This window comes from Amphibalanus amphitrite, unplaced genomic scaffold (assembly GCF_019059575.1).
Source record: "Amphibalanus amphitrite isolate SeventyFive unplaced genomic scaffold, NRLGWU_Aamphi_draft 000111F_arrow, whole genome shotgun sequence".
NCBI lineage: Eukaryota > Metazoa > Arthropoda > Thecostraca > Balanomorpha > Balanidae > Amphibalanus > Amphibalanus amphitrite.
In genome coordinates, this window is record NW_024881606.1 from 263,030 (window position 1) to 333,343 (window position 70,314).

At 46.9% G+C, this 70,314-nt stretch overlaps 1 protein-coding gene across 1 annotated transcript; it reads right to left on the reverse strand.

Annotated features, from left to right (window-relative positions):
* Positions 1 to 471: 471 nt before the first annotated feature.
* Positions 472 to 46,267, reverse strand: LOC122381012 (muscle, skeletal receptor tyrosine-protein kinase-like). Its single transcript, XM_043364687.1, has 13 exons — positions 46,089 to 46,267; positions 31,540 to 31,673; positions 18,378 to 18,638; positions 15,322 to 15,492; positions 14,985 to 15,049; positions 12,196 to 12,357; positions 11,428 to 11,611; positions 9,053 to 9,214; positions 7,492 to 7,607; positions 5,572 to 5,745; positions 5,130 to 5,291; positions 4,760 to 4,929; positions 472 to 4,369 (listed from the first exon to the last, which is right to left on the reverse strand). The coding sequence occupies exons 2-13, from the start codon at positions 31,583 to 31,585 to the stop codon at positions 4,189 to 4,191; spliced, it is 1,854 nt and encodes a 617-aa protein (XP_043220622.1). The 5' UTR covers positions 31,586 to 31,673; positions 46,089 to 46,267; the 3' UTR covers positions 472 to 4,188.
* Positions 46,268 to 70,314: the final 24,047 nt, after the last annotated feature.

The window sequence follows — 70,314 nt, forward strand, 5'->3', positions numbered from 1 at the left end:
CGCCCTTACACCAGCTGACCTCCCGCCCTTACACCAGCTGACCTCCCGTCCTACACCAGCTGACCTCGCGCGCTTACACCAGCTGACCTCCCGTCCTACACCAGCTGACCTCCCGCCCTTATACCAGCTAACCTCCCGTCCCTACACCAGCTGACCTCCCGCCCCTTCACCAGCTGACCTCTCGTCCTTACACCAGCTGACCTCCCGTCCTACACCAGCTGACCTCCCGTCCCTACACCAGCTGACCTCCCGTTCTACACCAGCTGACCTCTCCTTACACCACCTGACCCCCCGTCCCTACACCACCTGACCTCCCGTCCCTACACCAGCTGACCTTCCGCCCCTACACCAGCTTTACGACGAAATATGACGAAAATGAACGGATGAAATAGACTAATATGTTGCTAAAGCGTTCCGATTCGTGGGCATTGTTCTGTGCTCTTTATCCAAAAAGTCAGTGTCAAACAACCATTAAAATTTCAACATGATGTAATGTTCTTGCGAAACCTTACATACCACACGCTTACATACATGTTTGTGCCGGACAGTCAGTTATCATCTGTTAAACATCAGCATGCAAGTACGTAGACACACTCAATGGTAGTCGGTCCTCGGCAACTCATGCCTTAGATACAATCAGCATACCATATCAGCACCACGCCATCTCGCTAATGATATTAGTAGCACCTTTAAATCTTCTCTTTTCTCGCTTGGCACGACTGACTAGTGACTACTATATCATAACAGAGCATTCAAATTTCACATGTCGACAATGCACGCATGTTAGTGCGAGTTAATGATGGTCATGTTCTCTCTCAGACATGACACTATTAGAACAATTAGCACATCATCAATGCCCATTTAGCTGTACAGTTTCAATAAAAACTTTCATAACTATCCAATATTCATATTTCAAACACGACTTCTCTCTACGCATATCGTACAAACCACTTTACACCTATGCCAAAATAGCGCCACGTCGCACATTTGTGATAGTAGCTCAACAACATATCTACACATCATGCGCAATCCACTCCACTTCTCAGGAAATCTCTTATGCTTAAGTACACATTAACAGGGAATGTGGATTCAAGTCCTGCCTCCAGATAGCATCGTTTATCGTTCAGAGTAATCAGAGTGTCGTGGCCGTCGTGAACGGACGTCCGAGAGCATGTATTACCGACCCCAGAGTCGTAGCGAAACGATGGTTGTCGGAGACACAGCCCAAGAGAATATACCCATGCACAGCCGCGTGGCTCCATATCAAACAACTCCAAGCAGCACTGCTTCAATTGTTTTAACCCTATTCCTGGCGGGGGGGGGGGGGGCCTCAGGAGCCCCCCTGAGGTTTTTTGGTTATTTCTCCCAAACGCGTTGAGCTAGGAAGCTCAAATTTTCTGACTTTTCCTAAAAGGCTTCTACGCAACATGTCTGAAAATTTTGAGTTGATCTGACCTCAGGTCAGGTCACCAGAGGCGGTTTGGTGACCCTACCTCAGAAAAGTTTGCAATCACGCCAGAGCTAGAGTTTTTGACCGATCAATTTCTTCTCTTCAGGGTTTAGTTAGAGTACCAGTATGTGCAATTTGTATATCTCGGAATTTTGATATCGGTGACCTAAGGTCAGGTCAATTTCGCGACCTCCCCATTATAAGTCAATGGGGGAAAAATCAACTCCCTGTTTTTACCACTAAAACGGGTCGGAATGGCCCCATATACCATACATGACTTCATATACGATCAACCTTCACTACCTTGAGGTCTGTTTTGCTGTTGGGCAGCTGTGAGGTCATGTGACGTCATCAAAGGTCACCAAAGGTTTTTGGCCAATAACTCCGTACAGGAACAAGATACAGACGCGTGGATGGTCTCATTGTGTTCAGCTCGTGAAGACGCATCGAATGATATACATGATGACCTCGAGGTCACGTGACCTGAGGTCAACCTTTGACCTTGACCTTTCGAGGTCAACATATATATCATTCGATGCGGATTGACGAGAGGATCACGATGATGCCCTTAGTTTGTTCCTATCTTGACTAATTCGAAAGTTATTCGAGAAAAACTCTCTCCATATCTAGTGCCGCCATTTTGACTTTTTCGACCCCTGTGACGTAATCTTTGACCTGACCTGAAAATGACCTTAGTAAAAATTGTAGATCTTGGCCGTGCGTATCCGATGCCGTTTACCGCTTGTCGCTATCTTGCTTCGTTCTCGAGATCTCAGGGGGGGGGGCCGAATCGGCCCCCCCCCGCCAGTTTCTTGTCCCGGCGGAGCCCGCCAGGAATAGGGTTAAGTACCTGAGTGAGACGATTTAGGGACAGCCAAATAGGCTGTAGCTCCTTTTTCAGACAATGGACAACAGACAATGGAAGTTAGTCATGTTGCGACTAAATCAACATTAAGAGTTTCTCAGTCTGCTGAAGCAAGGTACTTATAATCATCTGAATATGCAGATATTTACAAAAAGCTAATTATTGAGAGCGGCGGACAGAGTAGGGAAAATATTGGAAATTCGACTGGCACAGAGTAAACCTGATCTAATGACATAACCAGGCATTTCAGCTCAAAGTCTTCCTGATAATCTTACAATGTTCGCGAAGAGAGGTTTTGAAGTGGTCGGTGTCGCTTCGAAAACAGATTAAAGGAGAACCATTTACTGATGTAAATACCATTTATTGTTGTAAATGGTACGGCGGAGCTGAAGGGAATGGTAACAAAAACTTACTGCGCATAGCTTTCTTCGTCGTTTCTTCATTAGCTTTGTTGAAACGAAATAGTTGGTGCGATTTCAAAAGAACGTTGAACAGAGGGCAATCAAAGCTGTCGCAAACTTTGAGCTCAGTGAGGCATTCATTGTCCTTTCATCACATACAGCTGGTCATTGGACGGCAATAGAGTTAGTCGTCAGAAGATTAGATGTTTGAAATGTAATATATGAAGAAACTTGATTGATAACGCTAGATCAAAAGACTGACTGGACGACTTATATCTCAATGTACAGTGCTTACCGCCAAGTCCTAAGTTTTGTAACGGAAAGGAATGTTTTCATAAAAATCCTATACGTGATAGTCCATTTGCTGCAGACACAATATGACATCAGAACGACATCCCACCACTAAACATTGTAACAGGTTTAGGTACATCAACAACAGCTTAGCATTCATACGCGGCGTAGTTTTCCCCATATACTGAAAACTCCTTCGACATTTCTGAGATATCGAACATCTTTTGAGATTTGACTTCATGGCAGGAACAGGGCACCCATTCAACTATGTACAATTAATCGCAAACACGTACATCTTATCACTGTGATCGACACAAACACGTCAGTTGGAGTCCACTAAAACAAATGGCAAGAAGCTGGAACTTTGAAACCAGTTGCGAGGCTGGCTCACATCTCAGGTTGTTCTCGCGCGTATACAAACTGTATATACAAGGGCAAGCGCGGCTGCCCCAAGGGATCATCAGTATTTCGTTCTACCAGTTCACTTGGAAACTGCACACGGACGCACGTTGTGCAGAAGCAAAATGCGTCGCCATCCCTCTCGCAACTCGAACGCTTCTGACGCACTTTGACGTCACCAGGGCGTCAGCTAGTTCTCCATGACGTCATGAAGACGGTCCGTCGGAAAGTCAACCACCATCGACACCGTCGCAGTTCATTCCGCACACCCAGCTCTGTTGAGGTAGCGCCGCTCATCGCCGAACAAAGGGACGTGTTACAATCATGTGACCGACGTGACACCAGGAGCGGGGCGAAAATAGCACACCCAGCCGCGGATCACAATCGATTGCAATCACGCGGCACGGTTCACGCGTGGCTTCTTCTTTCTCGCCCGCTGCGACGAGAAAAGGCTCCGACGCGGCAAGGAAATTGGCCCGCCGTGCTGTGGGGTTGGCCAGCCGTGAGATGTAGGTTCGTTCCCGCGGTGCCACGACGCGTCCACAGCGAACTGTGCTCGACATTTCCGGACGGAGAGGGACTACGTCACTGACCAGTGACGTCACCAAGTCACGGAACTTCCATAACGAGCCGCCATTCGGGTGTGTTCCATGAGACAGCGCACATTGAAAACCTCTCATGCAGAGTTCGCTGCGGCCGTGCTGCGCGAGACCTGGCTCGGAGAAGCCATAGAGATGATGGAGTGTCCAGTTAGCGGCCGTCGGCGGCGGCGGCGGCGCTCCTCACGGAATGGGCTGGATGTAGTCGTGGCCGGTGGTGGCCGCGTTGGGTCGCAGGTACATGTCCTCGTCAAGTGGGGCTGCAACGTCCCCCAGGCCGAGAGCCACCAGGTCGGCCTCGATTTTGGCCAGCTCCGGGTCGAGCTGAACTTCGGTGTAGGGTACTGCCTCCATGTTTGCGTACCTGCAAAACGTCATACGAAAATAAATCAGTGCTATTCGCCCATTGAATGAGAGATTTTTGATGCTGCTGACCAACTGAGTGATCTAATAATTATAAGGCAGAATTTGTTTAGGTGATTGTTTGTCAATCATCACCCTTAGTTCGCCTTGGTTTCGCGATGAAAATTTCGATTGAACATTCATACAGCAGAATCTGAGGGGTTGGCGAATACACAGGGCAGCATATAGCTGTATCAATCTCAATCACATCACCCCTTACACCGCTTCTTTCATGGCGACACGCATGACCTCTGCCCTCCCCTGCTCAGGTGACATCTGTTCTTCCCTGCCGAGTTGAACTCTGCCCTTCCCTGCCGAGTTGACATCTTCCCTCCCCACCGAGATCACTGACCTGTGACCCTTCATAGTGTCGCGCATGCGCGCCAGTTTCTGGACGATCTCGGAGAAGTTGGTCCGGTCGCGCGGCTCAGAGCGCCAGCATGAGTCCATTACGTCACACACAGCCATTGGACAGCTCTCCGGGGGCACCAGCAGGATATGATGCAGAATCATGCTCACCACCTGTGGTCAGGAAAAACGACACTTTAGTAAGACGAACACAAATGGGTGTCAGGTGAGCACACAATGAAATCTTTTTTTTTACGTTGATTTGAGAGGGACGCTCCAATAAGACATGTTGAAATAGTTTATAGAATATTTAACCCTCGCCCTGGCAAGGGGGGGGGGGTCCAAACCCTAAGGTTTTATGCTAAGTGACTCGCCTCTTTGTTGGTGTGACCGTAGTAGGGCTGCTTGCCGTAGGCGTAGATTTCCCACAGAACCACTCCGTAGCTCCAGATGTCCGACTCCAGTGTGAACTTGCCGTAACTGATGCTTTCCGGTGCCATCCAGCGCACGGGCAGCATGCGAGAGCCTCCAGCCACCTGTCCAAGAACGTGAACTCAAAGTACCGCGCTTTTTGACGTTCATTTTTCATATAGGTGTCATAAATTATGCAAGAGAAGAACTAGACTGCCTACAGTCCATTTGTTCAACATAATTATTTCTATTTAAACTCCGTTTCTTTCATCTTTTTTGATTGTAGATGTTCACAGAATTTGGTACACATGGGTACTCAAACGCTTACGCGTTCGAAATCCATAACAGTTCTAAACGTATCAGATAAATTCATCATCTCATATGTCGCTTTCACACAAGTCTCACCTTGTAGTAGTCGCACGTGTAAATGTCGCGGCTCATGCCAAAGTCGGAGATTTTCACTATCATGTGCTCTCCGACGAGAATGTTGCGGCAGGCGAGGTCGCGGTGCACAAAGTGCTGCGAGGCCAGGTACTCCATTCCTGAGGCCACTTGTTCAGCAAATCCGTGGAGTGTGCTCTGCCGGACACAAGGAGAGAGGTGCAGTTACAGCTCTGCCACAGCATGGCATCTCAACTGCACGGGCGACACGGCATACAGCGCGCATCGGTGATCGGGACTACCGAGTTTGTTTATTCAGTATATTGCCAACGGGATACGGCCTCCCACTAATAGGCAAAGTCATCCGTTTAAAACAACAGTTATCCGTAAAAAAAAAACAGTGACGTTTGCTGAGTCTAACACAGCAAAAATTATGTGCCGATGCGACGCAGGGAAACCAAGAAACTAGTAGGATTTTCTTGAAATGGTTTCTGATAGAGTTTTGATTTAGCTCTGATATTGTTTCGTTGCTCACAGATCAAAGTAACGTTTGCATCAAAGTGAGGTATGACAAAATTGTGTTTTGCGACTTTCTCTTAAACTTAATTAAATCGGTACGAGAAAACCGGTGTAATTCCAAGAGTTTGCTTTCAGGAGCAGGTCTACCTGTTCGATTGTATTCATGAAACTCATCAGTCTGATGTCGGTCGAGCCGCCCCAAATAGCTTAGGTCGGAGCGTCTGATCGCTAATCGCCGTTTTCACGACGGCCATCTGGTACACATCTGGTGCACATTTGGTGCAGATTAGGTGCAGATTTGGTCAAATCAGGTTCCGTGTGTCTCTTACTAGCTATCAGATAGGGTTGCACTAACTGCTTATATGCCTGCTTTGTCATATTATCAGAGAGTATCATCGATGAAAACACTGAAATAAATTCATAAAATGCATATATTTGCTGTAAAAGAGATTAGGTGCAGATTTGGTCAAATTAGGTACACTCGCCGGATAGCCCGTCGTGAAAACGGCGAATATCACCCGGTGACGACGCTGGCCCGGCTCGAGCTGCATGGCTGCTCGCCAGTCGCTGTTTGTTCTTGACTCGATGGACTGTTTCATCGGTATAACGGGGGCCAATTGTTACAGTTCATACGATATTGCTGAATGGGGATAATATGTGACTTGTGATTTGAGCTTCCCGGCCTTAAGTGGCAAATGTCTGCATGAACGACAGAACACAAAAGAATTACCTGTTCATCGTAACGCAGCTACAGAAGACGCTTTTGAAGGTGAGCTCCCATCAATGCTGGACGTCATACTGTGTTTCGATGATAATACGCTTTGACGTGGCTCTGGTCGATCAATAAGCGAACAGATCCTACTGAACACTTTAAGTTCTTGAAGTCACAGCTTTGCCTCGACAAATGTCCCCAGATGAGGCAACTGAAAACAGTGGTGTCTGTTTGATCACCAGTAGCCTGTCGTCCGTGCTTCTCCACTGATGTTCAGTGAAGAGGACAAATTGTGCGGTACACAAATCATACGCTTGTCGTATTTTCGTGCCTCATTGGGCGCTGAAGGTCAAGGCAATCAATCGTTCTTTTTACGGCTCATCCACTCACTGCCCTCAGGCCTGCCAGTCTAATTGTTTTTCGTCTCACGCTCAGGGAGTTGTGATCAGGAAATTATTTCTTTTTGAATGTTACGGCGAGAAGAAACCGAATTAATTGTCTGTTTATTATCCCTGTACCGGTAATGTTTGGATGTGTCAGTTAAATCAGTTCACCATTGGGCTACTCTGTGAACTGTCCTGTGACTGTCGACTTACCACGTCGAGCGCACTGCCCTGAGGACTGCCCTGGACATTTAGGGCGATACTCGCCTAGACACTGTCGAGTGTCAAGTTGCCATGTCGAGCTCTTTGCCCTGAGGAATGTCGACTTACCATGTCCAGCGCGCTGCCCTGAGGACTGCCCCACTTGGGCGCGTTCTTTCTGAGCAGCTCAGCCAGATCTCCGTAAGCCATGTACTCAAACACCATCCAAGGCGTGACGCCCGTTTCTGAAACCGGAAACGGAATCAGGATGACAGATATAACATTGTAAGTGTTCCTTGTTCAATACGTTGATCTCAGGGTAGCTAAATTAGTTTCGGGAGAGTCCCACGACTACATTGCAATTGTTCTCATCACAAGGTGTAAATTCATCAGTTAAGGGGTAATTTCCGCCGAGTGATATCGGCCTCTCGAAGGAGCCATTCAGCGGCTGGAATTGCAGGAGTAACAAGAAACATTATCCTGAATCTAAGCCAGAGGAAGTCATTATGATCAGCAAAACAATATGCTTATCTAATCTAAACTATGCATGACGTTTCGAGAAATTACGATCTAATATTTCATTGCTAAGGGCTGGGGAATGAAAGCCTTCAGAGATTACCAACGTGAAATATAGTCAGCCTTTAGAGAATACACAACACATAGAAGGCATGACCTCCCACAGGATTTTGAAATTTGTCCAGAACTTCACAAACAAGATTTGTTTACTGAATTATGATGTACTGTTCTTATACATAGGTACTCGTAGTTGGGGGGGGGGGGGTAAATGGCGTCTACTTGAAAAGATACAATTAACATTTTACACAATACAACTATCACGGGATCAAACAGAAAAAAGAACATCTATATTAACTGCAAAAATGCGTGTACTTGCCCGAGCACTGAACATTGGTCAATGCACTAGCAGCCTAAGTCCATGACTAAATGCGCATCAATGCGAACGCTTATTTAAAGAGGCCATTTATATCAACCGCTTATTTGATTTATGAACAATCAAGGTCGACTCCGAAGTCCAACGTCAACATTAGAGAAAGCCCCTGAGGTGGTTCTTAGGATCTCAAATCCAATTTATGGCACCCTTTGTTTGCGTGTGGCATAAATATTCCTCACCCACTGTATGGTCGACAGCTGATCGACACAAGATCTATGTTTTGAATTATCATGCTGCTTTTGACGCCTATCTGTCTTTTTTCCAGCTCGCACACTCAGTTACCCCTACATTACTTTAATGTATAAAGCTTTTACGTAAGATGAGAGACGAATAGGGAAGGAGATAAAGTGGCAAGAGAGAGAGAGAGAGAGAGAGAGAGAGAGAGAGAGAGAGAGAGAGAGAGAGAGAGAGAGAGAGAGAGAGAGAGAGAGAGAGAGAGAGAGAGAGAGAGAGAGAGAGAGAGAGAGAGAGAGAGAGAGAGAGAGAGAGAGAGAGAGAGAGTGAAAGAAAGAAAGAGAGAAAGAGAGAGTGAAAGAAAGAGAGAAAGAAAGAGAGAAAGAGAGAGAGTGAAAGAAAGAAAGAAAGAAAAAGGAAAGAAGGAAAGGGAGAGAGAGAGAGAGAGAGAGAGAGAGAGAGAGAGAGAGAGAGAAGCGCAAGCAGGCGCCGTTGCATGGCTATCGGTTGCAAGACTGCCCACTGCCCAGTGCCCGTGTTCCTTTGCGCCTCTGCCCCCGTTCTCACCTTGCACCAGCACGCCCAACAGGCTGACGATGTTGCCGTGCTGACAGCTGGCCATGATTTCGACCTCCCTGATGAAGTCCTCCTGCAGCTCGACGTTGGCCGTCTCCTTTAGCAACTTCACCGCCACGTTCACCGGCTCGCCGTCCGCGGGACGGTACACGCCTGGCCAGAGGCCGAACGGAGGGTCAGAACAGGGGACGCTGCACGGACGGAAAACTAGACGGGGCCGAAATCAGTTGGGAGTGACCCTTTATTATGGCAGAAACATCGGCGGGTTCTAGTGTCGGTAAACAATTCTTTTGGAAAACTATGACGCTACAAGAGCAACACTTAACAACATGAAGTTATGGAACAAGGTTTTCTTTTCTAAACGAATGAATATTGCGATATTTGATGAATATTGTAATGTTTCATAGTTATAAAGTATGTATATTATTGCACAATTTCTGTTTCGTCAAAGCAACAGCAGATACCAATTCGGCCTGTCAGGTACGCAAATGATCAAATTCATACGAGGAAAGTCTTTCAGTATCTGACTTGACACCATAATATGTGAAAACCCTCGCCTGGCATTCAAATTATGCGTAATGAATTTACTTAAATTATGCATTCAAAGTTCGAAAATATCTTTGTTCATCAAGCGACTCTCTCAACGTTTCTGTTTAATGCCTGGTTATTCTGTGGACATCGGCGTGGAACTGATGAAATCCTGATTCCATGGAACAAATGACCATTGATAATTCACCACTGTGTCGCCCTGTGCGCTCGTCGGGCTGCGACAGCAGAATTAGGGCCTCGGAAAGTTACGGGGAAATATGTCGGGCGCTGTTCGACATTGGCAGCAGCCGTGCGAACCTCGCCACGAATAGTTTGAATGAGTGTTATTGGAGCCGAACGTGCTTCGTATCGCAAGACGACGGATGACTGAATTTCCAGACCGAGTTAGTGATTTTAAAACGAGGATCTCTTCGTTTTATCTTTTATGAACACAATCAAGTTGTGAGCCCCCTAGAAACAAGAGACGAAACAAGAGACCAAACCTGTTCAGCTGACACAATGATAGCAGAAATCACGACCGAACACGATACACAGCGGACCGATATGGATTTTTGCAGGCATGCCGTCCAGCAAAACTAACTACGGATTTTATACAACTGTGAGATTTAGATCATCCAAATGAAACACTGAAATAATAGATCGTACTGAAATAACCGAGGGGATGTATTCAATAGCTTACAACACTATTCATTAGAATTGAACCTTTTCTATTGAAACACAAACTTAACTTCTTAAACATTGTAGCAAAAGCTGCCTGGGATCTATAAGTGATTCAATAAGGCAACGTGTGTAAAGTGTGGATATCTGTGGACGGCAGAAGTCAGGCCAGAGGCCAGTTTTACCAACAGAAAAATGGGCGCATGCCGGATTTTTTTTGCCTAAAGACCGCTTCACATACGGAGCATAAACGGTAAAGCCCTATCCGCTTACGTACCCATCGCGTTTACCGCACACGGTAAAGCGGTCTTAAGGGGAAAAAAATCCGGAAGGCGGCTATTTTTCTGTTGGTAAAACTGGCCTCAGTTCAAGAGATGCGCCGCCGCGGCGTGTCGGCCGTTGGTATGGTGTCCCGCAGTGCTCCGGTGTGTTGCGGAACAGCCTACCACGCCAGGTAACCGAAACCGCAGCCGTCTTGGGCGAGTCAGGTAACCGCCCTGGCCGAGCGTGAGTGAGTGAGTGAGTGAGTGAGTGAGTGAGTGAGTGGGTGGGTGGGTGGGTGGGTAGCTGAGTGAGTGAGTGAGGAGTTCTGAATCCGCGGGAATGCTTGATCGTGTTGTTTGTGTTGCATAGTTTGAACAGTGTGGTTGAATTGAAGCATCAATCGCTGATTTGCTCCTACTGCTTTTTGCTGATTGGCCCCGTCAATGCTTCCCAATGCGGTACATTTACCATATGCCAATCGAATAGCAAATCAGAGAAAATCACATGCCACATACAAATAAACTAATATTTTCGCCGTCAGCCTCCCTCTTTAGCATAACTGCAATGACAAAGCATACCCAACTGAACAAGAAATAAAAGTAATATAACCAGAATTAAGTTTTCTGGGGCACTCTCGAAAAGCGGAAGTCCTCATCAACCTCAGACTGTCCCAAGAGAGTGTTTCACGGATTTCGGTAATTCGGCGAGCGTCGTGTCGCGTTGTGGAGCAGAGCCCCTCGACTCTCAACGCAATGTCCTGGCGAGACTCTCAATTCTGGAATTAGCATGGACACTTGTGGCGAAACCAATTCCAGCCACCGGAGCACACTCATACGTTCAACCCACATTTAAATATTCCAACTAACTAGTACCCGACCGCCACCACTTGTACCCACCTTTGTAGACCTTTCCGAACTGTCCCTGGCCGATCTCCGACATGTTGGCGATCTGCTCTTTGAGGATGTGCGCGACCTTCATGGTGGCCAGAGGCGAGGTGGAAGGCGACTCGTGGTAGTAATTGGGGTTCGAGTGCACCCGGTCGTCCAGATCGATGTTTTCGGTGATGGTGATCGGCATGGTCTGCGGAAAACACACGGCGTCAGCTTATTGCAATAGGAGTTGGTCGTGAGCGTGCAGAGGCACTCGTTACCTAAGCATTGACAATATTATTACAGGACGTCGGAGTTCAATAATGACGGTAACTGTGTCTACACCACACCAAACTGGGAGTGGCTGGTACGGTAGAGCCAACATTCAAAATATCTCAAGTTAAGGTTCGTAGGTTACGTGGGTCCGATTAAGCGCGCATTAGGGAAATCGTCTGATCAAGCTAAACAAAAAATATAACAAGATAAATCAAATCAAATCAATAAAATGAATAGATCATTGAAGATTTATCTGCAAGTTACAGTACTGCGTAAAACGATGGACAAAATGATTTATTTTTATCAGGCTTGCAACATCGAGACTAATGATTTAGTTGTCAGGATTGCACCATCGAGACTAATCATTATATAATTGACGTCTTACTCTTCAAAATTCCTTTCAAACACCCCATACGGCGCCATTGTAATTCCCAAGCAAGAAAAAGAAGACATAAGGAAATGCTACAAATATTAACGGATTTAATGTTTGAGCCAACCGTCCGCCGTAGCAGCACTCACCAGTTTGGTTTCGTCGAGTTTGCGTTTGGCCGCTCTGGAGCCGGCCTTTTTGACACACCGGCGTCTCCAGCAGACGGCTATGATGAGCAGAACCAGCAAGGCGCTGACGATGCTCGGAACCAGCACCAGCACCCACGGCGGCGTGCCGGCGGTCGACAGCGCCTGCAGGCGGGTCACGGGAGGTCAGAGGACGAGTTACAGACCGGGCCACAGGAGGTCAGGGGGTTACAGAAAGGGTCAGAAGGCGGGTCACAGGACGGATTACAGACGGGTCACAGGAGGTCAGGGGGGTTACAGAAAGGGTTACAGGACGGGTCACAAGAGGTCAGGGCAGGGTGGGACGGGTCAGTTGGCGGTACAGGACATTAATCCGGAATTCAGGACAGCCGTTACCTCGGGGATTAGCTTCAAAAGATCATGTGATTGACTGTTTGCCTCATATTAGTTCGTTGTATTTTTTCGTATTCACTAGTAGGAGCCAAAAATAGATGATTATCTGCAATAGATATCTAGTCACAGAACTTGAAAACTTGCAGTAAACTATTTATGTTCGTGTTTGTACAATTGTTCGCATTACACATGCTGACATAAAATATTTATCACAACGTTTATCCCATACCACAACAAAATGTTTCTAAGCACAACTATCCAAACATTTTGCAGTCAATTTCACACGACCAAAGTCAATGAGCAGGAGTACGTGTACATTTAACCGCGAAAAGATCACAAAAAAACTACGTTAACTTATTCTATTCCCTTCCAAAAACACAGAAAATGTTGGGTTCAGATTAAGAGCGAATGCAGTAAGAAAATACACTAGAAACGATATTTCAACATTGAATGCCATAGACGTCGTGAAACTTGCATGCTTTCATTACAAAACAAATTGCGTTGTGGAGATATCATCTTGTTGACATATATTTTTAACAAAATGCCACTGTAGAGCGCTAACCGACTATCAAGCCTATGAAGCATGTCGTCAAAAAAGCTTGACTAGCTGAACTGGATGCAAAATACTCTCTCAGACTCCTGAAACGCGGCTCAGATCCAGTTCAAATCCAGCTCAGTGAAAATGTCTCAATAGACGTGCTTAAATGGATATTTGCAAGAGGCCCAGATAATCGGTAAGGTATATGGGCCACTGACAGCCACTGACAGGACGAAGTTCTGAGAAAACTGAAAAGTCGCCACTCAATATCTGCTGTATACTCGCAGCTGTAGTTGAGCGCTTTATCGCAGCGAGCCGATTCGATTCCCGAACTCCTCATTTGGATGCAGTATAAATTCCATTCCGACTGAGCATGCTGCAGAGGTGTAATCCACTCTCACTTCATCGGCAGCGGCCGGTTGCGGCTATCGTCTACGCATACTCCATTGTTACTATGAACTCGTATCTGCCTAAAAAATACCCACCGAGGACAAACCGTTTCTTCGGCGATTTATGATCTGAGAAAGCTCATTGTCTCATTGTAGTTGGGGAAGGCCACTACGATGACGCGCGCGTCACCGGCACCGACATGGATAATATTCTAACCGTCGGGAATCGTCTCTCCCTCACACACAGTCTGTACATCCTGCAGTACCGTGAGGGCAGTGCCACGAAGCGGGACAGAGGAGGTGACGCGTACAGCCGCTCCGGGCCGGGGCTTGCCGCTGGCGCCCGGGTGCAGTCGGCACTGCGTCGTCTCGGCGCCACGGATCCAGTGGGTGCAGTCCTGTCACCGGAGACTGAGAGCGGCACACCAGAGCAGGCTCGGTGATGAAGTCTCCACGAGCGATGGTGGTGGTAACACGCCGATTGGACTCCAGCCGGTACACCTTGGGCGACGACTGAGCGCCCAAAAAGGGCACCACGCACACACCGGTCGGCAGCATTTTTAACCGATTTTCTTCTTCTATAGTCAGCTCCACACACTGAATATGCAGATCAAGAGAGCTCGGACTTCAACTATGCACGAGATCTCACATTCGGCGTCCACTTTCAGTAGTGTCGAAAGCCGACTACACTGGAGACCCAGCGACGCAGCCAAATATAGGGACGCAGCAACGATTCACTGTTCCCTCTAACCCGTTCAATGATTGAACAAAGTTGGAGGCATTCAAGACAGATACAAAGGAGCTCACGAACCAAACCTGGTACAGACAGACTATTGGAGTAAATAGTTCGGTCAATTAAACCTGGACCCTAACTTTCCAACACCCACCCATAGTTTCGTGAATGCATCTGTGCGACCTGTTCCAATAGCCCAGCCGGCCCGAAACAGTTGTCTATACATGTTGGTTCATCAGCGCTAGGCGATGGAGTTGCCCCATGTTTCAGGGGTTTTGACATCGTGTTATGGACAACCAGGTGTGCTAGTGAATAAACAGGGAAATTATGTGGGTAGACTCAGTAAGGAAGTCATGATATACGGGTATAACGAAGTGCTGAATCAAACCGATAACGTAAACACGGCACGATGAATTATTTTATGCATCGGTAATCGAACATAATAAGAGAGTACGAGAAAGGGAACTGAAAAAAGAAACGGTTCTAATGTACTGATCCAAGCATCCGGCACAGGAAATCGACACATGGGCAAATCCGGCCGTTTACGAATGAACCGGACATTTCGAAAGAGAAATTGCAATTGCGTAATCGCTACTGGGGCAACACATTTCATTCGAACAGTCATTGCTCTAAAAAAGTTGTCTTAGTTCTGACTAAATACAGTCTGGTCACTGGTGTATGTGCAGTGTGCACCCGTTAACAAACTGTTATCTTATATCGTTAGGTACATCGCACTCACCTCCCCGCCACCATCCTGGTCGCCGCGGCTCAGCGGAATAGGAGACGGAAACGTGTCGTCGCCCACTGAAATGGAACAGATAGACAAAATTATATTCATCACATCTTTTTGTGTGTGAGCAATGGAGCATACAGATGAGTAAACTGGAATCAGAACCAACAATGGTAAGCCAAGGTTAAATAAAAGATATATTTGAAGAAAAACAATCGTTTCTCCGCAATTTTTATCTTATACACGCCACAGCTTTTCCATATTTCTGGTGTTCGGCTAAATGTAAATCGCTGTATTTAAAACACAACAGAGCGGGTTGGCAGCTCAATCGTCGCCGTGCACTTACGGATGTTGCGTTTGCACTTGAAGTTCTCTGGGGCATCACCAGTGGGTTGGGAGAGGTCGTGTGGGCAGGTACAGACGTGCCGGCCGGTCTGCACGTCTATGGCGCAGGCAGCCTCCATCCCGCAGAGCTGCTCCGGGTTCTGACACGCCCTCTGACCGGGCGATAGCGGAACTGGGGGCGAGGGACGAGGCACGGTTAGCTCCCTGCGGGACGAGACGAGCCCAGAGAGCTACATTTATCCCATGCATTTGACCTGACCACAATCAGTTCAGCTCCGCGTTCAACGTAACTTTCACCAATGCACCAATGCGACAGAACCAATGCAAATTTGAATTGGTCGGAATTTGCATCATTAATCCCTGCTTAAAGCTGGTTTCATTAACATTAACCTCAAAGCCCATGGGACTGCCACCGGTCGACGTTGTCTGAGCTGTGATTGGCCTCTATCCGGAGGGGCCACTCGACCAGTTTCCTGCTGCATTAGTCGTGAGCATACGGCGCAGTCATCACCCACGATTGATGATAATGGTAAATGGTGTGCCCGCTCCACTGACCACAAAAAGACGCTCTTTATTAGGCTGCGGCGTCGAAGAGCTTTTTATAATATTTCTCAGGCGTCCTGTCCAAGCCTCGGTCCCGTACTTTGTCCATGGACGATTCGAGTCCACCGAAAAAATGTGGTTTTTACTTTTGCTCCAAAACTGTCTTAACATTTTTAACCCTCGCCGGCCGAGGGGGGGGGGGGGGCGGGTGCCGCCCCCCCCATAGGGTTTTTTCGCGATAGCTCCAAACACGCTGGCGATAGAGAGCTGAAACTTGGCATACCTGACCTTTGATCCAAGCCGCATCTTTTGACTTCAACCGCATTTTTGGGTCAGGTCAGGTCACTGATCTATGACGTCATAAGTGAACCTCTGCACGGTCTTCAGATGTCGCAACTTCGCAACGCCCTCACTGCCAGAGGAGATGTCACAGGGAAATGAAACTTGCAGGATCTAGTATCCATTATGAGTCTCACAACTTGTATATCTCGGATTTTTCCTAAAGGTCATATGAGGTCAGGTCATTTTCGTGACCTCACCATTATAAGTCAATGGGGAAAAATGAAAACTGCTATTCTGGCGCCGGGAACGATCTCCAACTATCTCAAGCACACAGAATCGTGATTTGATGCACTCCTTGCAAGGTCAGATGCGTCACTTTTGCAATGTTGACCTTGCGTGACGTCATTTATGACGTCATCAAGGTCATATTAGTTTTTCGTCAATAACTCTTGATCAAATTGAGCTAGCGAGTCGAGAAAGCCACCAATGGACTCAGGAAGACCTGCCGAATCGAATGATATGCGACATGACCCCTTTCGACCAACTTCGTGACCTGGGGGTGCTGACCTGACCTTGACCTGAGGTCAACATCCCAAGTTGACCTGACCCAGACAAAAAGTATATCATTCGACGCGCCTGAGCGAGGCGAACACGATGCTGCCAAAATCGCGGCTCTGCGGCCGTTTTTTGCGAAGTTATTCACCAAAAACTGAACCGTACCCTGGGGCACTTGACCTGACCTCAGAGGTCACCGGTTGACCTAGGACCTTAAAATCGGGTACCAATCTCTGCGTCTCGTAACGGCGCACACGCTCGTTTTTTCCGCGACGCGCTAGCTCCACCAGGGGCGAAACGGCGAGGGGGGGGGGGGTCGTACCCGCCCCCCCCCCCCCTCGGCCGGCGCGTATGTAGAAAACTAATAGGTCCGGCGAGGGTTAAGCTAATACGAATATTTGAACAACGCATTGCCCTGCCGGAACTGCGTTGTTTTAGTTCACAAGATACCAAAGTTTATCCTGTGAACACAATGTCGCTGAAACGAGCTATTCAGCCCACTTTGTTCGACAACAATATCGGATAATATTGGCACCCTTCAACCAGCTCTATGGACAAGGTGATAGATAGTATCCCTGTGTTATAAGTTTTTAGGGCCCGTTATAACCATCTTTTTACTAAGGTTATGAAATGGTCTAAAAATTGTAACCAAAGCGCCTCCTACAACCTGACAAATACTTCACAGCTCACCCTAACTGCGGTGCACGAATATCATCCTGCTCAGTGCTCGGCACACAGTATTGTTGAATAACATGTCACGGACAGCGACGCGTTTGCTTAGGCAGTGAATAGTACCTTCACTTGACGCCAATGACAGCGAAGACCACCTCTGTCGTAACTTTACTGTGTGTTACCTAATTGCACGTTACCCGAGGTGCTTGTGACTGAATATAATAGTGGATTGGTTACAGACGTCTGACGTTTTCAGTCGCTCAATAGACGAAAATTGTTCAGCAGTCAACAACCGGATGTTTGGTGTCTGCAGCCAATAGCCATTCAAAGTTCACTGTAGGCGATAGACGATAAACGAAAGACGCTGCTAGAATGCTGGTTGAGCTGCTATTGAAGAAAAGGAGTTCGATCCGCTACCCACATACGAGTATATTGGCCCTGATAATGACAAATCACATGCTCCGTCTGCGTCTTCTCATCACGTGCTGTCGGCGTTTGGGACCGGTGGGACTTGGTCGATGCTCCCCATTACCTAACGCAGCAACTCCGTGTCCCTATACCCGATGCCGGTGGCCATTGATGCTACACGAAATAGCCTAGTCGGTCAGGAGTTGGTTTATGCGGGATGCCGGGACATTACTGATGATACGGTGCATCTAATTAGATAATTGGGTTATAAGACCATCCAAGTTGACTTTTAAGTATCTGACAGAGGCTACGAATTCCGTGGATTCGACTGTGACTGATGTCCGTACTTACACCGCTGATAATGATAATGATAGGCAATGACACTCCCACTGACACGAGAGTGCTAATACTGCTGCCACCAGACTGACACAGGCTTGCTTCTTATTCCTACCGACATTGAAACCAGATTGGGTATTGTTCTCATAGAGCACCGATATCAACATGAATACCGACGGAGACTCTAGCATCCTCCCCTTCCCTCTCCCCCACTGACCTCCCATGAATAGTCACCTCTACCCCCCTCCCCCTCCCACTGACCTTCCGTGGTCGTAGGCGCCGTGCCGCCGTCGGTCGGCGTCGTCGTCAGCTCCGCCGAAGGCGTGGTGAACGGCACCGCCGTGGTGTAGATGCACGGCTCTCCAGGCTGGATAATGTGCGTGTCCCTCGGACATCGGCAGACGAACTGGTTGGGTCCGACCACCTCGCATCCCGCCTCGACGTTATTGCAGTAGTTGACCGGACAGGTGTTGCGCCGTCGTCGCCGATGCCAGCGCGACTGTCGAGACCGACGGCCTCCGTCTGCGAGAGGGGAGGGGGAGGTCAGCAGGAAATGCAGGGCGAGAGAGAGAGGGAGAGAGGGAGAGAGAGAGAGAGGGAGGGAGAGAGGAAGAGAGAGAGAGAGAGAGAGAGAGAGAGAGAGAGAGAGAGAGAGAGAGAGAGAGAGAGAGAGAGAGAGAGAGAGAGAGAGAGAGAGAGAGAGAGAGGGTCAGCGTGAGGTCCGGGGCGAGAGGAGAGGGAGGGGTCAGCGTGAGCTCCGCAAGGGCGAGGGGTGTAGGGTCAGTGCGAGGTCCAAGACGTGGGGATAAAGGGGGGGGGGGGTGGAGGCCGGCAAACAGGCCGAAACTTTGGATAGAGTGGTGGGAGTATGTAGAGCATTGCTTATTAAAAAATGAGGAAAGTGATGTTTTTATCAACCCACATTCGCATTTCTTTCAGTTTTCAATGTCGCTGGCTATTATATTTGCGGTCTTATATTTGCCTATAACTACCTCAACAAGAATGCAATGGTACTATTCAAAAGTTGCATTCATTATTCCACCGAACCCTCCGAACAGACTCTGCCTTGGTAATAGCGGCAACGATTAGTAGGTAAACGACGCCAAACTCAGCGAACTCAACCACCTTTAATGGAGTTCTAAAAATACGCCTCATTAACCTTTCGTGACCCGTAAAGATGCTAGGTGACCCCCAGCACCTCCTTTCCTCACCCCTCTGCCATCTCATCTTACGGTACGCCCCGCTCGCGTCGGGCCGTCGCTACTCGCTGCGCCCAGCCGAGGGGCGCGGCACGAGCACAGGACTGGGAGGGGACGGCGACGGGGACGGTGACGGGGACGGGGTACCGACAAACCCCACCTGCCGGGGACATACTCGGACCAGTGTGTGTGTGTGTCGGCGCCGTGACAAGCGCCAACTGTGGACGCTCCGGAGCGTTTGTTTGCCTTGGATGGGGACGCTGTTGTTACTTAGGCGCGACACTCGACGTTCGTACGCAGCGGCGCCGAAAGGAGCAATGCGCGGGGCACTACCGCGCGTACGTGCGTTGACTACAGAATGATGTCCCACCCCTCACAGTCTATCAGATGGCTGGCATGTTAGATTGTGCCGCTTATTACAATGTTACCTAACTGTGTCTATGATGAGCTTATTTTCACAGGAACAGACTGTGCCACTCAACATGTGTAATGCGGTACAGCCTACCATTCCAGGCAACCGATTGCCTGGGAGAAGTGAAACATCACTTTGTAGTTAAGTGTACCACCTTAGTACCGCCTATGGCCGTCGAGGTACCACCGGGATGCCGCCAGAAACCACCACCGCTGGTCATTGATCATTTCCGGGTCGCCGCCGTTGCCGACGGCGCTGCTGCAGCACCACAAAAGGATAGTGGTGTCGAAACTCCCCTGGGGGAATGACCAGGACATTGGCTGGCACGGAGAGCGACATAAAGGTGCCGTGAGGCTGACTGATGGCGTATGAAGGACATAAACTGCACACCGAATCAAAGTTGTAATACCATGAGCTACGATTTTGGGCAACAGAGTCGTTAACTTGTCCACTTGGGTGAGGATGAGCGTAAAACAATGCGATTTAACTGGCTGGATATTACTCGACAAAATCATTTCAGAACTGGTTAACCATCTTCGCAGGTAGATTCATTGTTTTTGTATCATGCGCGACAAGGTGGATTCCGTTTCATAGCCGAATCCATGCAAAACAGGCGAGTTGCATAACATACCGTAAATGATGCTTTACATAAGACGAAAAACCTTACAAGCCAAACAAATAAGCCTGTCGTATTGTGCTTGATCAATGGACCAAACGGCCGAGGTCATCCAGCCTCACTGAACCGATACACAACCCGCGCTTGGAATGAACATAAACACAGCTTTACTCCGTATTGGTATTTCGTCATGCCATGTCCCCCTCCCCCTTCTGTAACATGGGGAACGCCCCATCTCCTCAGCATGGTACTAAGAACGACCTTCTCTTCCAACCGTGACTGGTGAGCACCACGGACCGTACTCCCTCTCTCTCTCTCTCTCTCTCTCTCTCTCTCTCTCTCTCTCTCTCTCCCCCTCCCTCTCTCTCTCTCTCTCTCTCTCTCTCTCTCTCTCTCTCTCTCTCTCTCTCTCTCTCTCTCTCACCCATCTATAGGCAAGATCAATCTAGGCAATCAATCTTATGGCATAGTTTGCCATAAAAAAATAAATCTGTCCTAATTTGAAGATATTGATAAGACTAGACTAATTACTTTTGCATAAGCTAATAAAACGAGAAGTCCATCAATACCAACCTTACTTGGGAGCGAATCGATTACAATATAACTGATTTCAGCAGGATTGTTTATAAATGCTTCTGCAATCGAGCGTGACGAGCGAAAAGTCTGCAGATCCACTCAGAGCAAAAACACATTTTGTAGATGAAGTGCGTTAGAGAATACTGTATCTGGCTGCCCGCTCGTGGTCGTTATGACATGTAACACTTCTATAAACATCGTTAACGAGCTGCGAAGCATTTTGTTCAGATCATTTCACCAAGGACCATTCATAAAATACCCCTCACTCACTCACTCACTCACTCACTCACTCACTCACTCACTCACTCACTCACTCACTCACTCACTCACTCACTCACTCACTCACTCACTCACTCACTCACTCACTCACTCACTCACTCACTCACTCACTCACTCACTCACTCACTCACTCACTCTGTCTGTCTGTCTGTCTGTCTTTCTGTCTGTCTGTCTGTCTGTCTGTCTGTCTGTCTGTCCCCCCTCTCTCTCTCCTCTTCACATAAAAAGGACAAGGAACACTGAAAACCTTTAAGTTGAGACCGGGATGTAAGTGAAGATATAAATTACGGGAAACTTGATGGTTCAAAAAGTTGCCGCACGCGTTCTTGGGGAAAAAAATAGTTTTTATTGCAGACTTGTTCAGGAAGATTAAATCAATTTCATTTGAAAAACGTAGATTTTTTAAGGAGGAGCCAATTTTGACTTGAACAATGAATTGATATGTTAAACATGGCATGTTAATTTTTTGAAAATACGCTTGTTTTTCATTTTGAATTATATCTAGCGTTATAAAGTAATATCATTAACTACTCGTAAGCACAAAATATACGATGAACACGTCAGAAACTCTTGAACATAAATCAATAAGCAGCATAGGTATTCCGAAAATAGATAACTCGGTCTCATCAAGCAGCACACATTGGCGACCAAAATAAAATCAGAGGCCCATCTTTCATAGGAGGAATTACCTCCTCGGCATCATAGTCGGCCGTATATTCAGAGTCGACCCACTCTGGTGGCGTCGCCGGCGGCCGACCGGGGAATATTACCTCCCACCAACGATGCCCGCGGGTGTCTCCGGCCCGCCGACCGTAACCCGGGATCGATGGCGCCCCCGCCCCCGGCAGGTCATCGCGCCTCGTGCGTCCATGGTAACTGGCCTGGCCCCCACGCCGTGGGCAGACTGGTCATCTCTGCCACTGCATCTATGGGTCAAGTCGTCTCCTGCCGCAATTGACGCAGCTGTAGAAAGGTCATCTCTCGTCATGAGTCCATGAGCCACAGTCGCCGCCTTATAGACACCGAGCTTGTGTGATATGACGCGGTCGAGTCCCTCTGTCGCATGGCTCATTGGCACAAAGCAGGGCTACGCTCCGTCTCCAACAGTGCAAGGTGATGGTGATGGGAGTTTACAGACGTAGGGAGCGGCTGATTTCATCATCCCGGCCGTCCAGTTCTCGAGACTGACACAGTTGTCGAAGGAGCACCTCTCGGGACAGCCACTGTGTCTCTGTCAACATACCCCGGGGAGGAATTTGTAGCAGTGACGTGACAAAACTAAGATGGATGCCCTAGCTAGTGACGGGTGGTTATGTTTGTAAGGGACTGGTCAAACATGGCGGCATGAACTGGGTAGCGACCGGCTGGTTTGTGTACAATTGGTGTTCTGAGTACGGAGTAGCGTGTCGAAACCCTACCCCCCCCCCCCGGCGTCGGGGTCTTGGTTAAAATGACATCATGATGGTCTGTGTGCTTCTCTGAGTTTTCATACGTTCATACTTCATATGCCGCGCCATCTGAATTCATACTTTATTGTTACTTGCAGAAGTAACCAAGCGGATGGAAAGACCTTGCAGTAGCCTGCACAGTACAGTGAACCTGTTTGGCAAGTAAACATCGCAACGGCTACCATCAAAGGCATCTTACAAAGTCACCCACCATTATAAGCCCAATTGAAAGCACAATTGCACACGAAATCCAAATTATTTTCAATAGTTGCTTGTCTTTTTAGTACTTTTTTAACCTATATTATTGAGCTGAGTACTGTTGCAGTATTGAGTAGGGGTAAGCGGTGGAAGGCGGGCCTTAAGCGATGCTTCCAGCTTGAATCAACATTCGAGCCGACAAAAGCTCTGTGGAGTCGTCGAAAAATGGAAGGCTTTTCGCAAAGACGGACTCAAAAGACTTATCGAGAACTGCCGCAACAAGGCGATATTTGACAAGAAATAAAGATAAAATAACGTGACATTGGAGGGTGGTATAAGTTTTGAACAGCTATATTGCGTGTAGAAATTAATGTGGAAGCAAATTTCATTGTGCCTCTATCAGCTCATATTGATTAAGAACTATACACGAGCAAAAAAAGTCACTTATCCTTTTACTTGTACTATGCATCTATGTATTCACTGACATCATGAGTTTCATTGGAATGCTGCGTCCGGCAGCCCTGTCGGCCTGCAGTCTGACCGAATGACGTCACGCTTGGCCCGGCCACCACGCGGGCCTGGTCGGACACTCGGGCACCACACGGACGGCCATCGAGGCGATATGGCCTGCCTAACAGCGATGTCCACTTGGCCAGGCATGCACTGTGTCGGCGGACCCAGGGTCGAGCTGAGAGCCGGCAGTGCTCCGGTAATCCACCAGACTGGGGAAAAATCGCAGGCTTAGTGCCGTCCCCCAGCAGACTGAAGCCGCCAGGGGCCTGTGACCAGCGGGTGATGTCATGAAGCTTGGAAGTATTTTACATTAACCCTCGCCGGCACAGGCCATTTTGAGTCCTTCGACGGCACAAGGGGGGGGGGGGGGGGTTGGTACGACCCCCCTCGCGTTTGGCCCCTGATCGAGCTAGAGCTTCGCGGAAAAAACGAGCGTGTTGCCCGTCACGAGAGGAAGCCGATGATACCCAATTTTAAGGTCCTAGGTCATCGGGTGACCTTCCAGGTCAGGTCAATGACCCGAAAACCGGGAAAATCGGGACCTGTTAGAAAGTCGTAAAGTGTGGCTGCTATGTGGTTTTCCGGGGTGCTGATCACGAATATCGTTTTAGTTTTGATCATAGATGATGTCTTTAAGCATTTAGACCAGGTCGGGTCAGGTCAGGTCAGGTCAACCGGTAGGGGTTGTGACGGGTATTCGTAATACGTGTCAAACGCCTCGGACAGCTTCGTAACATGTTACGAAGGCACCAAAACTACTTCGTAAATGTTCAAATGGTTGCTAAATTCGAATTCAGCTCCAAAAACTAGCCTAGAAACATGTAAAACTCGAAAAAGTGAACCGAGGTCACCCGAGGTCACCAAAGGTCAATGACCTGACCTGACCTTCAGGTGACCTTGACACCCACCGTAATGCATGGGAGCAACATCAAGTCACATGTTTGAACGTTTGAAACCACGAAAAGCTTGCAAACGCGCGGCTAATGCGAGCCGACATGCGCCGAACCGCGATTTCGGCCAAACATGGTCACAGAAAATAGGTCACAGGTCAAAGTTCATTGGGGTCAGGGTCATGAAATTTTCAGGGTAGGTGTAAAATTGATCAATGTGAGGGTACTGAAAGTTTCGTCGCGATCGGCCGCTTTTTACGCGAGTTATTTGCGAAAATTCTTAGTGGGGGTTGCATCAACCCCCCCCCCCCCTGTGCCGGCGAAGGTTAAGGTGGTTCTCGTCCTAGGAATCTACGTTTTCTAGAAGTGGGTGTTTTTTTATAATTGGAGGGCATATTATGCGCCAGTTGTATGTTTTCGTTTGGTTTGAATTTTACTGTATTTTAATACCCCTACTACGGCAAAGATATAGCATCGTATGGTCTCATCCGCAATCTCTTTATGAAACCATTTGGGTGTGAAATACAGCCAAATTGGTAGAAATCTGCGTCAGCCGTAGTCTACAGCTTTTATAAAATCGGCCGCTGGAGGCGCCCCTGCTGTGCCGAGGGAGGGGACGGGGAGGGGTGCACTGGCGTAAACGATCGCCTCCCATCTGGAGGGCGGCGGTACTCGCTGTGAATCCGACACCGCGCTGAAATGCACACCTCGGCAACCGACCCGGCCGGGCAGTCAGGTGGCTGACACCGTTTAGGTGACCACGTCAAGTCACCATAGGTACTCAAATACTCATGGGTGCGGGCACCGAAGTCTGGTGTCAATTGGAGTAAACAATCGACAACACGGACTTAACTAGCCCCCAAGAGTACGGACTTACAACGTACAATTGGGAAAACATTGTCGTCGAACGCGTGAATAATTCATCTTCTCGGATTCTATTCCGAGGGAATTGGCCTCAATTCCTAGATGTCAAGTTGAACTGACATAATGTATTGTTGAATCCTCAGAATAATAGGATTCGCAATTCATGAAGCCACAAAGGTTAGCTGACAAAGTTTTAAATCTAATTTGGTACTTTATTATAAATCATATTAAAGTGAGTCTATTGAAACTGACTTATAATCCTTAATCAAATCAACGGCTTTGGTACAATTAGCGCTGCTTTAATGCTGAGATGATAGCTCAAATCTCTACTTGCCGGTTAACTGCCAAGCCGAAATAGGGCAAAGTCACATTTTCAATCTAGCATTGATGATGATAGAGTGATTGCAATAATTTGCAATTGACGCAATCTCGAGTTTTCTTCGTTCAAGGCTTCTTTTCCCAAAAAAACTTGCAATAAGCACTTTGTATTTGCATCATTGTATTTGAAGCTAATAAGCACTGGCATTCATCTGTCCTAAAAGAAAATGCAGCGGCTTTTTGAATATTCAGTACTTACCTATACCTAATTTCTTTTAAATGGCCAGCTCACACAGAAAATCTATATACCAAACATGTATACTACCCACAGGTGAGACTGTAGAGCGTGAGGTGTGAGAAGTAGAATCGTAAGGTGAAAAATATATTAAGCTAGTTATCGCAAAAGACGTCTTCCAAATTTATCGGACCGGCCACGTGACAGACCCGTCCTATCGGTCATGTGACAGAAAATGGCTGCTGCCCCGTGACCTGGTGCCTGGCTGTACGGCTGTACGCCCTCGCTGCGTATCGCGTTTACACCAGGCGCAGGCGCCAGGCGCTCTGGACGGGCCCTGTTTGACAATAGTTTCCATTACATGACACGTGTCACAGTGCCTGCGTCCATGTGCTGACACAGTGGGGTCACAGGTCCCTCTGCCAGCACAGGAAACGCCACGCGTCGAGGCTGGAGATGGCAGCGACAAGCAGTGGGAGGGAATTATTGTAATAATAACAAAAGCAGCAGCTCCGCATCTCCGAAGTGGAGCGCAAGGGAATGGTCTTCAGCTCCTGGCTTTATCTCACACTAAAGTTGAAAACGAATTTCATTCCCGAGAGTGTGTGATATGAAGCTAAACTTCTGCCCACAGCATAATCAGCTCATGATATATTGCCCTGAGCATCCGAGGCCCAGCATCAGGCATTAACTGGGGCCGCAGTTAAATTAGAATTGTTACAGCATTTGCTCGATGATGTGGGCCCCACAATAAGGCTGTCATTTGCAGCTGAAAAGGCGCTTAAATTATGACGGTTATCATCTTCCCATTAGGTCCAACTTATGTCCTAATCAAGTTATATTTTAGTCATGAATTACTGACACGCTGACACGCTGTAAAACGCTAAAACTGACACAGAAACGTTATGCCTGTTCAGTACGATGTGCAAAAGTAAATATAAGATATTTTATTACATGGGCACCTTGCTTTTGGGACTATAAAGCTATGTTCATATGCTTTTAATCATTTGGTGTTCAGTATTCGTGACATAACTTTAATTTTGTGGCAAGTTTTCACATTACGTCAAATGCTAGAAAATAATCAAGAAGCATGAAAATATTATTTTAAAAAAAGCCAAAGCATCATAATAACTCTCGTCGCCACGAGCCCTTCAATCAAAAATGCTATATGCTTTTGATAACGTAGTTATGTGCCTTCTAAAAATATCATAATAAACCGGCATCCACAGCACAGTCGCTGCTCAATTCCATCGGGGACGTCCTGTTGGTGTCCGCCATCTTAGCGTCTATGCACAGCCGAGAGAAGTGCACAGTGCAGTGCAGCGTACGGTGCACACGGGACCACCCACCCCGCCAGCGGTGCTCAGATATCAGCTGTTTATGTTGCGTGTCCTACTCTTCAAATAACCCCATCAGACCGGCTTCTGATGTGCGATAACCCATGGCCAGTAGTTAGTTGAAATATGAGGAACACGCAGGTCGCTATGCGAAGCATGTGAGACCACCTATACGACTGCGGATGTGGTCCCATGTTTTTTCTACTTTGCACCTCTGCAGCTTCGTGTTGTACGTAGATGTGGTCCCGTAAATTATATAGATTGCATCTCTGCGACGCCGAGAGCGTGTGGTTGTCTGTCGTCTAATTTTCACACCTTGGGCGACGAACTGCCAGCCACTTTACACCTCTTGGACTATGAGCGGAGGCCTGCCTGCCGTCCGATTTGCACCTCTCGGGCGTCGGGTAGAACCACACCTCAAGCGTGGTTCTACCTCCACGTCTAATTTGCACCTCTCGAGCATCGATCGTGGGCCTGCCTGAGCCGTACAATTTGCACCTCTCGAGCGTCGATCGTGGGCCTGCCTGAGCCGTCCAATTTGCATCTTTGCGACTGGCCAGTGTCCATCCGCAGACATCCACGCCGCCTCGGCCCCTCCGCTGGCCAGTGCTCTGTTTATGCCATACAAACAAACTGATCCACCGGCCAGCCTCGGCGACAGGACGGCCGGCCGAGGTTTTTACCGCAGCCTTCACGCGCTCTTCAGAGGGGCCAGACGGACAGTCACGGTGGGGCAGCGGTGAGCCGCAGTGGGTGGGTCACAGTGGGCTATAGTGGGCCGCTGTGGGTCACAGTGGGTCATTATGAGACTGTGACACCGCTGTGGGCCACAGGGAAAGGGGACCGCGGAGATTTCTACGGGCTGCGTTGGCTGATATTTTTGTCAAGATCAGTTAGGCCCTTTCGGGCTACTGAGACCATTTCAGGAGCGAGGGGTACACATCATTAGAGGCACGCATTGGTCTGGGCTGTCACCTTGATGCGCCACTGTGGCTACGCCCGTTCCGAGAGACAGGTCACCCATCCGGCGCTAATGGTCACCCCACCGCACGTGAGTCTGCTCCTGAGGAGCTACTTCCGTCGGATAATGGTGACAGGCCAGCCTAGAACAGGGGTTGGTCGTGAGGAGGAGGATAAGTGTATTTTCAAGATACATAGGAGGGATCGTAGGTTTACAGTTGGCGGCTGCGTGTCACGGGGAAATAAGTAACGAAGTGTCAGCTGGGAAACCATGGATCATTGCAGTGGGTAGCCGAAGAGCGCTGTTTTCCGTGCCTCCAACGAGAGGATATAGTATCAAACGGTGCCACGTGAGCCAGGTTTTCAGAGATGCGTTAGAGGATGGCAAGGCAGCGACGAAATGCGCACATTTACATGGTCATGAGTAGCCTTAACGTCTCTCCTGGGACCTGGGAGAGTGATAGCGAATTACAACTTCTCTCGCTAGCACAGAGAACCTCTAACCGCGGCCTTGCCACGCAGCCATGCGTGACCGCCCAACTCCCCACACGCTTGTGCCCCAGGGGAGATCAGTCATTCCTGACAGGAGTCTGGTGTCGCTGAGAGCACCGCCAAGTCTGAGCAGCTCAGTCGTATACCGTGCCGGACTCCGACGCAACTTTCAGCGGACATAGGGCTCAACGGAACACGTCCCAGATTAGACTTTCCGGAATGTTTGCCGTGAGCTGAGCGCTGCGAAATGACCGGTCGTAGAGCTTCTGTGTGAGAGGCTGACGAAACCCAGCGCAGCCATCGCTACTCCCCGCGGAATGATTTGATGAGATACGGGGGTCAGCAGCGGATTGGCAGCGCCAAATGAAACACAGTGGCGGATCAGAGCGATATTGGGCTGTGTAGTCAGATTAGTGAATCAAACTGGGCACCTGAGCTTTCCGGTTTTGGTGACCGATTGAAGCATACATTGATTACTGATTAGGGTATATAAATGCCAGCATGCTTAGAATTACGTGGGTGCGTGTTTTTATTCATGAAGTTTGTTCTTCAGTCAGGATCTTTAATGTCTTTTAACTTCGGGAGGACCCACTGCTTTCATCCTTCACGAAACGCTAGGTGCTGGAAAGACGCTAGTTACCACAAACAACACAGGTTACTTGTAACGAATCCACGACATATATAAAATGACGATGATAACTCAATTACATATAACACAATGAATAGTATAATAATATAATATAAGAACACAATAACATAGTAACATAGTTACAAAAACAAAGCAAAACAAAATGCATTTTGTGACAGATTTTTTGTCGCATTCTCTATCTCATATAGATCAACTGTATGTTTCGAAAGCTGTCTTTTACAAAAAAAAAACTTAAATTATTACCGTCATTTTATAACAAGGGTTACGCATTCAATCGATACGCGCTTGAGTAAAATGAGCTGAAAGGCACCATCTGGTTGGTTGATTGGTTGATTATTATATTTGGTGCTGAATTGTTGTCTGCGCTCCCCGTCTGGCACCTATCTGGTCAGCAGCTTGCTGTACGAGCAGTGACCGAACATCTAGGTGTCACATTGTCAGCGGATCTAGCCGGGTCACTTCATGTACAGTACCGTGTTAGTCGGGCTCGTGGAGCATTCTACGGACTGACTCCTGCTGGAATGCTCAGTGACTGCCTGTCGCCTTCAGATAAAGTCTTTCTTTGGAAAACTGTGGTCATCCCTGCCCTAACTTTCGGATGTCAAACAGTCCCCCTTCGCTCGTGTGATGTTGACGATCTGGATGGCCTGCAATCTCGGTGCATAAAAGCTGCCCTCGGATTATCTAAATACGCTCATCATTCTGCTTTGCTTGTAGCTTTAGGTATCCCGAGAATACATGAACGGCTCAGACGAGCGGTGCTGCTAGCCTTATCGGGTATATTCCGAAGCCACCAACACCGACTGAAACACATTATGCTACGAGAGCTGGCTGTTTTAGCTACCGAGCCTAGACAATTGCACGGAACATTTCTGGACCTGGCATACAAACTGTTAAACTGTTCTTTTCAAAACGTGCTTGATGCTGTGAGGGGTCATGTGGATCATAGCTTCATAGGCAGCGCGATCGACAGCGACGGTGTAGTAGATTCGCTCAGATTCCTTTTAAATTCCAGCCAGACAGTGATGTCCCGTCGTCTCGTGAGGCTTCTGTGCTCATAGGGTTTTTTTTCACAAATGTGTTGACTTGTTAATGTGCTTTGCAATTGCGTTTTAGTGTTGTGTTCATCGTCTTACATGCAGTATCTGTACTGCTGGTGTGTTTATTGGAAAGTGCAATGTGTATGTGTATTGTCTGAAAAAGACGCATAATAAATTGATGATGATGATGATAGTCTCCTTCCCTCTCCATCAGCAATGCACTGCTACCCACGACACTGGGAACGTGCGTCGTGCAAAGATCTTCAACGCTTCCATAAATATACGCGTAATGAAACAGGCTAGCGGCATTCATTTAAGAGTTCTTCTAAACGATTGTGGTTAATTTGATCCACCAGAGCTCACTTTTTGCTATCAGCTGGCAAAGCGGCCGATAAACACATGCGTGTCAAGCCCGTTCAATGAAATAGGAAGCTGATCTTAAACGCAAACAACTGAATGGGCTATACAAGACATACAAGGAGAGTCCCTTTTGATACTTACTACTAACGGAGTGAGCGGTTAATCGCTAACCAGTGCCATGATTCATAAGTATGACAGTCGCTTTGTCTCGCGTATGTCCAATGTCCATAAAGTGCAAGTGATAAACTATAGACTGAGCATCCGAAATGGTGTGTTGGGTCAGCCACGGCTGCGTCAATTGTCATTTACGAGTAAGTCAGCAGTAAAATCGAAAATCACTTCATTCGTTTTTGCTGAAAAATTGCAGTCATTAGACCAGCTAGCTGTTGTTCATACGCACTACTAAATTGTCACAAAACCCTAGTGTACCATCAAAGGCACTTCACAAAATATCACATCCACATTTACCCATCTTTGACCTTCAAATAACCGAAAGCATCACGCCCCAGTTTCATGATCCTTTTCCATGGCCACTGCAGAGCGCGGGGCGCCGACCGAGACGGTCGCACCGGCCGAAATGTCACTTAGATGCAGCCGGGACACCAGCCAGCAGGCGACAATCGCCGAGCAGTCGATAGCTCGCCAGGCAGCGACAAAAGGTCTCAGCGTGTGTGGCGCAAAGAAGATGACGATGGAAAAGGCGGCTTCACTAATAGGCTAAATACTAGATAGGTAACGGATAAGTGCTTGTAACTTCAAATGCGTCTGGAGTATATCACGCCTATTTTGAAGCTGTCTGCGTTGAGTCTGTTGTTTTGCTAGCTCTGAATTACAGACCACAGCCCACATACTCACACTGACGCAGCTGTGTGGCAACACATCCTCACATACAAGTGCACAACGACCAAGAAGCTGTGGGGTAGGTGCCGCAGTTTACACCATGTCTGCATTAAAGAACACGTCCATTGCTTTAAATTGTAGGTAGGTATTAGGTAAGTACCGGCGCAGTGCAGGTGACTGAGAACTGTAGATTTTACCTTTGGACGAATCTCGAACACGGTGCCGTCCCGGCTTGGGCGGCATCTTTGCTGACTTCTTGAGTGCTTCTTTATGACCTCAGGTAACTCTCTGCTGGGGGCTCGCTGTCCCAGGGTTATACCAGCTCCATATTCTGAAAAGGCGGGAGATACGAAACGTTTGTAAAATGTGTACATGAATTTGTGAAATCCCGAGGGGTTCCAATCAAATAAATGCTTTCTCGGTTTTCTGCTCCTGCACACAGAAAAATATTGACACCGTTAGCGGTGTAATTGCACAGTACATATCTGAGCACTTGAGGAAAGTTAATTTAGTCCCTTCCCCGCTTAGATTACTCGCGCTTCTAAATGAACACCAGGAAGAAGGTAATAGAACACTGTTAGGAGGGTTGGGTGTTTTGCTACATATAGTAAAACACCCAACCCTCGTAACAGTGTTCTATTACCTTCTTCCTGGTGTTCATTTAGAAGCGCGAGTAATTTAAGCGGGGAAGGGACTAAATTAACTTTCCTCAAGTGCTCAGATATGTACTGTGCAATTACACCGCTAACGGTGTCAATATTTTTCTGTGTGTGTTGTATGTGACCGTAGTTACTATAGCGGAGCCGAGGGGGCTGTGTTATTTCGCCACTGTCCTTGACGCCATGCTGTCTATGACGTTTCTCTCGCCAGCATTTTCTCCGAAATAGTCGCACAAGAAGGGCAAACACTGAGACCAAGCAGTCAGCAGTACACCAATGCTCACAAAGAGATGTCATCGTATCATATCACATCTAGATCGACTTAGTACCAATGAACTTTACGGCTGTCTGGACATACAAAAACCCGATAAAAGATTACGCTAAATCTGAGCCTGATCCTTCTCTCTAATGTGATATGACATTCTGTATTTTCACGAGCAAGGGCACACATGAGTCTGGTTTTTGTGAGCACTGAGCTCAGATCGGAGCAAACAACTCTTGGAACGGGATAAGGTCAGATGAATAAAACTTATGTAATGAAATTGAGGATGTCACTGCCATAGAATCTTCCGTGCGTGCTCCATGTGTGGCTTGGAGCTCAGTTCCAGCCGTTGGACCATATAACTCGTATACCTTATACTGAAGCGGCGGCTGCGTTTGTAAAAAAGACGCCGTCTCGCTTACAACGACTACATATCGTTTAGTTCGTTTACAAAGCTGCACAGCGACAGTTTCGTATCGCGTCATTACTGTTCTCTTATTATGAACAACAGCGGGGGTCGTTCACGACCAGGTCAGGTCGAGCATGGGGCGACCACGCAGACAGGCTACAAACACATCCTCTAGCAGAGAGGAACATTAATCCCTCGAATCACGTGAGTGTTTATTTGAGTGTACGCTCTCTGAGGGAGCTCGTTACGTGGCTGCACTTCTCGGCAGTGGGCTGGTCTTTTCCACTTGACCATAAACAATGACACGCTCTCGCTATGCTGCCTTCAGAGACATCGCAGGTCTGTAAAACAGGCTGAAGAGTAGGACGGACTGGCCTGGTGGGTATATCATTTATAGCTGAGCTAGACGGCGGGTGTACTCGATAGGTGACGAGGCAGTCCATCGGAACAATAGCTTTTACTGAGTGATGGCTGAATGTGATATCCCTTCGACTGATGCACGACCCATGGCCTGTTGGCCAGAATCACAGGGTTCAATATCCGAAAGGTACCTCAGAGTTTGTGCCCTACAAAAATGAGATGCGAGACACATGCATAATGTTCTTTCCTGAAATCACAAACGTCCCTCAAGTTATCTCGCGCCCCACTGGGGTCTGCGTATAACACGCCCTACTGGGGGGGGGGCTATTCATAGCCCCCTCCTAACTCCGAAACTGCTGGGCCGATCGTCAAAATTCAAACGGTGTCTGATAGCCCCGGAAAAACTGTCGAGCGAAACCTAATTTCATTGACCTCGATGTCACCGATGACGTCACAGGTCAGGTCAAAGTAAAAAATATTAGCATTTTGGCTTGTTCACGTTTTGGGCTCTGCCCGCCATCTTACAAGTCAGATCAGGCTCATTTTTGGTTCACACACTCGTGAACAGATGCTCTAGAGACCCTGAGGGTACCAAACTTGTACTTTGATTTTCAGGTCAAGGTCAGGTCATCTCAGGTCACGAAAATATTATATCATGCGTCGGTCACGTGACACATGTTTTATGTGTCTATTTAGGCCAAAGATTTCGAATTTGATGTCGTCTGTGTCATTCGAGGTCATTTTGAGTCGAATTTAGCTTAGGTCAGGTCACTTTCAGGTCAAAAAAGGTCAAATTTTGAAGTTAAAAGTTTTCAACAAAAAAGGTGTCTATTGAATGCAGTTTGAGCTCAGGAACACGATGGTGCTATTTATATTGGCGTACGACGTCAAGTACGGGCTAAAAATTGATTTGAAAAATTAAAAATTGTGATTTTTTTGCAATAATGCGTATAACTTGGCCATTTTTGAAGATACTTAGCTAAAACTTGCTAGAGTTAGTCATAATTATGTGTTCATATTCCGGTTTTTCGAAAAATCAAAAACGTTTTGAAAAAAATGTAAAAATATAAGTTTTGAATTTTATTATACCAAATTTTCGAAATTTTCAAAATTTCGAAAATCCGAGATAGCAGTTTGATAGCGCAGTCTATTCTGAGTCCTCTAATGCAAAGAAATTGGATCTAGCTTAAAAACTGAGCTCTTGGGAGCGATTGCCGTGGTTCAATGTTTTGCGTCGAAATCGGCCGAACATGACGTCACTCTGACGTCATTTCCGGCCGACCTATGGTAGCTACGAAGTTCAAATTTTGACACAAGGTGTCAAATAGATGCAGCCGAAGGTACTGAAAGTTTAGCGTCGATACGTTAAGGGGTTTGGAAGTTATTGCAGAAAAAACGGGAGGAGGGGCTATAAATAGCCCCCCCCCCCAGTGGGGCGCGGGTTATGCACTCCTGTCTCCATTATCAGTAAACACTTTCTGATTCACAAAGAAAAAGTGTGGAAGACCATTGGCCCATCATCACTCGGCATTGCAAAAACGCTTATGAAAAGCCTATCAGTAACAGGTAACGCATAACTATGATCAAAGATTCAGAAAGAGAGCATGGCAACGCGGCACCATGTCACACACGTAACATTTGCAGTGGTTGAGAGTTAAGCACGATAGTTATAATCCAGGACGTGACTATTCATTTACTACCAAATGTATATGTCCCAATGACATTTGTGACACAGACCACACGTCTTTTGCACGGATCAGTGCCACTGTTTGAATGCCGCAGAACCGTTGGTGTTGTGAATTTTGATGGCCTCACTCGTCGCACTGTCAGGAGGGTGTGTATAAATGTCTATACGTCTAAGGAGCGTCTCCTGCTGCAGCTCGAGGAACGCGGCCGGCACATGAGGTCAGCCCGGTCACCATCGGAATGTTACCAGGCATAGAGATGACAAACGGCGACAGAATCCAGCCGCTTGACTGCGTAAACGGCCGAATGATGCCCATAAAATAACGCACCGCCGCGAAGGTGGCTATCGTTTCACGGCCATTGGTCGCCTATATTCGAGCTTTTGATGAAGTACGACTTCATCCTCTGTGTACCTACGTGCGGTGAAGTTCAGCGTCTGATCACTTACGACGATTATTTGATGATTCTTGTTGAATCTTTCACCTCTAGCATCAACATTCAACATCATGCCATCTGCTTTTCTGCAATGGTTGTGGAATGGTGAATGTATATATTTCCAGCGTAACATGTCCCAGGAAGCAGCGCATGATTACAGACTTTCATTTTTACAATGCTTATATTGATTGTCCCGACAGGACCACCAGACGCCCAGAACCAACGATGGACTTTTTGAGGTCACTGAAAGGCCGGTGACTTAACACATACGAATCAGTCTACGATGGACTGATGACTGCGATGTTGTCGCCATGAGGTACAGAAAGGTGTTATCATCATGTTTGTTTTGCGTTAACCGGCTAGCTTTTGACATCAAGAGGCATCACAGTCTTCGGATTTGTCACAATATCATTGAGCCTAGCCGTGCTCCCTGATGTCAAGGCAGTGGCAACAGAGCAGAAATACCGCCATCTTTCCCAACCATTACCTTCAGCGAACAAGTCCAGATTCTCGCACAGATTAACTGTATCTGACCGATGCTCTGGCCGTAGCTGGTTATCTTGCAGCGCGAGTGGTGGCGAGTCCAGCCGAGCTTGGCTGCACGCCGGGCTGCAGTCGCGCTCGACTGAGAGGGAGTGCCTGCTGAGCCTCTACCACTACCGGTATAACTGGAGGCAGTGGCTGCCCCGTGCAAATCTGGGTCACCCGCAACCGACTACGGAATACGGGTCACGGTAAAATATGAAGGGCACGACTAGAGGTGGCTCAAAAGCTATGTATATTTGGATGGCAGGAGCAGAAAATGAGCTGCGAACTGCATGACAAGCAATTTTGGGGAATATTTCGCTTTGGAAATATGCATGCCAACTACAAATGTACGGTTTTGATGGTTCGGGTTTTGTGTGTATTAAAGGTAGTGTGCCACCTTTGAAAGATTTCCCATTTTATTTTTTCTAGGATAAGAAGCTTCTGTTTTTACCTAATATCGCAAAAAAATCAAAAATGGGCCTGGAATAGTGCCTTTTTTGCCTAAAAGTTTATCGGTTTTTCGATATGTATAACAACTGTAGTGGGCTGACCTGCAAACAGGCGTCGGCAACAATCGCGAATGCGGCGCACATGTGACAATAAGCAAAGGTCATTATAGAGTTACGACGTACGGGAATGAGTTATCAGCTGTCTAATCGTAGACAACACAATGTCGAGCCTTAAACTGTAAGCCTGTATTGGTATTGTTTCTTTTATTTGGCTGTCGAACATTAATTATGGTTTGAAATGTGATTTTATGTAAAATAATTGATATGAAAAAGCCGTCTCTTAAGTTATGACCCCATTTCACCACACGCAAGTGGCAGAAATGACAATGATCAGCTGACGCATTTTTCTTGGCCGAAGTCAGAGCGCGCGGCCCGACGCACCACCACCGCACCACAAAGTATGAGCAGAAGCCGCGCCCAAAGCCAGGGCACCGGTAACGTGAGGTAGCCGAGTCGGGGCAGCGTGCGCTGACCCAAGCCGGGGCCGCAGCTTTGGGCGCGGTCTACCGTATCCCCGCGGGCAGCCCCGGGCTATCACATGACACCAGGAGGACGCGCGGCCCCGGCTTGGGTCAGCGCACGCTGCCCCGACTCGGCTACCTCACGTTACCGGGGCCCTGGCTTTGGGCGCGGTCTACCGCACCACCTAACAGGCGTGTTCGAAACCGCAGGAGATGATGATGAACGGGTTTATCAAAACTTGATTGGATGAGCATATCGGTAATAGCGATTTCAGTGTGTGCATTTATTGTTCATAGTGGTGTGAAATGTGGTTGGGGTACGACCGACAACCCGTCGGGGCGAAGTTCGCACTGGGGTACTCAAAATTTGAAGAATTTAAGACGTTTCCATGAGTTTTGAGGGTATGGATAAGTTCTAAAAATCCGGTTCTCCTTATCTCAGTCGGGGAAACTGTGGTCAAATCTTCCATTTTTAGAAAGCCTTCCATTTTTGGAAGGATTTTCTATATATGGGTACGCACCTTCCAAAAATGGGTACGCTGACGACGTCATCGTACCCAAATATAGAAAATGTTGCGCATATGTTGGAACTTACCGATTTCCGCCGAACATGAGGCAAATGCGACTATCGCCCCTGGTCGCTTTCTATTCGCCATAGTGAAGTGTCCATAATCTAGCGTGGATGCCTAAATCCTAGCGTGGATGTATTTTAGGTAATTTTTCAAAGTAATGAGTCGTGGAAAATTGACAAAAATTTACCGACAAACGATGGTTTTATAAGACTTTATCAAACATTTTGTAAGCAAAAAGCATCAAAAACGAAAAGTAAATATCCTTAAAAGTACTTTAGTGACGGGCCATGCTTGTTCGATACCGCCGACTTTATTTACAGTGCGGAATTGTCTGGACAGAGTGCGGAGGTTTCGGGAGTGTAGTGGCGAGTAAAACTTGTATTTGTTGCCGTTTTCTGCATTTATTAGCATATTGTGTGGTTGATTTCAATTTTTTAAGGCTTTTGCCAAACATTTGGGTGGAGGTCTCGTCATTTTTCAATGTTTTTTTCCGGAATATGGGACGAACTAAATAGGCGTTGCTGCGCCGTTTTTCGTGTTACTTTCTATCGAAGGAGCATGAATCTTCAATTTATATGAGGAATAGTAAGTTTAATTTAAACCATTTTTTTGTCAGGGCTATAGCTGTGTTCCTCCTGGTTGGTTATTGACCAGCTGTTTTCTCTTCTGAATTTCTATGTGTCCTCTAGAAGTAGAAAAAGAGAGCAGTGCGCCAGGACACCATGCTATTATATCACTATGTACATTGACATAGCATGCCTGTATTACCAACACTAGCACTGCTGCTTCTCCTTATATCAATGATCATAAATGGCAAAATCAACTATTAATGTTACACATTTAAAAAGGCCGTAACTTAAATCAAAGAATGTGAATCACAGTTGGGAACACTGAGATTAGACCTTCCAATTTTGGAAGCCTTCCATTTTTGGAAAATGCATACCCATTTATGGAAGGTCCTTCCAAAAATGGAAGGCTTCCAAAAATAGAAGATTTGACCACAGTTTCCCCCACTGATCTGGGCCATTAATTCCATACGGTCCAGGAAAGCTGGCACACTACCTTTAACTGCCGCGTGATCTATTTATCAAACGGACATTAACCCTCGCCCATGTAGGGGGGGTTGGTGCAACCCCCCCCCTGAGGTTTTTCGGAAATAGTGTAAAAACGGCGGCGCGCAGCGCCGCCAAATTTTGGGTACCTTATGGGGCAAACCTTGCGCATCTTTTGATAAAAAAAATTTGACCGGGTCATGTCAGGTCACGGAGTTATGACGTCACAAAGGGAACAGCCTCCGGCCGGATTTTCACAAACTGAGTGCCAACGCCCGAGGTTTCCTGCCGGTGGTACGGAGATCGGTTGATGGATCGTGATGAAACTTCCCATGCGTGTTGGGGCAAGTATTGGCTATCATATGGTATAAGAAACTTGACCGGGTCAGGTCAGGTCACGGAGCTATGACGTCACAAGAGGAACAGCGTCCGGTACTATTTTTGAAAAGCGCCCGAACCACTATTTTGCTAATTCTTGTCACCTCAATGGGAATATGCAGCAATATTAGCTTCTATAGGGAGCAAATGGACCTCCCAAATCCAAAAATACAATCAGATTTCAAAAATTTAAATTTTGATTTTTCGAATTTCTGCCGCCGACTGTGACCTTGCCGACTTCCGGGCGCTCCCAACGCGCCATTTTTAGAGCTAGGGAAACGAAATACATACCAAACGATAGAGAATTGATCAAGGAACACGAAAGTGAAGGTTTCAAGTCGATATCTCCCACCGTTTTGCCGCAATCGCCGCGGAAAGTTGAAAAAGTCTATTTTTCCCGTAAATTTGACCTTTGACCGGTCAAAAGTAGGTCAAATGTTGACCTAGGACCAAAAAACATACCACCAATCGCGAGATCTCGGCGAGAGCAATCCGTTGGTCTTTTCTGCTAAGCTCCGTTTTCAAACGCCAAGGGGGGGGGTCGCACCAACCCCTGCATGGGCGAAGGTGGCAGATCGCCGTTTACGGGCGAGGGTTAAAATTTCAATATGGTTAGTTTTCATTTTCATCGCTATTCCTTATGACTTGCCATGATTGTTATGCCGAATTTGGTATTTGCCTCCGGCACTGCTTTTTTGTTTAAAAGTAACAATGGAAGGGAAAAAGTATAATGGAATGTATAGCGACAGAGTATATGGCGATGCTGACTACATAATTCTTGGAAGGTTTGGCGCAAACATTTTCCTCCCGCCGAGCCTTTTAACTTGGATCATTTATAGAGCTTGGCATCATAAAACTGCACAGAGAAAGAGGGAGGGAGGGAAAGAGAGAGAGACAGAGAGGAGATAAAGAAGACAGAGGAATGAGAACTTGCGTGAACTTCGTCTTGCTAATCTGCTAGTTAAAATACTTTGTCCTCGTACAATTGCGGACAGATAATTCAGTTTTTAGTCCACTCTGCTCATTTAACGCATCAGTGAGCTTCTGTATTTGTGTCGGAAACAGAGCCCCCAAACTTGAACTATGAAGTGATCTTATGAAGTCTTAACGGTGCATTTCGCCAGGGATTAAACCAAAATGTTGTTGGTGAAAGGTAATCTTCTTGCGTATGATCTGCACCTACATAACATGAGTTTGTTCTGTCGGAAAACAGCTGCAATTGGGTGACACACACAAAAACCGTCGATATGTGCTTAGTGCTGTACAGTATGTATAACAATCTACTACATGACATACGGCTGACAAGAAAAATTGGGATTTTAAGGTTAATGAAGATTGAAGAGTGCGGCCTATGTTCTATCGCATAATTTATCATAGCCAGAGCTGAGACCCTTGGGTCTACCAGGTGTGCTACTCTTTCCAGAACGGCTTCAATTAGTTAGCATTCACAGAAATGCAGCTATTGGCCGCTGCGATTGCCCATCACTGAAGCGGCTGGTCAAATATCCATATGATCTCTGACACAGGAAATGAGGACAGTTTTAGCCAGTTTTAGCTGCCAGAAATGAGAAATTACAGCAGGCTGCTGCACTTCGATGTTCTGATGACAGTTGCTATAAATTCAATTTATACCTTTCGTGTATTTTTATGTATGCTACTTTTTCTATATGTTGATTCGCCCCATCATTTCAATACTTTAAGGTTTAGCACATTTACGAATGGATGCAAGGAAAGGGTAGTAAAAAACTCATTAAGGAATAAATGCTATTCCACTTGAATTTATATGGTACCAGACAACACATATGAGCATTCGTGATGCTCCCACAGTACAGTACGACAGGGCAAGGTGCAACCGGGTCCGGAACTTCTTGGTGGTGTAATGCTGCCTTTTAGGTGGTTTTACAAACTAGAGCTTCGTTTTCTACAGTCGTGTGATGTCAGTTTCTCTGGCCGTGTTTTTAACCCTATTAGTGGCAGGGGGGTTGTTTTTATCCACCCCTCAGGTTTTTCGGGAATATCTCCGAAACCGCTGAAGCTACGATGCTGAAATTTTCTGACTTTTCCTAAAACTAAATTCGGCACATTCCCTGAAAATTTCAAGTTCATAACTTTACTAGGGGCGGCTCCAGAGCACTGGGAATTGGGGGGTCCTATTCGTGAAGCGAGTCATTTGGGCGAAGATCACGATGCTGCACCAGTTTTACGAACAGTGAATGAAAGGTATCATGTGATAACATATACAAAGTTATTGTGCATCCTCTTTTGACACGTTTTTGCTATAATAGGCGGATCCAGGCGTCCAAAAAGGGGGGTTATTTTTTACCTCCCAACATAGGTGCCCTGACACCGCCTATGCATGACCAATACAATTTTAGTCGTTCTCTCATAAGAAAATTGTAACATAACAAGACCATTGCCACCCTTTTTAGAAACAGTACCAACAAAAACCTTATTTACTATACTTTTTGTGTACCCCCAATCTCAATGATCTGTATCCGCCTATTATTTTTGAAAATGCATATTTTTAGGATCCATGTGAATTCCTGGTTCATTCTCTATCGATCGGCAAAAGTTGCGTTAAGATTGGTTCAGAAACCTGGCCGTGATAAACAGTCTAAAATGTATCTGCAATTTGCCCGTTTTTACCCCCCTCTACCCCCCTATTGACATTTTTTAATTTTATTTTTTTAGAAATGTAGATCTCGTTGAGCCAAATCGAATGCCGGTTGAATTTTGAAGATCGGCCGGTTAGATCTCGAGATATCAAGGGGGGTCGTAAACAGCCCCCCCCCCTGCCACTAATATGGGGTAGCCAGGAGCCTGCCACTAATAGGGTTAAGTCGTAAGGCTTCGTTTTATATACGGTTGTGTCGTGTCGTCTTCTACGGTCGTATGATGTCAGTTTGTACAGTTGCACGTCACTGGCTTATATAACCGTAGATATAGGATTCTGTCTCTACAGCCATAAGGTGTCTGCTCTTGATCTGGCGGCGTTGAATCTTTTAGATACCAGCCATCGGCATCATTTCGGTATAGGGCCTCAGTGGGAGTCATCTGAGATGTGCCCAAAATACAAAGACACAACCTTTGTCTGTAGCCAAAGGTCAGACACGGCCCATGACCTTTGACCCGGTACCTCTCGATACCGTTAGCCGTGATTATTGTCTGAAACGAGGCGATACTCCTAGTGTTAAGTATCGCTCTTTTGTTTTCCAATGTAAAGTACCCTAAAACTTCTCTCACTTTCCGCAATTTTCATTGATCAGAGAGCTTGTTTTAGTCACCTAAGATTTGAGTGTCTATTGGTAAGCAAAAATACAAGGCCTAAAAACGGGGAATAACTCTTTTGTCTTTTGTCCTAAAGTAGCCAGTCTAAAATACTATGAGCGAACAAGCTAGTCAGGATAGTCATTCTCTACGACATATTCGTACACAACAAAAACGCCTTATAGCCCTCGCCGGCCGATATGGAGGGACGGGTGCCTCCCTCATATGTTTTTTTTCGCAATAGCTCCAAACACGCCGGCGCTAGAGAGCTGAAACTTGGTATACCTGGCTTTTGATTCAAGCCGCATGTTTTGATACCAACCGCATTTTGAGGTCAGTTCAGGTAACTGACCTATGACGTCATAAGTGAACCTCTGCACGATCCTAAGATCTCGCAACTTCGCAACGCCCTCAGTGCCAGATAAACCTTCACAGGGAGATGAAACTTACAGGATGTAGTATTCTTCAGAGGTTTCAAAACTTGTACATCTCGGATATTTCCTAAAGGCTATATTGAGGCCAGGTCGGTCAAGTGACCTCACCATTACACCTAAGTCAATGGAAAAAATAAAAACTGCTATTTTAGCGCCGGGAACGATCTCAAACCATCTCAAGCACACGGAATGGTGATTTCTTGCACTGCTTGCGAGGTTCGATGCTTCACTTTTGTATTATTGACCTTGCGTGACGACATTTATGACGTCACTTTGGGTCATAAGAGTTTTTCGTCAATAACTCCCGACCACCTACGTGACTTGGGGGCGCTGACCTGACCTTGACCCGAGGTCAACATCTCAAGCTGACCTCACCCGAACAAAAAGTATACCATTCGACGTGCTTGAACGAGGCAAACACGACGATGCCAAAATCGCGACTCTGTGACCGCATTTTACGAAATTATTTATGAAAAACTGAACCCGTGCCTTGGGTCACTTGACCTGACCTCAGAGGTCACCAGTTCATATGAGACCTTAAAATCGAGTACCAGTCGCAGCGTCTCGTAAGGGTGCACACGTTCGTTTTTTTCCGCGGCGCTCTAGCTCCATCAGGGGCGAAACGATAATTGACGAGGGGGGGGGGGTCGGTCGTACCACCCCTCCCCCTCGGCCGGCGCTTATGTAGAAAACCAATAGGTCCCGGCGAGGAATAATGTACAGACGACGGAAATACAAAGCAAAGTATCATGTAAAGATACTTTGCTTTGCTTTATTTTCTTTTTGGATACTGCGATATGTAGAAGAAAAATATCGGAAAGTTGTAAGAGAAAGTGCGGCAAGCAAATGCAAGCAACAGAAAGAGAAAAGCGTTTAAATCTTGTGATGTAGGTGTTACAGGCAATGTGTGGAATCAGGCATTCTATAGAATGCCTAGGCATTCTATAGAATGCCTGACCGACCAGGCATTCTATAGAATCCCTAGGTATTCTATAGAATCCCTGACTGCTTAGGCATTCTATAGAATGCCTGGCTTAAGCTCCCAGGCATTCTATAGAATGCCTAAGTATTTTGATTGTCCGAAACACACTTCGAAAATTAGGGGTCATTGGCAGTAATGCTATTTGTTTACCTAATTTTCATTGTTGGCCTAGGCCGGTCGTCACCTCACACCATTTCAGGGCAATGAGCTGAGAGGAAGCGAGGGAGGTATTGGGCTATGCCGACCACCAAATGGTGCGCCGCAAGCAGCAGCTGATCCAATTCCGTTGGCACGGAAGAGCCACGGCGCAAGGCACGCGGGAGAGTCACAGGCCAACCAGTCGCTTAAACGGTTACCCTCGGAGGATTATGCTGCTACAGATACGAAGCTGCATTAGAAGAGTGTTGGCTGGGAGGGTGGACCGTAGGCTTGAATCGAAAGTGATTGCGAATGACGATGGCTTTGTTCTGATGTTAGAAATGAAGGTGAAAAATACACCTGAAAGGTCACATTTTATGTCGTCATAAGCACTTCGTGTAACGACTCTCAATATACATACATGGACAGCTCAACCTACACCGTAATGTCAGGGAATAACCTGAATAAATGGTTCATTATTCCACGTCTGGGCGGTGGCCCGGCCGTAACAAGAGCCGGATTAGGTGTTGTTCGATCTCCCCTTCCAGCTTGACTTCTGGGCCATGCGGTATTTGAAAGGTCGTCAAAGACTCAAAATTATGAAATTTTACTTCAGTTCTTCTTTGGCAATGTTCGAAAGGGTGCCATTTCTAAAACAAATAGCTAAGCCATTTTTTAGGTCAGCCCAATTTTTGTCCATTTTTGGCTCGTAGCCGTTTTCTCCAGTTTGACCTTAAATCAATTCCTTAGAAGACAAACACCTCCAAAAATGGACGATTTGTCAATTTTTTCTGTGTAATTTTTTTTTTTACCAAAGGCGTTTCCGATATTGACATTACCACCATCGTCTTTCTAGCGTTAAGATAAATACTCTGTACTCTCAGAATGAAATCCTGATACAATTTGACCTAATAAGGTCAGATTGAATACCTGACCGGAAAATTTGACTGAATGAACATTTGAGTCAAATGATTTGACTGAATGAACATAAATAGCTGAACGCAAGGTAGCCTGGCAGAAAATAATAATGTTACATGTCGGTCTGTGCTCATAATCTTATACAACATCCACTTATATGTTGGAAAGATTCGTGTATTTCCTAGGCATTCTATAGAATGCCTGAAAATCAGGCATTCTTTAGAATGCCTAGGGATTCTATAGAATCCCTGGTGGGTCAGGCATTCTATAGAATACCTAGGGATTCTATAGAATGCCTGGTCGGTCAGGCATTCTATAGAATGCCTAGGCATTCTATAGAATGCCTGATTCCACACATTGCCTGTAACATAGGCACACTTTGAAAACTTTAAGTCAATTACATTGTCTAACTCATTGGGGTTGAGTTCATCGCGCAGTGCAGACCAGAACTGCATGCCGCGGTCATAGCAGAGGGCGATCGTCATTAGCAAAATGGCCGCCGTCACCAGCTGACTCACTCGAGGAAGGAACGCATCAATGCGGCAAACACATGGAACACTCGGCCTACTTGACAAATATGTACTTCCAACTAAAAATACACTAAATATCTATCAATTTTAGAGATAGAAATTGTTTTTCATTCCTCGAAAAAACATTGAGAAAGGATTAACGAAGACTGAATTTGTAGAGTCATGCATTTTGGAAAGCGAAACTTTGACGCGCAAATATCCCCATAGCTTTTTGGATTTAAAATCACATTTTCCTTCAGTAATGAAGTATCTGAGCTTGTCATTGCTTGCCATTCTGTAAATGCCAGCGTGTTATAAACGGGTGCCCAGCAACATTGATAGTTGTTGCAAAATGACAGTGATGTACAGTTCACCTACAAATGAGATGTCCTCTCTCTCTCTCTCTCTCTCTCTCTCTCTCTCTCTCTCTCTCTCTCTCTCTCTCTCTCTCTCTCTCTCTCTCTCTCTCTCTCTCTCTCTCTCTCTCTCTCTCTCTCACTCACTCTCACTCACTCTCTCCTTCTCTCTCTCTTTTCTGTCTTCTGTGAGAGAGCGAGATGTCCTCCCGTCGCATGCATCTGTCACAAGCGAAAGATAGATATGCTTGATTTGTTCAAGAATATCTAGTCCACACATAGGATTTCAAACGCTGAGCACATGTTTCCAACGCAGCAAAACTAATTTATGAACACGTATTATAGCATAGACAGAATTGAGAAGTGCCTGTTAATTATATGGCCGTGTGTGATCACTTATGCAGAAGTTCGTCGGTCACATAAGTATTTATGAGTTATTCGCGTTAGAGAGAGAATTGAACAGCAGCCCTCTCATAAAACACAATATTGCCTCACAAAACTCAAATATCTGCCCTTTGGGCCAAACTCATGCATCACCAAAGGGTATTATCAAGTCCCGGTCAAATTTACTTCTCCATAACCATATATTTATGGATTATGGAGTATTACCAGATATAGAGCCAGAAATAAATTTTCATAAACTTAGATCATGTGTTATTACGTATAGTGGTGAGACTAAAAGTAATTAAACATGATCCCATTCCCCAATCTCGAGAACAGCAAACCTTTTCCAGAGCGCACATCTCAATAACACGCACTTCTCCAACCGACGTTACCTACGAAATCCACCGACTATTTTTTTCTTCTTCTCCGATCTAGCCAAGTACTCACCACATTCGCCGATATGTCTCCAATCCAATTCCAACAGCTCGTGCGTTTTACGCCACTCAGCGCCACCAATCCGTACGTTCAGTCCGTGCGCGCGTGTCCGTCACAGCGGCGGCCGTGCTCACTTCTCTCCGCGTCGAGAGCGACTGGCCACCCCAGCCTCCGGCGACGCGATCCTTCCCTCCCCTCCCCTCCCCCCTCGGCCGACGGAGAGGCAGGCCGCCGGGCCAGGGTAGCGCACTGATTGGAGGGGAAGTTTGTAATGACGACTAGGTGGTGACAGGTGGAGTACGGTCCGGAAGTCAGGGGATGATAAAGTTTTCATGATGGTGTAGTTCAGTTTTCGATCAAATGCATTGCAACGTAAATATAGTACCTGATTGAGATGACTTTTAAGCTCGGCTGAAAGTATTGGAAGGGTTTTGTTTGTAGCATCAACACTATTTAACAAAACATTTATTGGATTTTTAGAACACGCGCTTTGTGGCAGCTAAATGGTTTATCGACACTTAACATGTTAATTTCATTATATTGGTCAACATTTCTTTCAGAAAAGACAACTATGTAGAACTCTTTGTAGAACGATTCATCGGTAAATGCTAAGTGAAACATCGATAAATTGCAGTTTCAGCTCAAGGGCCAGAGCTAATTACTGGGTCTACATTATAGAGATGTCAATCGGATACCAACTTTTTGGTATACCGATACCAAACCGATACCAACTTGGTATTTGGTATTTAATCCTAATGTTTTTGGTAGGTATTTTGTTTGGTATCATGAACCCTCACTAATGTATAAGAGGCTGAGAAATTGGTAAAAAGTTGGTATTTCCCTCATGTTTCCAACTTAGTTTGGTTTCGGTATTTCCCATGGTTTTTGTTGATATTTGGTTTGGTATCGGTATTCCGATTTTCCGTAATTTACATCACTTGTCTACATACTCCATCCCTACCGACACAGCAGCTGAAAAAGCTAATCCACGCTTAAGTCCAAAAAGTGAGCGTCGTGGCTTCGTGCACTGTAGCGTGAGTGCGCTCTTCTTATGGCCTGAGGGTTCAAATTATTGTGTTGAATTATCGTCATGGTCTACAGATCTTACAATAATTGGTGCTTGACAATAAAGACACGCTATTGATTTTCAGGCCTTACAGTCAGCACCAATCTATAGAGCTGCAGTGTCAATAGCCGGGGTCTTCAGCGCTCACCACCGGACGACTGGCGCCAAAGTGCAGCCAATCTGTTTCAGAGGCACAAGGTCGTGTCAGACCGCGTGTTCATCACTCGACCTGACGGGTCGCAGTCCGGTCTGAATGCGCCCTCAGCCGTTACGGCCTTGTTTGTGTTTGTGCCGTGGCAGTGAGTTTGTTTAACTTCGCGCCGCGCTGTTGAATCGCGGTCAGACTATCAAGGACGTCGCAGTAAGCAGCGTGTGTGCTGGAGTGACAAACGTCATGATATTTTCCTGAGTATAGGTAGTATTCGCCCCAGTGGGGGGGGGGGGGGGGGGAGAGGGGGGTTATGTTACCACCCTGTCGCGTTTTTTTGCGTGTGAATAAAAAACCGCGGCGCGTAGCGCCGCGCCGCTTGGAGTAGCTTTTTATACATCAATTTTGGACAATGTGTGAAATTTTTGACCCCAGGTCATGTCAGGTCAGGTCACCAGGTCAAGTTAACTGAATAAGCCTAAAAAAGTTTGCAATCATGTCCAGCCTGAAGTTTTTGTAAGAGAGGTGGTGGATTACATGATGTTATGAGCGCCTATAATTTGTATATCTCGGATTTTGTATATCCGTGACCTAAGGTCAGGCCAGTAGCGTGACCTTACCATTACAAATTAATGGAGAAAAATGAAAATGCCTCTAGATCCGTGTGTACACATAGGATTTAGGAACAGTCCAAATATTTCAGAATCACAATGATTTGGACCACCCGTGACGACCATGGTGTCTTTTTTGCTGATAGCCTCTAGAAAGGTCATCCGAGGTCATTTGAGGCTACAGACAGATTTTTACCAATAACTCTCGATTGGAAAGAGATAGGACGCTGGGGATGGCCTCATTGTGTTTGTCTTGTTGAGACGCATCGAATGATATGCAACATGACCTTTTCCGATCAGGTCATGACCTTGACCTGAGGTCAAATTTTCAAGTTGACCTTTCAAGGTCAAATTATAGTTCATTCGACGCGTCTCGGCAAGAGGAACACGATTCTGGCAATAGAAATGTTGTAGCATTTTTGAATCAAACGTTATGGTCGAAAAACACATTTCGTAAAAACAGCTATTTTTGGATTTTTTGCCCTCTGGTGGCTAAACCGTTGACCTGAGATCAATTTTGATGACGACCTTATCAAAAGAAGAGTTCAAAAGCTATCGATTGCTTTTCCATGCGTTTTTCTAGCTATTATAGTTCCTGAGATAAATGCATGTTTTCTGATAAATATAATGACATTTGGCAAATTTTGACCTTGATGACCTCCAGTGACCCCAATATTGCTCTAAGATGAAAAATGACCGAACTATTTTCAAACGTGCGCATTGGAGCAATCGACTGTTTTTTACCGCGTCTTTCTTCTAGCCCTCTTAGTTTTTGAGTTAGAGGTGGGTGGTAACATATGCCCTCCTCCCCCCACTAGGGCGAAGTTGGCGGAGACCGCCACTGGGGCGCGGGTTTAAAAGTGAGCAGTTGTCAAGAAGCAGGGTTACCTGTTCTTAAGCTACCGAAACCATGGCTCGAACGTAAAGATTCCAAAGTGCGAGGTCGCTGTGATGCTGGGCGCCCATCCCACGCTTCTCCATCCCACGCCCATCCCAAAGTTCTAAAACTCAGTCCAGTATGAGACCATTGACTTTTAAACTTTGACTAACATCCTGAGCCCAGGTCGCTAAGGATGAGGCCATTGTGCCCTCAGAGTTTATAACTAACTCAGCATTTTTCCATTAATTTGTAGTTGAGCAACCCTTGCCCGGCCCGGCCAGACCGATTGTGATACGGTGGACGGTAGAGTGGTTTCGTATCAACGTCCTTTCACGATAAGCTCTTATATGACATCAAAGAAAATAGCAAATTTGCTTGGTAGGTAGCCGGGTAGGAAGGCCTTTGGAAACCTATAACCACTTTGCAAAGTTAATGAGAGACTTCAAGGGAATATTTTGATTGTTCTATTTCCTATTTAAGTTTTTTTTTAGGATTCGTTCTAATAACCAAGCAAGGCAAACGTGTTAGCGCTTCAAGGCACATCAAATGAAATTCTTTGGTGATCTAATAGTGAACTGAACAAGTTCAGTCATCTACTTTTCAGTGAAATTTAAAGCTCTTGTTTCACCTGGTAACGCTTCCTAATGCATATCATTCGATTTGGCTGAATAAAAAAGAATATCATTTTTAAGCTTCAGTTTTATTTAATGACATGCATGTCATTAATGTCATATAATGTCATTAATGCATGTCATGGCAACATGTTGCCGGATATCTGAATCGTGTATATTGAATGATCCACAAGGAATGCTAAATTTGACGGCGCTTTGTGTCGTTGTTTTTACGCTATATGCAACTAAGAAGAGGTTGGGGTTCACGTTCACATACAAATAAATAGACAATAGATAAAATAGATAGTGTAAATAGATAAAACATAAATGACGCCTATGTCATACGGAGGAGGATCACCGATCGAGTGTGTTCATGACTACTATAGTTCGTTTTTTTTTTCAAAAGGACTCTGGCTCCAAGTATGTTTTTCGAAAAAGCACGCGTTTTAGCGAGCAAAACGAGCAAAAACTGAACCCAAACTGAACCAGAGAAACTCGAACGTCGCCTTATTTTAACATGTGAAGTATTCCTGATGATTTCCATACGTGCGTTTTGGAGCCAGATATGAGAACAGTGGTGACGTCATGCTGTCGAACTTGTATTGCAGTGTAACGTATAACTATCATGGACGAAACCGCTTACTCAATTATAACCTCGGCAACAGTGAAAAACGAAGTATTCCCCAAATTCGTCAAAACTTTGTCCCATCTTACGGACATTGGGTGCCTGCTGCCACCATTGACGTCATCATAGTATGCTAATTTTTCAGGACACAATTTCCGGGTACTTACCGTGCACAATTTGAAATCGTATATTTTTTCGGTAAGAAATTCTTGGCCAGACGCTGAAGCTGCCAAAACTCACGTGAGAGCTTCGGTAATGCACTTTGAGCCAGCGTCCTTTTGAAAAAAAAACGAACTATAATTGCATTTTTTAGCCAGAGTTGAGTGCAAGCAAATGTTCAAACAGTCCGTTTTCCCAGAAGCTTTCAAATCCCCTCACTGTTTCTGAATTCAAGCGTAAAAGTGCTCTCAAGATCTACCTAAGGACGCTGAAGGGCTTACCGCAGGCCTCCTCAAACCTCAATCCAACCGAAAAGGGCTATATGGAGTTTATTGAACTCTTCGCCTGGCCTGGTTACTCGGTTGAAGGACGGCACGTTGCAGAACTCCGCCAGAGTCGCAGAGAGCGCGGGTCGCTTATCCGATATCTGCTGATTACTAGCGATAGGGTGTTCGTGGAATCGAGCTCGCAGCTCAAACACATAATTAGGCGGCGTTTTGTGAAGCTGGGATAGAGAACATTGAGACGCATGCTTTGTTTGAATCGTTTCGAGTGTGGAGTGCAATGGTGCTTGCATGCACTTCCAAAACTCTGACATTTGCAGTGTACGGAATGCTTAGGCCAAGCCAGCACTCAATACTATGTCGCGCCTGATTAGTTTACTAGTTCATCCGTAATTCCGAAGACGGTTTGCTGCTTTGTCGAAACAATTTCCCAACGAAATTAAATGCAAAACAGTTCCATTCTCGTTCTGTCTTCAATTGAGGCCTGCTAAAGGAGTTTCGGCTCAGAAGTGTTCAGTGGAACCATCACCACTCAGTTCGTCTCACATTGTGGCTTCTCCGCTTCTCCGTGGCCTGTGGCTTCTCCGAATCCGATGATCCTGATCGCTGTGCCGAGCTCCTCCGAGACGGTAAGGATTTGTTGAATAAGTTATCAGCTTTGTTGATTAAAAGAAACGTAACGGTATGTGGAAACGGAGCAGCGATTGAAGGCTAGATTTAATATAAAGTAAACGAAGTATTGCTAAATCCCTCCCTCCCTCCCTCCCTCTCTCTCTCTCTCTCTCTTTCTCTCTCTCTCTCTCTCTCTCTCTCTCTCTCTCTCTCTCTCTCTCTCTCTCTCTCTCTCTCTCTCTCTCTCTCTCTCTCTCTCTCACTTACTCACTCACTCACTCACACAATCACTCATTCACTCAATGACTCGCTCACCCTCTCTTTTTCTCTCTCTTTCTCTCTCACTCTCTCTCTCTCTCTCTCTCTCTCTCTCTCTTTCTCTCTCTCTCTCTCTCTCTCTCTCTCTCTCTCTCTCTCTCTCTCTCTCTCTCTCTCTCTCTCTCTCTCTCTCTCTCTCTCCAACCCTTCCTCTATCCTCACTTATAATAAGTTCAACTTCTTTTCCTATACCTCGCTGTAGCCGGTGAAGTACCGTTCCTGCGCAGCGTCCATGTATGGGATGCAAGCGGCGGGCCCGTCTCGGCGTATCCCCGGAACAGCTCGGTGACTAACGGTGTGGCGGTAGCGACGGTAACCGGCCGGGTTATACCGCCATTACCGGCGGAACCGGCGGCCGGGCGAGCGCCGACTCCGACAGAGGGGAGGTCCCAAATAAGGTCACCTACCTGTGGATGTGCGCCTCATGTGTGGACAGTCTATGTATACTGAGCACAGCAGAAAAGGCCAGTAGCAGTGACCTCAGGGCCGGGGTGGCAATGTAGAGATCTTTCAGTCCGGGGTGAGCTGGAGTTCTAGGGCAGTCATACACAGCAAAATGTGGTCATTTGGATGTCTTTGTGCTAAGTGATGAGGATCGACGACTGTCCTACGCTTTAACTTGTCATGCGCAGCTAAAAATTAACGGTTGTCCTGACAAGTTGATTTTATGTTCCATCGCAAGTTTTATAAATATGATGATTCGATAAGCGCAAAGTAAAATATAAGCATTGTGACAGCATAAAAGCAAAAGGCCTGAGGCGCAGTGTTCAAAAATCGGGTGGGATTCGGTCACTTTATTCTGCGTCTCGGTCCCATTGCCCCAAAGCTGGCACGATACGCTGTTCGCACTCTGAGACGCAGAAGCCTTGGAGACGGAAATGGGCTGCGTAACACCACCCGGAGCGGGTAGTTTAGAAGCAGATTGCGTCTCGCAGTGTTAGCGACGTAAAATGACATCCATACCACGGTAAATTGTTCGTGTTGGAGGGACCTTCAGGCGCCAATGCTCCTTTGCTGTAGCAGACAGAAACTTTGAATCAACCCTTTATTGCACTTTTTTGTCGTGCACAGTCCATAAAACTACCCTCGACAAATTTTCAAGGCCGTTTTTGTTTTACTGATTGTGCAGCATGGTGTTTATTACGGAGCGAGCAAAGCGAGCGTAGTCTTTCCTTAGATTAACGGAAATTTCTGAGTATGAGCGGCCGGCCGGCCGGCCGGCCGTGGTCACGCTTTTGCGAGGCTTATATCTCAGCAACCACTTGACCGATTTACACGCGGTAATTTTTGTAGGGTAGCTTCATTCCTTCTACCAAGTATTGGACTATTCCCGATGCATGTGGGTGACCCCTTATGCACGTGCCACGTGCAAAACGAAGAGGTGTCAGTTTTGTAATTGTTGCAATATCTCGGTAACTACTTGGCCGATTGCGCTGAAAGTTGGCATGTAGGTAGGCACCCACTAGGCACTGCATATCCATGTGCCAGAGTTGGGGTGCTGCTGCACGTGCGCACGTGCAGGGGTCGTTTCCAGATCTCGGGAACGGCTGGAACAATTGCGCTCAAATTTGGTACACGGATAGGGAACGGTTAGTAGGGTGCCGTGCACAAGTCAGTTGGGACCCATTTTGCACGTGCGCACGTGCAGGGTGCCGCTTCCAGATCTCGAGAACGGCTGGGCCGATTGTGCCCAAATTTGGCACATCGCTAGAGACCAGTTAGTAGGGTGCCGTGCACAAGTCAGTTGGAGGTACCCCCTCGCAATTTCGCACGTGCAAGGCCCACCCTCTCGCTCGCTCCGTTAGTCGCCCCAAAAGGCGTTATATACTGGTATTGTATTGTTACGGAGCGAGCGAAGCGAGCGTAGTCTTTCCTTAGATTAACGGAAATTTCTGAGTATGAGCGGCCGGCCGGCCGGCCGTGGTCACGCTTTTGGGAGGCTTATATCTCAGCAACCACTTGACCGATTTACACGCGGTAATTTTTGTAGGGTAGCTTCATTCCTTCTACCAAGTATTGGACTATTCCTGATGCATGTGGGTGACCCCTTATGCACGTGCCACGTGCAAAACGAAGAGGTGTCCGTTTTGTAATTGTTGCAATACCTCGGTAACTACTTGGCCGATTGCGCTGAAAGTTGGCATGTAGGTAGGCACCCACTAGGCACTGCATATCCATGTGCCAGAGTTGGGGTGCTGCTGCACGTGCGCACGTGCAGGGGTCGTTTCCAGATCTCGGGAACGGCTGGACCAATTGCGCTCAAATTTGGTACACGGATAGGGAACGGTTAGTAGGGTGCCGTGCACAAGTCAGTTGGGACCCATTTTGCACGTGCGCACGTGCAGGGTGCCGCTTCCAGATCTCGAGAACGGCTGGGCCGATTGTGCCCAAATTTGGCACATCGCTAGAGACCAGTTAGTAGGGTGCCGTGCACAAGTCAGTTGGAGGTACCCCCTCGCAATTTCGCACGTGCAAGGCCCACCCTCTCGCTCGCTCCGTTAGTCGCCCCAAAAGGCGTTATATACTGGTATTGTATTGTTACGGAGCGAGCGAAGCGAGCGTAGTCTTTCCTTAGATTAACGGAAATTTCTGAGTATGAGCGGCCGGCCGGCCGGCCGTGGTCACGCTTTTGGGAGGCTTATATCTCAGCAACCACTTGACCGATTTACACGCGGTAATTTTTGTAGGGTAGCTTCATTCCTTCTACCAAGTATTGGACTATTCCTGATGCATGTGGGTGACCCCTTATGCACGTGCCACGTGCAAAACGAAGAGGTGTCCGTTTTGTAATTGTTGCAATACCTCGGTAACTACTTGGCCGATTGCGCTGAAAGTTGGCATGTAGGTAGGCACCCACTACTATGAACGTCAAACCCCTTGAGACCCCACTTTTTTGCGATAATTTCTAAATGCGTCAACTTTCGTTGACAATATTCTGGCAATGTATGTTTCAGAACCTGCCGAAACTTTTATTACTAAGGTATTTTAACGCCAAACGATTATGGAAGGTACTTCTCATTCACTCGTAATGTTAAGGTCAATTCAGGCCCGGGCAGAGGCTTGCGCTCGGCCACACTCGAGCCCCGCCACCAGCGCCATCTGCTCTAAATGCCATCTACCAGCGCCCGCTACCGCTACCAGCTACCGCCCACCATCAAGCCTGAATGGAGCGGGAGACGCGAGTGACCGGTCGCCGGGCAGCGAGTTACCTAAGTGTGGAACTACAAGTCGATTCTAGGGCTCTGATTGGTGACTTTGGTCGGGGGATGACGCTTATAGCATGACGTCACTCGCGTACTTGGCCGGACCAACGGCGCAGCGCAGGCGCGCCGAGCAAACCCAGAGGCTCTCAAACTCAATTGTACAGATCCTGCGCATTGAATGGCGAAACTTCGGCGAGTTCGCTTGAGTTTGGAAGCCCCTGCCAGAGAACTGGAGACGGCCGGATTATTTGCTGGACAGTGGGCAGCGCAGATGGCGATTGACGGTGCCAAAAAGATGATAGGGAAAAAGGGGTCGAGACTTGAGCAGTGAATTATAAGCCTGTTGCATAGCTGAGTGGTAAATTGTTAAATACTTGGGTTTGAAGAGATGCAGTGTAGTTAAGCCGACTCAGGGACATTCTGCCGAGTTATGTAAGGCGGAAGGGTCGCAACTCGCAAGTCGTTTGTTTCCATGATTGCCTGATTAAAATGTAAAGCGTAGGTACCTAATGTTTAGTTGATAATACAGCGAGGTTGGGCATCTGCTCAATCCATTTCTTCTCTGCAATAGTGCATTCGCCACTGTAATTCATTGTAAGAGGCACTGGGCTGCGCCGCCTGTTAATTATTCCGAAACCACAAGTGAATTGTCACAGTCACTCACTACAATACGAATCGTTCAGTCGTGCGCTGGGGGTCCGCCAAGTTTGAGTGTGCTGCAGAATGCAGACTGGACCGCCGAGCATATAACACTTCCGTCTCCCTGGGCGAGCGGCGCATTGGAGCCGAAGGAAACTGCTTCAGTTTTTTGTGGGGAAGATACCCATGTTTGAAAATTATGTTCTGGAATGATGCGATAAGGAAAAGGACGGTTTCTTGAATTGAGGGCTGTGGAGAAGAAGCAGATTTTCTCATTTGCTACCCTATACAACGCGAAAAGACGCAAATGTTGCACATTGGGCTTAATAAGTCTAATAAAAGATAAGGGACTTCGTGAATTGAATCATGCCTAATTGACCGCGACCCAGTTATTTGCCACTGCAGGTAGGTACTAGGTAGGTAGATACTCATTTGTAAACAGAACGTTCCACCACCCCTCGCCAGAAATTCAATCTAACAACCTTTAAAAATGACGTCCTCCCTTTCAATGGTTCGTTCGAAGACACAAAGCCAGAATCAGCCAAACAATATAGGAATCCATTGCGCAGTGTGTCGACTGTCGGATGTTGGTCGGATGTGCCCATCCACATAACATAGCACACACTGCTAAATGCAGGTACGCTCACCTACACATTAGGTATTCGAAGGACTTGATAGCTCATACACATGGAAGAAACACATGAAATGTGATTAATAGCTGCAGCAGAAGTTTGGCGTCCGATGCCTCTTCGCCAAGTTAAGACCATGCCAATCTCGGCCAGTCTGCCGCCGCGCCGGCACTGGCCGTGGTGTGACGTCATCCGGCCGGCTCGGCGCTGGGTAGTTCCACACTTAGGTAACTCGCCGCCGGGCAAGGAGCGCCGGAGGGGTAGGGCGGAGCTTAGCGCTGACGTCATTACGTGGCTCCGCCCCATGAACGCGTAGCCTCTACCCAAACAGCAGATTCGTTCCGTGAAATTTAACATTACGAGTGAATGAGAAGTACCTTTAATAATCGTTTGGCGTCAAAATACCTTAGTAATAAAAGTTTCGGCAGGTTCTGAAACACACATTGCCAGAATATTGTCAACGAAAATTGACGCATTTAAAAATTGTCTCAAAAAAGTGGGGTATCAAGGGGTTTGACGTCCATAGTAGGCACTGCATATCCATGTGCCACAGTTGGGGTGCTGCTGCACGTGCGCACGTGCAGGGGTCGTTTCCAGATCTCGAGAACGGCTCGACCGATTGCGCTCAAATTTGGTACACAGTTAGGGACCAGTTAGTAGGGTGCCGTGCACAAGTCAGTTGGGACCCATTTTGCACGTGCGCACGTGCAGGGTGCCGCTTCCAGATCTCGAGAACGGCTGGGCCAATTGTGCCCAAATTTGGCACATCGCTAGAGACCGGTTAGTAGGGTGCCGTGCACAAGTTAGCTGGAGGTACCCCCTCCCAATTTCGCACGTGCAAGGCCCACCCTCTCGCTCGCTCCGTTAATCGCCCCAAAAGGCGTTATACTGGTATTTACCAGGTGTTGTCCATCTGAACTTGACAGTCACGTGACCCATTTGACCTTCGGATCCAATTCTGGTAGTCAATTCTGGCGCTTTTGTTACCATAGCGAAAAATATAACCCCGTGTTCAAAGTTTTGCTGACGACTAAGATTCTGCGTAATCTGGCCAATGACGTTCGAGAACCGAGGCGAAGCCCCGCTGATCTTGAACGTGATTGGTCGGACGGCGTTTAGAATCTTCGTCGTCCGGGAGACTGCGAACACGGGGTAAGCCAAGGGGTAAACGGTAAACAATCTGTGCGTGGAATGGGGAGTGGTGAATGTGTAAGGGCGATGATAGGCTGATTCGTCGATTTTTATTTATACTTTTATCCTTATTATACATTCTGATCATTTTGTTTATGTTCAGGAGTTTTCTCTGTTGATTTAACATCAAAAACTTTGTGTTTTACTGTTAGTGCCAAGTACCATGTTGATATTGAAATTGGGTTACAATTCCATATTCACCTGTTTTTCTATGGCCTGTTGTGCATCATATTATTGGTAATGTGAATATAGGTACTCCATACACTGCTATTTTTGGGTATATATTAATGTCTGACCTGATTTTACTTCACGTCTTCACTTCACCTTATATTTTCTTGCAGCAACAGTTACCTATCACACCATTATTGTGCAAAAATAAGGGTGGTGTTTCGCGACACTTGCCAGCCACTTTTGATTTCCATAGAGACATCAACAAGCCTATACCTCCAACACTACCAGAGGTTGACGCTAGCTCACAGATTGCGCTGGCAGCGCCAGCGCGCCCGTGAAACACAGCCAGGGGTTTCCTCTGTAACGTCATTGTTGTCTAGGTACTTGGGCCTTCATCAATTGTTAACAGCTACAAAAATTGGAATTAAAAATGTTCAGGTATTATGAGCATCAGCCAAACAGGGAAGTGAATTTGGCTACAGCCCATCTTGCAACGCCTCAATGAAATTTAACGAGAAACTTAAATTGAGGGAGCAGCTACATAACTGAGGTAAAGCCCATCAATCCTTGTGGATTTACCTACATAACTGAGGTAAATCCACAAGGCACTTTGAGTTCAAACTATGAAGTGACTCCAAGCGAAATATAACAGAAATTGGGACTTTGTGGAGCTTAGAAATAATCTGCTTAGTGCTGGATGAATGTTTTCACTTAAAATAAACACCACCATATTTGAGTCATGAAAAAGTGTTTGGTAAGCATAAGCTTGTAGCATAAAAGATGTTTGTGAAATGTCACTAGATTTTAAAGTGTTAGTCTCTGCACATTGATTCTCTGATTGTTTGAATGATGAAGTCTCTGCACAGTGTCTGATTGACTGAATGAGCTCTGCAGTCACAATAATGAAGTTCATGGGAAGATATGATTTGTAATAAAAGAATGTAATATTTTGAGTTGATTTTACCTATTCTGTGAAGATCATAGCATGTTAACAGCATTCCAAACAGGGCATGTCAAAGGTTGGATGGATCTTGCGATTTCCTTGAAGTGTGACTGTTTACCATATGTTGTTTTTTTATTCAAAGTTATTGTTAAAGTCAACCAACTTTTGCAACATTGAGGATCATACTTTAGCTTTGGAAACAAGACATATTATGTAGTTATGCTGATTTTCTTTTCCAGTCTTTGATTATCACTTAATTTTATTCACTTTTGATGTAGTGAAATTCATGATCATTTTAATGACAAGCTACATTTGAAATGTATTGTTGCTCCCTTTTTTACCATGCATATTTTTGTGTCTTGTGAGGTCTCATATCAATATAGCAATAACAAGAGCAGTAACATGCATAGTTTGCTTGTGTTGTCATAACTTTGTACAATATTTCCAGCTTTATAATATGCAGTTACCTCACATTGGGCATCACACATATATTTTTTCCTGCAGGAGGAAAGACACAGAGCCAACTAGTGACTCATGTTTGTGCTCCTATCACTTCACCCCTGGGGAATCAGTGCCTGCACCCCTTGAGTATAATGGTCATTGAGGGGTGCTGTCCTGACATGTTCACTTTCTGTTGAGAAGGTTAGAACAAATACCATGTGTGTCATTTAGTTGCATATATAATACCTTCATGTTAAGTCTGCATTAAGTCTAAAGTCTGTAGCCACCCTTAATCCTAGGTTGTTGTGACCTTAATCTAGCCTGGGTGAATATCTTGCTGTACTTAAAGCACAGACTGCGCTACGCCCCGGCACGGCGGCCGGGGCGCCTCCCCTGGAAGAAAACGGCATCGGGGAGAGGGGACGGACGGCGAGGAGCCGGGGAAGGAGCGCGGCACCGTCACCCCACAAGCCGCCCGCAGCACCGCCGTTATTCTTGTGCCTCTTGGGCGCCGCCGACGCCCTGCGGTTGGGGAGCGCATCCCAGACGGGCGGGAGCCGGGAGGGCCGCCTGCGCCACCCGGCCGGCGAAGCAGCAGCCCGGCCAGGCGCGGCGGGCGGCTGGGTAGCGGCCGGACTGAGACGAGTCCCGAGTCGCTCCATGTCTGTCCCTTGCGAAACTAGTACCGCCGCCGCCCAGCCTTGATGGGTCACTACGAGGAAAAGGCGAGCCCGCTCCCAGTACCTGGCGTGGAGCTCCCGCGCGGGTACGCCGCCTCACCGATGGCCCCTGGTCTTCTCTCTCTCTCTCTCTCTCTCTCTCTCTCTCTCTCTCTCTCTCTCTCTCTCTCTCTCTCTCTCTCTCTCTCTCTCTCTCTCTCTCTCTCTCTCTCTCTCTCTCTCTCTCTCTCTCTCTCTCTCTCCGTCCCCGTCCCCGTCCCCGTCCCCGTCCCCGTCCCCGTCCCCGTCCCCGTCCCCGTCCCCGTCCCCGTCCCCGTCCCCGTCCCCGTCCCCGTCCCCGTCCCCGTCCCCGTCCCCGTCCCCGTCCCCGTCCCCGTCCCCGTCCCCGTCCCCGTCCCCGTCCCCGTCCCCGTCCCCGTCCCCGTCCCCGTCCCCGTCCCCGTCCCCGTCCCCGTCCCCGTCCCCGTCCCCGTCCCCGTCCCCGTCCCCGTCCCCGTCCCCGTCCCCGTCCCCGTCCCCGTCCCCGTCCCCGTCCCTCTCTCTCTCTCTCTCTCTCTCTCTCTCTCTCTCTCTCTCTCTCTCTCTCTCTCTCTCTCTCTCTCTCTCTCTCTCTCTCTCCCCGACGCCAAAACCGGCTCACAGCGGCGTTCATGTCGGCCGGGGCGAAATGATTTGATGAATTATTTCATAAAGGCATTAACAGTGACAAAAGACAAAAGTTCAACAAATTCTACGCATGAATCATCCAGTAGGTACTGGCTTCGAGAACAGTTAAAATGAAGATGCACAAGAAATCGTAATTTCCCAATGACATGACATGGCTGTCGCAATGCTTAGCCGCAATCACCTCTTTTTGTAGTTTAAATGGTAAGTAGTTTTTGAAATTATCCGATAAAAATCTAAAATTGATACCATATGAAAGACCAATCAATTCTACACATGAATCAGGGTGTATCTTTAAGAAAAACTTGAAAGTTTAGGTGTGATAAGAAAAACAAATAAAAATGAACCATTTCCCCATAGACTTTACATTGGCTCCAAAATCGCATGGATCCAGAATTTCTGGAAGTGCCCTCGCCACAACTGCACGTGCGCTCCGCTCGAAAATGATCACGTGACCAAATCCAGATGAGATCACCGTATTTATAGTCACCGTGGTATTTACGATCAGCATATTTACGTCTGGACAACGAGTTGCGGGGAAAAGTGCTGATTTTGTTGCAGTTTTAGGAGCCGGTGATTAGGCTGGATTTTTGGGTTATTTTTTCGTTCCGATTCATGTATATCATACTGTTTGGCTTTTGAATATTTTAGTTCTTTCAGATAAATATTACTTGCCTTACAAATTTTATAAAAACGTTTCATTTTTTATAAGCCGACCTTCAGAGTCCTAAAAATACATCAGCACTACAATCATTGTAAACAAACAAATGGAGGAGCACCACTCGGCTCTGTTCCAAGGCGCTTTTTAAGTTTATCTGGTGGTTTCCGTGCTCTTGTACGTCATTTTGTTGGATATTTTGAATCACTTAAGATTGATTTATATCATGTTTAAGAAGCATGTGACTGAAAACAATCCGAAGTAGGTATCCAGGAGGCTGACAGAGGTCCTGACTCCTGAACAATATCAATATCAATTTGAACTTGATGTTATGAAATTTTGGTTAATAAACGCAAGTTGATTGGGCTCATATATCAGGAAGAAAAAGTAAAATTAAAAGAGCTTATTGGCCGAAAACAAGCTATAATATTGCAGATCTGGGAGCAATACTGAAGAGCGTGCTGAGCAGGATCATGCCAGAAAATGTTGACTGATGAGCGCATATTGATGTATTGGTATGAATATTGAATGATAACTTACAACAGCAAGATAAATTAGTGCTAACTATCAAGTTAAAAATCTAGAATGAATGGTCTTTGGCAGCTTTACTATGCTTAGATGCTATGCAGATTGTAATGTGCATCAGGTACTCAGTGTCTGGCAAATGAAACATGCGATCATTCCATTGCTACTGGAGGAGAAAGCTTGGATCACTAAATCCACTTTATGTGATTTTGATGTTAATCATTACCTACTGTATTTCTTAAAAAAAGGATTGTTATAAAATTGTCAATGTGACAATTCATGCAACGATGTGATCATATAATGTGTTTATAGTCATTCGTGATAGTGATTGTTGGTCCAATATACAATGGCAAAGCTCTCAGTCTCAGCGTTTCTTCCTGTGGATGGCAGTGACTCAGAGCTTAGAAGCATTAGTTTTCTTCACAGGGCTGGGATAAAAAGTACTGAGGGTAATCTTCCACCAAGGAACTCTACTTTGACATGTTATGAGATGTAGGCACAAGTAGGTAGGTGCTTAGTTCCTCAATAGTCAGCAGTTGTGTGGGTTTAGTCGGGTTAGCTTATATTAGGTTATGTTAGTTTTTCAATTTGCCAAGTGTCCATAAAAATGTGACCTGAGCAATGAGCATACCTGAATAACCTGACAGCTGACCTAACCTCAATCATCACACATATTTGCAGCCTACCCAATTGACCTGCATAGCAGTAGCACCCAGTTATAGGTAGGTACTAGGTACTCACCCTAACTCAATCTTACCTGCTAACCTTCAACTTGCCAATAGTTTGCTCACCTTGCCAAGCTGCATCCAGGGAAACAGTCAACTGAGGAACTGGCTCATTGGGTGGCTGGTGTGAGTCTGTGCATTTAAGGTGTTTCTTCTCTGAAGCTGCTCTGCACTGCTGTACCTATGTCATGTTAGATGCTCAGAAAATGTGGGAAATGATTACTAAGCTGCTTAAGTGTTTTGTTAATGCTCGAGACATGAACAAGTACAGATCCTGCAGGGTACAGCTATGAGTTAGGTGCTAGGTGAGTATGTTATGTGAATGTGCTGTTCCCTGTTTGACCATAGAAAGTATAAAAACAACCACAGGGTCACAGTCATATTCAATCTCCACATAAACATACAACAAAAACGGCCATATAGCCTCACTCCGAACACACCACAAAGAACTTAAGCCTTTGCAGGCACAAAAATGCTTTAATTTACAGGACAGGTATACAATATATCCTCTGTCCTTGGGGATCTTGCTGCCAAGTTGAGGTACGATGACTGAACTTCAGGATTGATCAACCTTTTCTTCTTATGCCACTGCTTAAACGAGAAAGACCAAATGCTTGTTTGTAAACTGCCTTGAAAATTTAATGATCCACCTTCAATTCTGACATGAAGGCACAAATAAAATAGTTCCCTCTTCTTTTGTTGTTGTTGTTGTTGTGGGTTAGGCCCTCTCCTTTTGGAATACACAAAGCAAAATATTTAATAACTTCTGCACTGATGAATTACACTGACGCTTATTCGCTTCATATTTTGTAACAAATGCGCTAAAACTGCAATATAACAGCACTATATGCTTCTTGACAAAATGCAAAAGTAGTAAAAATTTAGCCCTGATGGCATTCATTCTTGGTGGAAACATTATTAAAAAAATATTTTGTAGTAACTATTAAATTCCAGCCGAAAACAGTGCACGGTTTAAAAAAGAATCATTCCAATGACGGTCCATTCTTGCGGTCCTGAAATCGCCACTATTTCCGGCCTCTCCAACGCAACTCGTTGTCCAGACGTAAATATGCTTACGATCATGGGCGATCCAAGGCTATAGAACTCCAGGTAAGGACACCAGCCGTTTGACCTTGAACGCCGCCGGCCGGCCGATGACGTCATTGGAGGCAAGCCGGCTCGGCGGACACACAAGGCGAATGCATAACGGAGGGGCGTTGGAACGTTGCGGGAGCCGGGGAGATATTTTAATGTGGTTGTATACCACCATTGTTATGTTTATTGATCTACAGACTGCATTCTTTTAAACCTCGATGCACTCTAGGCCTGGATGGTTCGTACATTCGTGGAACGATCACCCCGTCCGAAGTCCGTGGTCGAAGCTGTCATAGTATTAAAGACACTAAGACGGGTGCAATAACGGCGATCCGATCCCGTCTCTGGCGAATCTAGAGGGGTCGTAAGGACCTAGGCCGAATCTGACCGTCTATTTTTAGGGAAACGGGGTGGGTGAATTGACAACCGATGGCTTAAGAGATAATGAGAAGAGATCCCGTCGTCGATTGTTGTTTGACAGACAACACATGTTGTACTGGACGTATGACCATCAGAGGTAATGCCTGAACGTAGGCAAGCATAATTGTTCTGTCATACTGTTTAGGAATATAAAATGGTAATGGAGATTATTGAGGATATGATCTCTACATTACAGGAATTTGCTGATTACTACGGCCCATAGGGGCACCGCCGGAGCTGTTGTTTTGCCATCGGTCCCAGGCAACTCCAGGGAGCTGCAGTACCCGGCGGCCAAAGCGGCCCACCTCGTCGACTCGCAGGTCCTGTGGGATTCCGTGATGCTTTAGTGCTTCACCCACAGAAGCACGGGCATAGCAGTAGGATGTGGGGCTAGGTGTCTGTCCACCTCTTCATTGAAAGAACAACGTATACAGCGCCTGGTCCCGCCGAAGCTCGGTATCGACCGTGACTTATTCACAACTGGCGGATCCAGGAAGCGGTCTTGGACACTGCGGGGGCTTACCCCAAACAGGTTTCTCGGAATTAATTAAAAAAAAAAAACTCTGATTTCGATTCCTTGCGCACTGCTGTGCAGTGTGATTAACCAACATTTCATCAGAAAAGTTGTTAAGTTTTCTTTGATTCTCGAAAAGCGATTTCGGGCGCTGCCAATGTGGGGGAAGACATTTGCCCCAAATGCCTTCCCCTGGATCCGCCAGTGGGTTGCCCCACTCCGAGCTTGACTAAAACCATTTTCAAACCCCACCAGAAACCGATGGTAAGGTGAATTTAAATCCAATAACTCATCTCTGTCTGCCCGCCTAAATATGTATACAACACATGGTACGGCACCCGGCCCTGTCTGAGCTATGAGCCGATCGCGATATTTTCGGCTTTCCCCAACCCAAGCTCGATTAGGAACGTTCTCCTTCCCCACCCGATTGCTGATGTCAATTCAAATTCAATACCTCATCTCTGTCGGCCCGACCATAACCCATTCATTGCACACCGTTCAGCGCCCCGCCCCGCCAGAAGTATCCTAGCGCGCTGAGCAGTTGCCTCCAGCCGCGTCATCGCGAGGCCCCGCGCGGCCCATAAATTAATACATTGCGCGAATAGCCGTGTCGCCCCCCTGGGGCGATCCACACATAGCGTGGCGATTACTGCCCAGTTCGGCTTCTAACTAGTTGTGTTTTTTTCAGCTTGGTCACGATGTCGATTTTGATTAACAGTGACCCTATTTGACTTGACCGCTCCATATAGCTTTTTTAATTGTAGCAAGTCTCAATCTACTAATTGTTTTAGGATTAAGGATATAGCTGTTTCTCACACCGTAATTTATGCGCTGTTATGTCTTGTTCTCACTCGACGCTGCGACCCGTGCAATATGTTTCACGAGTCTGTAAATCCAGCCCAGCCCGCCCCCGAGGACAAAATCATCCGGCATGCCCGGTGTTTGGGAGCCGGCTGGCCTAGTTTGCCTGCGGCCATGGCGAGAATATAGAAGCGGGGAGTGGAGTTACTGGTCGGGCCTGGCCGCCGGGATTTCTTGGCCACCGTCCGTCAGAGTTACTGCCGGAGGGTGTTGGAGAGGGGGTCGGGGGTGCTGATATCGCACCACCGGGACACCGCGAGAGACTCCAGTCGAGGAGCGACCGGTCGTCGGTAGAGTCGAGTCAGCGCCGTCAGCGCCGAGATGGGAGAACGATCCCGATAAGCGCCTCAACCGCTGGGAAAAACAGTCCAAGAAAACGTGATCTCCGGAATGAACTTCCTAAGCTCGATAAGACGGGATGGGATGTGAACGGCGGCGAAGCTACGCGGAACTTCGGTAAAGACATTGGAAACCCGACACACCAAGCGTCATCTGAGAAATAAGCCACACGAAGTTCGGCAAATTGAGCCCGTCATAGTTGCTCTGTTGGTTTTATATATCATTGCACTCAAGTGGTGCGATGGTCAGTAAATTTTAATAGAACTATATTTATGGTCATTAACATGCATGTATGTTCAAGGATCCATGTCTGCTCTTTGGCCATGTGTGTTAAACAAGTTATGTAAAGAACATTTATCTAGATGCCGGTTATAAATGCGTCAACCTAAGGTCAATAAGGAAGCAAATAAATTCAATGAAAGAACTTATGCTCTTGCGTATTATATGCCTAGGTATTTATGCATGCAAATCAACGTTTTATGAGACTTAGCGCTATAAAGCGAGTTCGGAAGCGAGAACAAAACTGTAATTACCCCTGAAAAGCGTCCGGACTCCGGCAAAAAAGAAGAAAAAACTTTATTAACTTCGTCACTCAATAGGTTATACCGTTGGCGGTTTTCCGAAATAAATAAATAAATAAATAAATAAATAAATAAAACCAAAAAACGAACAAAGCCCATCTAAGCATCTAAGAGCAGGCCCAGGGCCTCCTCTAACATACCCACTGGGTGGGCAAATGCCTACCCAGTCACCACAATTGCCCACCCAGTGGCGTCGATTTGCCCACCCAGAAGCAAATGCAAAAATAAAGGTCCGGTCAGACGTCCGGTAGGAACTACCACTTCGGTTTCCCGGGGAAAAAAAACTTGCTAGCAGCCAGTGCCCCAGCCCCCAATCACTGCAGTGCAAGTTATTTTTTACAATGGATGCATCTGAATGCAGGGGCGGTAGCAGACTTGGCGTTTGGGGGTGGGGGCAACTTGGCAACTTTGCCAACCCCCGGAGGGGGGGGGGGGGGCGGTGCTAGCTTACAGGGGCCCATGGCCATAGCGGCCTCAAAGGCCCGTATGGAACCCCAGAGGCCGATGTGGGCTCTCAGAGGCCAGTGCGTGACGCCTAAAGGTGTAAGCCATGGGTCCCCAGCCAGACAACAAAATAGGGCCATCAGAGACCTTATAGGCTGATTGGGGACTAAATAGGGCCTCAATTTGGAGCCATCAGAGGCAAATGTGGGCCTCAGATATCAGTGTGAGGCCCTTATAAGACTGACATTGGTCCTCAGAGACCGGCATCGATCCTTCAGAAGCCAGTACGGGGCCCTCAGAGGCACAAAAGGCTCAGTCTTGGATCTCAGAGGCAGAAAATGGGCCATCAGAAACCGGTGTGGGACCTTTAGAGGTCGGTTTGTGCCCTCAGAGGCCAGTTTAAGGCCCTCAGAGACCAGTACAGGGCCTGAAAATGGCAGTTTGAGGCCATCAGAGGCCGACTTAGGCTCTCAAAGGCTAATGCGGGTCCTTGAGGCAAGGATGGGACCCTCAGGGGTCAGTGTGGCACCCTAAAAGACAGGCTTGGGCTGGTGTTGGACCCCAGAGTCCAGAAAAGGCCAAGTTGAGCCCTCAGAGCCGATGCAGGTCCTTAACCCGGCAGTTGCTGGGGTATTTCGCCACCCACCGTTTGCTGGGGGGGGGGGGGGCGTTAAACGCCCTCAGCCGATAACTCGAGAACCAATAGGCGCAGCGAAACGCACGAGGCGGCAAACGAAAGAACGCGACGAGACGCTTCAGATGAGTACTTTAAAGTTGAATTTTGAGGTCACAGGTCGGGTCAAGGTCACGTCAAACACCTGAAATCGGACTTTCAGTAGCATGGACTTCAGGACTTCACAATGGGCGCCGCCGCCTCCCGTCATAAACTCTGTCAAAACGGTGCACAATCCATCATATAAGGCCTACAAGAGTGTCAGCTCCATGTAGGGGTCAGTCAAGCATAGGTCAGGGTCAAGGTCAGGTAAACCGGGTAGACACATATCCCCGAAAATCAAAACTGATATTCGCAGTCTGTGACACATGTGTTATGGGTAATTTGGGGCGTAGAACACGATGGTGACATTCATTTTATCATATGTGTACGTGTTTGGGTCAAAAAGTTCAAATTAAGAAATGCATGTATCATGGTCGTGAAGTAGTCATGAGAAATTGCCAAGATTCAGTTCAAGATTTTGGAAAATGCGGAACGATAATCAATAATCGAAGATAGCCATTTGATTGTTCATGGTATTGGCAGTCTAATGGCGTTTACGGCATGTCTGTATGTCTATTCTGTGATTTTATATGATTTTTTGAACATATAACGTGTTTGGTCGAAAACCAAGAAATCATGACGTCACTGAAACCTCGATCTCAAAAATTTTCCGGCCGATTTTCTTGAAATTTTGTCACAATAAACGTCAAACAATTCCCTAGAGGCACTCAAAATTTGGCGTGCCTGCGGCGCGCCGTTTTTTTTTTTTTTGCTATGGCCCAGTGAAAAAAGTGGGGGCGTTTAACGCCCCCCCCCCCAGCAACTCGGGGGGTAACCCTCGCCCGTATAGGGGGGAGTCGAACGGACCCCCCTCGATTTTTTTCGAATAACTCGCGACCTGTGACCTCTTTTCCGTGACCATGTTTGGCCGAAATCGCGATTCGGCGTATGTCGGCTCGCATTAGCCGCGCGTTTGCAAGCTTTTCGTGATTTCAAACGTTCAAACATGTGATTTGATGTTGTTCCCATACATAAGGGTGGGTGTCAAGGTCACCTGAAGGTCAGGTCACGTCATTGACCTTTGGTGACCTCGGGTGACCTCGGTTCACTTTTTCGAGTTTTTTTCATGTTCTAGGCTAGTTTTTTAGCTGAATTCGAATTTAGCAACCATTTGAACATTTACGAAGTAGTTTTGGTGCCTTCGTAACATGTTACGAAGCTGTCAGAGGCGGTTGACACGTAATACGAATACCCGTCACAACCCCTACCGGTTGACCTGACCTGACCTGACCCGACCTGGTCTAAATGCTTAAAACATCATCTCTGATCAAAACTAACACGATATTCGTGATCAGCACCCCGGAAAACCACATAGAAGCCACACTTTACGACTTTCTAACAGGTCCCGATTTTCCCGGTTTTCGGGTCATTGACCTGACCTGGAAGGTCACCCGATGACCTAGGACCTTAAAATTGTGTATCATCGGCTTCCTCTCGTAACGGGCAACACGCTCGTTTTTTCCGTGAAGCTCTAGCTTGATCAGGGGCCAAACGCGAGGGGGGGGGGGGTCGTGCCGCCGAAGGACGCAATGGCCTGTGCCGGCGAGGGTTAAAATTGGGTATCATCGGCTTCCTCTCGTCACGGACAGCACGCTTGTTTTTTTTTTCCGCGAAGCTCTAGCTCGATCAGGGGCGAAACGGCAAGGGAGGTCCAACGCCCCCCCCCCCCATACGAGTACACTGTAAAAAAAATTCACTAGCTAATTTTGAAATTAGGCATTTTTTACGAGTGCCTCCCTTGCTCCTCGTTACAACATATATGGACATTAGTAGTCAGAGCCATGCACGTTAACAATGCCGCTTGTGGAACAAATACCTACGAGCGAGAACATGTTCAGGAACCTAATTTTGCGCAGTGTTAATGAACTACGCACAGCCTCACAGTGTTACCCGCCGTTGGCTTGTTCTCGCCCAGTTTTTAGCGTGTCCCTCAATTAGGTCATTTCGCTATAAGCTCAGCTGACGAGGCCCCGGCTGGCACCTACTAAACGGATAACCTTGCGTGCAACCCCGCTTGTTGTCACGAACGCCTGCAGCTGGTAAACGTGCTGGCAAGCTTGCGTGGTAAGCGGCTTCGGATGGCTATGAGGATGTGCCTCATAGCTATCCTCGTCGCATGTTACAACCTAGGAGTCTGTGGCTGCTTTCAGAAGGAGTCCCCCCCCCCCTTCCGGGAGTCGGCGTCCATTTTGTGTTGCGTCGCCATTGCTGTGTGTGTCTGCACCCAACTGCTCTTTGGCTTGATTGAAGGTGAGGCATCTTGTATCATTTGCTGTGTGCTCAACAAAAAGGTTGTCCATTTGTAAACAAAGGTTATTATGTTGTTGAGCTTCTTAGAAGATGTATAGTATCGCATAATGTTGCCCGTCGTTGGCAGAAGTGCGCCGGTATCGTCTATCCAAGTCAGAATAGCTATATGTTTGGGACTTAAGCTAGCTTGTGGCAGGAATCTATCACTTTATTCAACTTTAATTTAATCATTTTCCAGATTGGTATGCCTTATGATAATAATAATGTTAATATTCGTTTTTTTCACCCATTACAGACTTTGAAGAATGGGGCCATGTATGTCCTGGCCTACCTGCACCCCGCGACTGCCGCCGGTGCAGAGCTAATGAAAAAATCACAAATGTTTGATGGTGGTTATTTAAGAAACCTTATTGAAAATTATTCAGTTAGTTGTTGTTGTTGTTGTTGTTGTTGTTAAAGTTATAGTTATTGTCCTGGCGTTGTTATTGTTCTCGTTCTCGTTCTCGTGCCCGAATAAATGTGCTGCAGCGCTACTCAGTCTGTTTACTTGCGGGTGGCGGTCGAGAGTCGGGGGCACTGGTCGACGGAATTCCGTCGACCGTGCCTCGACCCCGAAGGCCAGTAGTGGTACTAGTTAACTAGTGCCACTACTGGCCTTGAGCTAGTACCATTACTAGCCTTGGGGGCTAGTACCATTACTGGGTATCGATTAGTAGGCAGTGGCTAGTTACCTTACCAGGCAGGGGCTGTTATGACACCTAGTAGACGCACTACCCACGCTATTTACGTGCGTGTTGTCAAACTAGGTGGAGCACGGTGGTCGTATGCATACGAGGCACAGCCTTGTCGAACAAGCTTGTTACTCGGCAACTAGCCTAAAATTAGCCAAATTTACACGCTCCTGCAATGTTATTTTTGCGCTGAGAATTCCTCTACGAGGAGCTTGTAAGTTTTTTTTTACAGTGTACCTACGTTCGCGGCTGGAAAAACACCAATACAGGGGATGGTTAAAGGCCGGCATCTGGTCTTCAGAATCCAGTGCGGGGCCCTCAGAGGCTAATATGGGCCTTTACAGGCCAGCATGGGGCCTCAGAGGTCAGTGTGGGACCCTCAAAGACCGGCATGGGCCAGCAGGGTAGCGCGCTACAAGGCCAAGGATGTATTACAAGTAGATTAA

Bases quoted from the DNA above. Each gene is read 5' to 3' on its own strand.
- LOC122381012 (XM_043364687.1), bottom strand. From the start codon at position 31,585: ATGCCGCCCAAGCCGGGACGGCACCGTGTTCGAGATTCGTCCAAAG. The intron at 5,292-5,571 runs GTGAGACTTGTG...GTTCTTGGACAG, and splicing joins ACACGTGCGACTACTACAAG to GTGGCTGGAGGCTCTCGCAT. The intron at 4,930-5,129 runs GCGAGTCACTTA...TCCTGACCACAG, and splicing joins ACGGTCACACCAACAAAGAG to GTGGTGAGCATGATTCTGCA.